The sequence below is a fragment of the Protopterus annectens genome, chromosome 17.part0, assembly GCF_019279795.1.
Source record: "Protopterus annectens isolate FY-2018-M chromosome 17.part0, PAN1.0, whole genome shotgun sequence".
NCBI lineage: Eukaryota > Metazoa > Chordata > Ceratodontiformes > Protopteridae > Protopterus > Protopterus annectens.
In genome coordinates this window covers 275,798,954-275,871,042 of record NC_056751.1, presented here as the reverse complement: position 1 = coordinate 275,871,042, position 72,089 = coordinate 275,798,954, and positions in this window count along the sequence as shown.

The following is a 72,089-nucleotide window of genomic DNA, read 5'->3' as shown; positions in this document are numbered from 1 at the left end:
TAGAAATACAAAACATCCATGGAGGCTCTCAAAAATAATCTACTCAAGCAACAGAGACCTCCAAAGTAGAAATGCAAGCAACCTACACCCCCCAACACAACCCAAATGACACATAGCCCGCAGACTCAGTGTGCCACTCAACCACAAGCCAATAAAGCAAAACAACGTACCCAACACACTAGTCATAGGTGACTCTACAGTCAGGCACACTGATGTCCCACTCACCAGGCTAAACAAAGAGAAGGTTACTGTCAGCTGCCTGTCAGGTGCCAGAATCCACCACATAACCCACGCACTCAGGTCACTCCACAGCAAGTAGAAATATGACTCTGTCATTGTCCATGTTGGTGTGAACGACCTGAGATGTACCTCCCTGGGCTACATGAAATGAGACATGGAAGAGCTCTCCGATCTTGTAGCCCAGGCAGGTATGACCCTAGCTCTGAGTAGCATTACAAATCACAAACCAAGACAGGATTGTTTAGATATGCTCAGAATTTGAACAGTTCTCCATTTTCCATTCATGCATTCAGGATTTTTCTGGAACCCTACTTTCAAAATAGGAGGGAACCTTTCATTTCTATTTGCCTTAATATAGCAAATAATGTCATCAAGATCTCCCTGTCCATATCCTCTTTCCATAAAAAACTGTTTAAGAACATTTAGCTCTCTAATAAAGTTATCATCCTCACTAATCAGTCTACTGAGTATATTTACTTGCCCTTTAAATACATAAATGTTCATGTATTTCGGATGATAGCTGTCAAAGTGTAAATAACTGTTAGTGAATGTTTTCTTACGAAATATATTACTACTAAATTCCTTTTTGTTAACATCCATTGTTATTTTCACATCAAGAAAATGTGATTCAGTGCCAATGTCTCCTATAGCAAACTTAAGCCAAAGAACCGTTTTGTTGAGTTCATTAAAGAACTCTTCAAATTGTTCTTTACTACCTACTCATATAAAAAACTGATCACCAGTATATCGGTTGTAAAATCTAACATGCTTGTACAGTTCAAGTTTTGTGAGAAACTGACTTTCCCACCAACGCATCACCAGATTTGCAAAAACTGGTACAACATATGCACCCATCGCAACTCCACTAATTTGTTGGTAAATACCTTCCTTAAAAATGAAAAAAATGATTCATTAATACTATTTCCGTTAACTGGCAAATTACAAACAAATATTATTTAAGGAAAGGTCTATATTTATTGAGATAAGAGTCTCATAAATTCAGTGCCTTCAGTTTGTTCTATTTAGGTGCATAATGAACATACATCAGTTGTACATAACATAGTCTCATCTCCTTGGAAGTCATACTGTTTCAGTTCATTTAAAAACATTCAAGAACCATTTACTACTTTGTACTATAGGGTTAAGTATTTCATCAAAATGCATTGAAATTCTAGAAATTTTACGATAAGGGACAGAACTATAGGCCTAAATGGCAGATGTTTATCATCTTCGTGAACTTTGGGAATTCCAAATAGAGTTCCCAACTGTTGTTGTTCTACTGTAAGAAATTCAAAAAGATCTACAGTAATATATTGTTGATATAATAAATCTAATAAAATTAAGTCAACTTCTTCCTAATGAAATCCTTAGAAACTTTTTTATATTTGTCTATATCAGAGAGCATACTTTCAATAATCTTGTCATAATCCGTGACTTCCACTATAACTAAACCCTGCCCTTTGTCAGCTTTCATAAACCTAATGTTACTGTATGTCATTAATTGTCTTAAAGCTGCCATCTGAACATTTGTTAAATTCTTATTATTACCCCGTTTAATATGACTACCATTACTGTGTATATTATATAATTCATTTTCACACACTGTATAAAAAGTATTCAATGCCTTAACTAACAGTGGATTAAAAGACTACTATTCTTTTTAAAAGCACTTGTACTCAAATTAGGAATATCATGATAGATATATTTTAAATTCAGTTTCCTGACAAATAACTTAAAATCCAAAACTGTATCTGTGATCCAAGCTTTACTTGCTGGCAAAAATGTTTTATTAGTCAAATTAAAGATTTTTTGCTTATGAGCTAACATCCCTTGTTCTTGCCTTTCTTCTTGCCCACTACAGTGAATGCCTTCTGATTGGGAGGTGGACTGCTGGTTCCACTTATCTGTGATGTAAAAGGGGAACTCTCTTCACTGTTAATGCTGGAGATGCTAGACACAACTTCTAAACTTCTCTTCCATTGTTATTATGATTGTCATTACTAACTGAAGCTACATTCATTTCAGAAAATGAATCAAGCCTGTTTAAAGAATTATTTTTAATAAAACAAATTTTTTTCTGTTATTTTTTTTTATTTAATACATATGCTTTTTTCTGTTGATAAGCATTGATGTCCTGAATTAATTTCTTCTTTTTCTTAAAAATCAAACTTTCAACATGTTTGTTGATTTTGCCTTCTAATTTGTCAAGCAGATAGTGATGTGTATGTATCAAAGGATGCTCTCTAATTAAGAAATCCAATTTCTTAATATCATTTTTCAAAACATTCATTTGTTCGACATTTCAATGAATGAGAAGTTTTAAAACTTCCTGACCTGTGTTGTTATATAGGTCTCTTGATTTACTAAACAATCCACCATCAAATCTTGACCCATTAGGAAATGCATAAACCCTTAAACCTAATGGAACTATTCCCAATTCACAACATTTATTTAAATACTATACAAAAATTTGTAGTAGAGAAGGATAACAAAAATAGGTTTGTTGGAACATTTAATAACTACTTAGAAAAAATAGAACTGAAATGGTAGACTTTCCTGAGGGTGGATGTAGCACCAGGAATTAATGATACAATTTCTATTAAGAGTCACCTGATATATGTTATTAACTAATTATTCACAAGTATTTTGGTTAAAATATTTTTTATATATGTTGGCAGTTGTATTAATAATTCTTGTATATTAATATTGCTGTTTTTACATATACAATTTGTGCTTTAACTGAGGAAATGATGTCATGATGACTGGTAGTATAAAAGGAAATTGAAGTGTTTGTTTGAATGTTCTGAAGAAGTTCTGTAATAAACAGGACAAAAGTGCCAAATGTTACTCTGGCTCCTGTGTCATTTTATTTAAGAAGAAATGGCAACGGGGTTCAGAAAAGAGGTCTTGAACCTTCTAAAACCCAGGAGTGTCCACCAACTCTAAATGACTATTCATGAGACTTTGTGACCCTCCCTCCCACCCTAGCCCCTCTTTTATTCCAGAAAGTGTGAATCATCATTTTTCTCTTAGGCAAAAGATTGTTTCAGACAAAGTTCTGAAAATGATTCATCAAGGTTACAGATGGCAGCAGGAGGAAATTCTTCCTTTCCAGAAGGACATTCCTCATCCTCCATATCAGGCTCTCTTTTGTTTCCACCTGTTGTGTATCATATACTGTCCCAAGGAGTGTTAGAATCAGTTCCTCCTTCTCAGGTGAGGGCAAGGGTTTTTATTCAAGGATGTTCTTATTGCCAAAGAGAGAAAGAAAATGCTTGCAGAACAGTTCTGGATATATTTTTCCTAAACCTGTGTATGATAATTTCTAAATTCAAAATGATGTTACCTCACAACTTTTTATCTCTTCTTCCTCTTTCAAGTTTCCTGGTAAGACTAGTCTTAAAAGATGCTTAAAATCACATCCCTATTCATCCAAACTTCAGGCATCTCTTATGGTTTTATGTATCTGCATTACATAATCAGTTCCCTGCCTTGTCCTTTGGGCTATCCACTTTACCAAGAGCATCCATAAAGTGTCTTGCTCCAGTAATAGCTCTTTGCAGGGTACAGGGTATCCATATTTTTCTATATTTATATGACTTCTGTAAACTTTTTAATCTTTGTTTGGTCTTGAAGGTACAAATGACTGAAATTGTAAACTTCTGTAAACTTTTTAATCTTTGTTTGGTCTTGAAGGTACAAATGACTGAAAATGTAAACTTTAGCCACAATTGTTCTGTAGTTTAGTCTTTAACCTACAGATGATTGAAATTGTAAACTGTAATCTTTGTTTTGGAGCTTTTCTCCCCAGGACTCCATTGAAAACAGGTTCTTCTTGGCCCAATGGACTATCCTGGTAAACCAACTGCAAATAAATAAAATAAATAAATTGTCTTTAAACAATCTTTTTCAAAGTGTCATGAATAGAGATTTTATCACATTGATCACTGTTGCAGTAGCCTTAGATATATGGGGTCATATTCTGTGTGAGAGATCTGTTACATAAGTTGGGATTTCAAGAAATCATTCAGAAGTCTTTCTTAACTCCTTCACACAGGATTGTTCTTTGGATGTCAACTAGTCACCTCTGTTCAAAGAGGTTTTCTTGACAGGAAAAAAGTAAATCTTTATTTAGATCTATTTCTAAGGTTTTCCACTTAGACTTAGGTCACTGCTAGGGACTACCTCAGTATTTTGGGTCTCACGGTATCTATGCTAATCATAATATCCCTGGCATGACTGCACATTAAAAGGAAAGGTTGATATCTGAAATCTATTTGGTCCCAGCATCAACACTCTTTATCTATTACAATTCCAGTGCTGAGCTTATCAAAAGACAAAGCTTTTGGTGGAGACAACAGGTCTCCCCTTTTCCCTCCTTGTGCAATGCAATCAGTCACTACAGATGTTTAGGACTTTGCTTGGGGAGCAGTTTTAGGAAGGATAAAAGTACAGGTGGTGTGGGATACAAATGACTGATGAAACACATACATATCAAGGAGATGCTTGCAATGATCAAGGCACTCAACTCTTTGAACCATCGTTGGTCAGAGGGAAATCTACAACTGGTTGCACCAATACCACATTCATGTAGCACATCAGCAAGCAAGGGGAAACCAGGTCATACCCCCTTTGCACAATAGCCATGTTAGCTTGGGATATACTTTCACAACAAAGTCTCACTTTACAGATATCCTTCATTCTGTCAGACCAAAACTGTGTGGCAGACAAGCTGAGCAGAAGCAAGGCAGAGCCTCATGAATGGAGAGTAGATCAGGGGATTTTCAAGATTTGATCCATCTGTTGGAAGTTCCTCAATTTAACCACTTTACCTCCTTTTTGTAGAATCAGATGTCAACATAATTATTTATTTATTTTATTATTTATTTGCATTTGTTTATCGGGTGGTCTGCTGGGCCAGGGTGAGCCCATTTTCAGTAGAACCCCAGGGAGAAAAGCTCCAAAAACAAAAAACATGATAAAGCTACAGAATCGAAATACAGAAATCAAGCAGCGATGGTACAGAACACTACATTACAGAATAGGTGATACAATAAAATAGAAAACACTAGTTATACAGATGTTGGATTTTTCAGTATGCAAGCCAAAAAAGAATACAGTTGATGACATGGGTAATAGCGCATGTTCAAATCAAAGCACTTTCATCTCTCTACATAAAACAATACTTCATCAGAAATTAAAAAAAAGAGCAAAGTGACATCACTTCCTATAAATCTTCCACCTAATGGGTCATACCACTGCTTAAGGATATACTCACAGACAAACTATTTCAAACATACAGTAATGGAATACAATCAAACAATGCTTATCAACCATGTGCATAAATACACCAAAATAAGAAACATATAAAAATACAATATACAAAAAATACTATATATTACTATGTGTGAAGCATAAGTTTATAGCTAAATATTTGAGCTTTAAAATAGGCATGATTATAATCATATCATTTAGTCCAAAGGGCCCGGCTGCATTTAATTTGATCTGCCAAGAAAGTTCTCTGACCTTACCTCACAACTGTACAGATTTATGTAGAATGTCCATAATTTTTTGCCTCATAGCTTTTGCCTGTTCCTCATAAAATATGTGATTTTTGATTTCTGTGGCAAATTAGTGTGGATTGATTTCATTAAATAATGGCAAGCATTTCATGTTCAGACTTCATATCTTTCAGAAAATATATAACAATGCAAACCTTTTATTCTAGCAACTTTTTTAAGTTTATAACAGCAATATTTAAAATCAGTGCCTATTTTTGATGCTTTTGCCCCGCATTATTTTTGTCTTTGTCAGATTTTTTATGCTAAGAGATTGAAAACTATGTCCCTGACTTCCAACCAGACTTTCCATGGTATAAACACTTCAAGTCCAAAAAAATGAAAATGATGACCCTCACACATGTGGATATGTTTCCACAAAGCATTAGTCTGAAGCTTCTTTTTAATTGCATAAAGATGTTCATAATTGCAATATTTGTAGGCCCTTTCAGTTTTCCTTACATAAAACATGAAGCATTTTTGGTAGATGGCTACATAAACTAGGCCCTTTGTTTGACAATTGATATGGTGCCTGACACTCACTGTCCTTGATCCTTTGATTTTCACCTCAATGCCTTCCAAAACATAATGGCAATAGAGACACCTCCCACATTTATTTGTACCCATTTCTATGTCTAAAATTGACGTCAGCAGCTCCCCATAATCTTTGCATATAATTCTTAATACACCAGTCTTTCTTAAAAATAATAAGAGAGCCAATTCCTAACACCTCCTGATTAACCAATCCCTTTTCAAAAACTTTACAATTATTTTTAATAATCTATAGTTACTATATAGTGGAGAAACATTGGGAAATTAATATCATTAAAACTCGCCCAAAGTTTTTGTCCAACTAGTGCTCCAGTATAAACACAAAATTAACTCTCCACAGCAGGTCATACACAAAATGTGGGATTTTGTTGAGTGTGCAGATAAAACCATTGCATCTTTAAAGTTCACATAGTCTTCAGATCTCGTAGATTTAGATGTTTCACTGAGTTAGAAATGTAAAGGGTTTTCATCAAATGTCTATTTAAAACCTACTTTCTGATACATCTGTGTGCATTTTTACAGTGGTCATCATTTTACACTGAAGAAAAGTCTGATAAAAGGACAGTTTGATAGATTAGCAGGATGATATTAAGTGATGAGGATTATGTGGAAGAAAGTAAAAAGCTTTGCAGCAGTGCTTCTTGGAAGAGATAACCTTCATTAGTGTGTGCATAAATTAAGGGGCGAGATTTCCTCAGGCAGGGACACTAAATTTCTACCTTTATTAGGTAAAGGCACTAGTTCAGCACATTGCTGTGAGCTACCTTAGAGGTTTCAGAAATAGCTGTAGAAGGCCTTGTGTTTGTCTTTTGCCTATGAGACTATCTTGACCCAGTAATTGGCCTTGTTGGAATTAATTAGTTCTCTATGTTTCCTGTTTAATTTAGTTAGTGAATTGTTTTCATTATGGGAGTTACCATTTGTCAATGAAGTCCCAGTTTGATCTTAGTAACACTCAACAATCTGGTGGTAGCACTAACAAGAATGCACTCTTCGGTAGTTTTGTCAGATGGTACTGCAAGGAAAGGCAGTTTGTTATATAGCACATTAGCAAATGCAGAAGTTTTTAGTCTGATTGCATTGTGCAGATAGTTTAATTCATTCATGCAGTCAAGTACCCACACTTCAGTTATTAGTAATGTAATGAGGTAAAAGTTTCAGCTGAGATTTTAAACAAGATGCCAAACACAAATGTGCAGTATAGTGCGGGAAAGCTACATGTCTTCCACTTAGCTCAATGCATTCCTTTTGAATGTGATATACAGGCTGTGCAAGGACAGTGTTAGGAGTCTACAGCCCAATCAAATAGCAGTTTGGGGGTCCCAGACCAAGCTATTCCAACATCACAGTAATACACATTTAGACATTAGTTTTTCATGTTACATCCATGTCCTTTTATCTATATGTGACAGACTGTATTTTAGATGCAATGTTGTCACATTGTAACAAAAGCTCTGTATCATATAAAAATAGTCAGCATCACAGAAAGCCATTTAGACCATAGGATATGCAGTCAGACACATACACAATTTGCAGTATTGCTAAGTATACCAGTGCAGACCCAAATGCATAAAGAGAGCACTCAGAAACCCAATGTATTATGAACTCATTAGTAGCCTAGACATTTGAAATTTGTTTGGTCATAGAATTTAATGTGGCTACATACCCAGTGATATTGCATTTGCTCTTCCTCAACTCATCCTTACTTCCATTTGGATTTCCTTCAAACCTACTGCCTAGCCTCCATCCAGTTATATTAATTGGTGTTGCATCACTAATCAGAGTTAGCACAAAATTAAAAACATACCCTGTAGCTATCTGCAAGGATTGTACATATTCCTCAACAACTTTACTGAAAAAGTGAGCATACAGTGTAGATCAGGTATAAGAGTATCGATTGTGACATGTCAGTAACTACAGTTCTTTTATTTTGTAAATAACACCCAAGACTTTCCTGCTCTTCAGCTCTCACCAAAGGACAGGCATGCTAGGATCATAGTCCATCCATCTTCTGTGCAACACAAACTATAAATGCCTATGTTCCTGTCCTAAATAATTCAGCCAAAGACTGTGCATATTGTGGGTTGTATACTTCATTAGTATGTGCCAGAATACTCTATGATTCAAGAAAATGATCAACAAGGAAAAGGCAATTAAGAAAAAGAGACCCAAACTTATCAGAAGATGCGCATTATGCAGAGCAAGAGAACATGTTGGTATGTACGTAGCTGTTAACGGGGAAAGAGGGAAATGGGATTAGAGCCAGCCATTTTCTGATGAACACAAATCAAGAAAGAATCGACAGAAATCTGTTTAAGTGATTGAAAGAAACAAAGCAAATCGCTTACAAACAATTATGGATTTAATGCTTAAACAGTCCAACATATGGCAAAAAATATGTTTGTGAATACAGTCATACCTCTCAACCTCTTAGAGCAAGAAATCCGGACAAATCCATAAATAAAAATGGGACAAAGGCCCAAAAATAGGGACATTTTTTAAATATTGCTCTTACAAACTAAGTTAATAGAATAATAAGTTTTGCAACAGCATGAATTTTCTGAGGGGTATGATGTCTGAAACTCAAATGTCTATCATTATTTTTTAACTTCATTCTTTGATGATTTCTTACTAATTTGCCAGAAAACCACAATTTTATGAAAAAGGACCAAAAATATGATACAAAAATCTGGGCATTCTGTGAAAATCTGTACTGTTGATATGTATGAATACACATCATCTATGCATTGATAACCTGCACAATTTCTTCTGTGAGCTCTGTAATTCAATTGTTGTGCCAATTAAAAAGTCACTGGACTAAAAAGATGGGCATAAATGGTATGTCTGAGATATTGGATCCCGGAAACTACCGTCCCATCAGTCTAACAAGCCTTATATGCAAGGCCATGGAGTGTATTATCACGGAACTTATAAACAAAGACATTGGCAACCTTCAAACACTGGACCCCACCCAGTTTGGGTTTGTGAAGGGCTGATCTTGTCTCCTGAACCTGATTGACTTCTTTGAATCAGTCTCCAGAGCCATGGACAAGGGTAAGGTGGTCCACACAGCCTATCTAGACCTTGCCAAGGCCTTTGACACCATCCCCCACTCTGGAATCATAGATAAACTTACTAAGTTGGGTATTAATCCCTACGTCACCCAATGGGTTTCTAACTGGCTTACTGATAGAACCCACACTGTAAAAGTAGCCAACTCCAAATCCAGCTCCAGACAAGTGACAAGTGGAGTACCTCAGGGTTCAGTCCTGGGGCCGTTCTTGTTTGGCATCTATTTCTCTGAAATACAGGTCAACACTAAGGGACTCTGGCTAACAAAGTTTGCAGATGACTGCAAACTGGGAGCCATTATTGAATCCCCAAATTATGTGGATACTCTACAAAAGGGCCTTACAGAAACAGATGCTTGGTGCCAGAGCCATGGGCTCAAGCTCAATGCCAAGAAATGTATTGTTATCCCCTTTGGGAAAAAACATGCATCCATGAATTACCATATAGGTGGCAGTACACTAAACACAGAAAGTGTGATAAGAGACTTAGGGACACAGGTGGACAGTGGTCTCACCTTCGATAACCACATTGCCACAACAGTCAGGAAATCCTTCTATGTGGCACACCTCATCACGAAGGGCTTTTCATCCAGGAAAAAGGAGGTCATTGTCCCACTGTACTCATCCCTCATTAGACCCATTATAGAATACAACGCCCCATTTGGTATGTACCTCTCAAGACATCTGCAACAACTGGAAAGGCCTCAGAAATACCTCACTAAAAGAATCACAGGCCTAAAGCAGATGCCCTACGCTGACCGCCTTAAAAAACTCCAGCTATACTCTGTCGCATATCGTCTACTCAGAGGTGATCTCTGCTTAACTTACAAGGCCATGTCAAACCCAGAGCTGTTGGACATGCTACACTTAAAGAAATCCCAATCCCTCAGAGCTACACGCTCCAGGGATCTAAACCTTGTCATCACAATAAACAAAACATGCTGGAGGGATAGGTTCCTGACCCAGAGACTCCCCAGACTCTGGAATAGATTGCCCATACATGTCAAGCAGAGTGCCTCTTTGGACCTCTTCAAGAGGAACCTTGACGATTGGATGGGAGAAAGGAAATTCACCCCAGGGATCACGTCAGTCGCCCTGCTAGACAGGGGTCCAGGAAAGTAAATAATGTGGGAAGAAATAGCCAGGGAATTGTTATGGCTAGGCTTGTATAGGCCCTAGGGCTGATAGCCTAGTACCAACCTATGAACCTATGAACCTATTTATGTTGGACACTGAAGCTCATTGTAACATGCTTATGGAAAGTTATTTTCAGACAACTGGGATTGGAAATTTCCTGCATGAGTCTAATACATCTTTAATGACTATTCTCAGGCATACATTGAAAACAATTTATGAGATTAAGCTGTGTGTAGACCCGCTGATGGTGCTGCGGTAGCGTTGTCACCTCACAGTAAGACGCTGTCCTGTTCGATTCTCAGCTAGAGCGTCTTCTGCATGGAGACATGCATGAATGGGCGTACCTTTGTTGAAGGTTGTGTGTCAGGTGTGGCAAGCCGGTACATAAAAATCAACTGCCAATCATTAGCGGACCGGAGTTCCGCTGTGGGGACCCCTAACCGGGAACAGCCGAAAGACTCAACCAAGCTGTATTGTGTGTATGAAAACAAGGAACACGGCTTACTGTTTTCAGTTTGTATCACTCTAGCATCCTACCATGTTACAAATCTCTGAATATGAATTAATGGACATGAGGCTGTAAATGTATAATGTGCAGATGCAGAAGTTCTGCACTACATGATGTAGTGCTGTCAGAAACTAGGATTTCCACAGTCAAGAAACAACAGTTTTCACAACTGTGCACTCAAGTGATTTGTATATTTGTACCAGCAGTAATTTATACATTCATACAGTACAGACTGCAAAGCCTCAGCAGGAGAATGCGATTTGTAAGGATGTTGGCTTGTAAAGCACTGTCATACATTTATCAGTGGACTTTGGAGAGCACAACGATGATTCAGTTACATCTTCAGATGAGTTATCAGAATCACTTTAAAATAATGAAAATTACTTGGAGCTAGTATTGTTTAAAAAATATGATGCAGGATGACAAAATTGCAAGAAAAGAGTTTCCCTGCCAATTCAAGTTTGCTATACCTGTTGCAATAAAATGTTTGAATCAGAGAATGACGTTCAATCGAAATGAGGGATTATACCATACCAGCAGCATAATTACATGTGTGAGAGAATGTATGATGCATACTGGGAAATTAAGTGTAAGGAAAGGCCATGTCATATGATTTGGCTAGGAATGTTAGAGGAAAGACTCATTTCAAGGGCATTCAGCATCTCATAAATGTTGGTTACTATCCTAAATACCTTGAGATCATTATGATAAAATATAATTCTTCATTAACTGTTATAACACTTTTGAAGTGATTCTTCTTCAACATTGTATTCCTGAAATATTCATTGCAGATAGTAATCCACAGTTTGTAAGTCAAGATTTTCAACGTATCATATCTTCAGTAAGTTTCCTTAATCAATTGGTTGATAATTGATAGTGTTATTCAAATAATGAAGAGCATTATTGAATAAAATATGTCACCATCTCAAATTGGGAGTATTATATTCCATTTCTCAAATCCAAAAACAGACCATTGTAATGACTTTGCTGGGGCATAGAACAATGACAAAGAAGCCAGCATATTCTATTTTATTTCATTCAGAAGTAACAGATGTTGAACGTGTATAAGAAACTGATTATTCATTTATATATTTATTTATTTATGTTTTTTTTTTATTTATTTGACATTTGTTTACTGGAAAGTCCAACTGGGCAGGAAATCCATTTTCAGCTGAGGCCTGGGGAGAAAAGTTCCAAAAATATAGATAAGAACAAGATAATATTTAACATGAGGAGAAGGATGCAAAATAAACATCTAATCTGTGCACATATAGTTCAGTTTTTGCATACTTTTACAATAATTCCTGAGATTTATAGGTTTATATAGTAATATAGTTTTCATTGATGTAAACAGACACTGATTTGCATTAGTGAAATAAAGTTTGCTGGAGATAGACTTCTGTGTAATAATTGGGGTACGTAGAATTCCTGAAGTACACAAATTATTCCCATTTAAACAGAGATAAGAAAGGTGCCAAGATTTATAAAGTACATAGAATATTCTCATTTTCAATAGTGAAGTGGAGAGAGGATACGTGGTTTATAATTGAAAGGAGCGCATTGGATCCATTTTGTACAGACTTTTTCATGACTGCTTGAGATGTATGCATTCAGTTTTTGGGTATGTAAACAGACGTGTTTTGTATAATAGAAACAAAGCTTGAAAAGAGTTTTCTTTTATTTTTTTTCTTTATTTTTTTTTTTTAGTAAGAAATGTGCCAAGGATCATTTAGGCTTCGTATGGTGGAAGCTTTAGTGCGAAAAGATACAGTGAAAAGTGATAGTTTTAGTAGTTAAATTGTAGAGGCTATTAGTAGGGCGAGAAAGAAAGAGTATAGGAGTAAAGTTAGAAAATTACAGAGTTAAGTATGTAATATAAGGGTACAGGCTTGGTAAGAGTGGTATTAGATAGATCCTACTGAGTGAAGAGACAAAGGTATTAATGGGGAAGAGAAGAGGTATGGGGAGGGGTAGAAAGAGAAAGAAGGATAGGGCTAGGGATAGGGATAGGGATAGTGCTCTGGTAGAGTGGGTACAGAGTGAGAGGAAGGTTAGCTAGGACATCACCTATATCCTTTTTATTGCGGAAGTAGACATATTAGAGCTGTAGCTATAGCTCTGTCTAGGGGGTCCAGGAAATTAAATAATGTGGGAAGAAATAGCCTGGGAATTGTTATGGCTAGGCTTGTATAGGCCCTAGGGCTGATAGCCTAGTACCAACCTATGAATCTATTTAATCTGTGTATGTATAAAAGGGTTATGTCTTTGCAGTGATGAATTAGTGCATATATGTTCCTGACAATAATTTCACTTATATATGTTCCTGACAATAATTTCACTTTTAAAATAAAAACAAGTCCTATAACATTACATAGAACCAGGTTTAATGAAGAATTTCAGATTGTACCATCAATATATTTATCTCTCTGTGTATGAATGTACCTGTTTAAGAAATATGGATATGCATATTTGTTGTGAAATTAATCTTCGGACATTTGCAGTAATGATGTTATGATTTTATAATAAAGTAACATAATACATGGGCTATGTCTTCCTCATGCTCATAAAAATCTTAGAATTACTTTTAATCATTTGTACCAAGGACTGCCACTGTCAAATATGCCTATTCTGATAGGGTGCACCTACTTTGACTGTGAAGATTCCTCAAACAAGTTTCATGATGATAGCTTATTTACACATTTCAAAAACCCTCATAAACAGTCACTCTCAACTACACTGCCCCAGCCAGTTCAGACTGATAACTATTTAACTGTGATCAAATGTCCATCACTTTAAATTACGGACTGCTTCCATGACCACCAATTATAGCCACTTTATTGACTGTGTATACCTTACATGTCCAATTATGATCATGTCAAAATAAGGGGTATAGAAATGTATTTCAAATTGTTTCATTTAAACACACACAAGTCCTGCCACTCCAGATAGATGAATGTTTAAGTTCTGATCAAGTGACAACAGGGTCTCAGTTCTTTCCATCCACATATTGTTTTATACACAGTAATTATGGTCATTTTATTAGGCTGTCTACACCTCAGATAAAGACCAAATAAAAAGTAGCTACAATACTGGATTTTAACTGTTTTACCACAAACACGCCACTAGCCTGGGCAATCCAAGTAAGTGAGTGATTAACTGTCATGAGGTTATAGACTTTTATCCACAGACTTCTTCAGTATCTATTTATTATCTTTACTTTATTGACCATGTGCCTCATATGTCTGATTGTGAGTCTGTTAAAAACTCAGAGATGTGTGAGATGCAATCTTTTCATCAAAAGGGAAGAAAAAAAGCTTTTATTTAAATTCTGATTAAATATTTAAGTTGTACGTATAGTGACCTATGTGGAGGTACTTCTCTGATTTTGTCCATTTTTCTGTTTGCATTTTTAGTTTGTTCTGTGACCTTAGTCTTGTAGCTTTCATTTGTAGTTGCATAAAGATTGTGTATTACAGCAAGATTTTAGCATTGTTTATACATTATGCTGCACTTTTATTTCCATAGGTCACATTACATGTAAAAGGTAGCTTTTTTTGTATTTTGAAATCAGTCAAGACTGTTTTGCAGCTTCTTTCACAGTTGTGGCAAGACTATGATCTGCTACCACATTTGAACCTCATTTAGTCATTTATTACAATGTTACTGGTAAATTTCTGCATGGTCTGCTGCCTTGGTCTATAGTAGGTTTGTGGTAGCAGCAGTATTGTAAATTCTGCTCCAGGGTTTGTGCTTCAGAAGTTTTTATAGCTGTATATATCAGCTTAAAGCTGTATTCCACTAATCTGGTGCCTTAATCTTTGGTGGGTTTTTAGGAGTGTCAGTATTGTAAATTCTGCTCTAGGATGTATGCACCAGTACTTTTTATAGTTTTATATACCTGATAAAAGTTGCATTATACTGCATTTCTATTTACCTTGCTATTGTTTTTCCTGATCTTTGAGTCTGCCCCACCCCCAATGAGGCATTACAATAAACATTTCTGAAATTATAACCACAGGACTTGAGCTACTATTTGAATTGTTTCCCCAACCCACCACCCTTTTCCTATTGTGGTTTTAAAAGGCTATCCCTCTGGCTTCCACCACTTATAGTAATCTGACATCCAAAGTCCCTCACCTCTTTCATTGCTATTGCCTGTTGTATAACCTGTATAAGTACTTTGCCCCATTGTTTTCCATATATCCATAATACTAAGTGCCCACCAGCAAACATGTATTATACTTGAGTAAACCTTTCTTACTACAAATTGTCTATTGCTCACCCTCTCAGAGCTCCCATTTGTTAGGTACTCTAGTCACACTCTGACAGGCTTCTGAGTTAAGCCTGCTCCATCCTTAGAAGATGAGAGATTCATTTTATTGTTTTGCACTTCTGTTAACTGTTTAGAGCGCTACTGTTTAATTTTTTTATATTTGTTGGAATTGTCTTTAAATCATTCTAAAGGTCACTGATACTTGAAAGTGCCCTGTCAAGGTAGATATAAGGTTTATTGCAGCATTGTACTCATAAGAAATCTTTCTTGATGGTATTATATCAAGACGTTAGCAGTGCCTTGTGCAGACGCATATGCCCAGAAAGTAAATGTTATCCATAAAACTACAATTATAACTGAATCCTGTAACTAATGTGGATACAACAAAGCCATAGTGCAGAGACCTGCTTAGAGCAGTGTGTTTGCACATTAATTAGCACTATTATCATCTCTTTGTACAGTCTAACCTGTGTTAGCCTCCTCAATGTAGTGCCAAACCCCACAGACAACCCGAGGAGACCTGTATAACTCAGTCCATGACCTGCAATAGCCCATTGAAATACAAATCCAGGCAACAGTAGGGTGGGACAAAAGGGGCAACTTCCCTCCAGTGCAAAGTGCTGGGGCACAACAAGCTGAACCCAATATTTTGTTAATGCAATGCTGACTTTTAAAAGTTGGTATTGCATTTGCAGTCCAACCTGAGCACTGTAGCTCTCTGTGTGTGACCTAAACTGTAGCAACTGTTTTCTACATTGTAGCAAGCAGTTTCCTGCACTTTAAATGTAAAATAAATTGTTTAACTAAAACCTGAGTGCTGTAATAGTCCATGCAAGCAAAGTATAAAATGTAACAACTGTTTGCTACAGTTTAAAATTATATTTTTTCTCTTTTAACTAAAAGGAGTGCTGTAGTACTCCATGCAGGCAGGGTACAAATTATAGTAACTGTTAGCTAAATTTGTTGCAAACAGTTTGCTACAGTTTAAAACAAAATTAGTTGAGTTTAGATTTGGGATAGGGCGGGTGGCCACAGTGGTGCAGCGGTTAGCATTGTCACCTCACAGCAAGAGGTTCTCCGGTTCGATCCTTGGCTGGGGTGCCTTCTGTGTGGAATCTGCATGTCCTCCCTGTGGTCGCGTGGGTTTCCTCCATGTGCTTCAGTTTTCTCCCACATCCCAAAGACATGCTGTAGGTGGATTGGACACTGTAAATTGGCCCTAGGTGTGAGTGCGTGTGCCTTCTGTGGAAGGTTGGGCGCTGGGCTGGCAACTCGACACCGTAAAACTCCACTGCCAATCATGAGTGGACAGGTGATCCGCTGGGGTGACCCCTAACTGGGAAAAGCCAAAAGAAGAAGAAGATGATTTGGGACAGGGCATAAAAAATGAGACCTGAAAAGATGGGGCAGGCAGGAGTGAGGTGTGTCATGCATCCACCCATTTGGTTGGTGTGTCAGTAGAAGGAACATCATTTTTTTTTTGCTCTTTAATGGAAGAGCTTGCTTGGGGGGGGGCTAGGTCTAATCAAATGCAATCATTTACAACGCATGTATTGGCTTATTACAATGAAATTCAGTACCAGTCCTGGCATTGATTGACCCACCTACACTTCTGTCAGATAACATGCAATTTCCAAATGTCTCCATAGCCAGCTTGGCAGATATGGGTATAGGCATCCTCAGATAATGCAACTGTCTCATATTCACAGACAACCATTTAATCCTTAAAAATAAACACAGTATATGAGAGATGCACATAGACATATACAATTACACTCAGAGAAAAATCTTGCATACAAGGTTGTCAAGAACATACCACACACACACACAAACACTACATCTACCACTCATAGTGCCCACCACACATGCAGACCAGCCTATGCTAAAAAACGCAAAAACAATCTTCCCAAACTTCAAGGACCACTTAAGCCTTCTTCTTTTAGCTTCTCCTGGTTAGGGGTCACCACAGCAGAACTCCAGTCCGATAATGAGTGGCAGTAGATTTTTATGGTGCCGAGGTGCCAGCTCAACACCCAACCTTCAACAAAGGCATGCCCAATCATGCATGTCTTTCGAATGGCACTCGACTGTGGGGAGGACATGCAGACTCCACACAGAAGGTGCTCCAGCTGAGAATCGAACAAGAGAACCAGTTACTGTGAGGCAACAATGTTACCACTGCACCACCGCGGCTCTATGAAAACATAATGCCTATGCTCACCAACCTGTGAAGCACTCACCAAAAGCAACACTGAACACCACACACATTCCTACACCCAGTGGATCCCAAAGAGCAAAGCCCATAAAGCCAGCCAACACATTACTCAGGACTCTTGTTGTAGGGTTAGTTGAAATTCTGCAGCCGGGATCCACCAAGTTACACATGCACTCAAATCACTAAACTACAGGTACCAGTATGATTCTATCATTGTCAGTGTGGGAGCTAATGGTTTGAGACATTCTTTCCTGGACTACATCAACAGAGACTTTGTTGAACTTTCTGACTATGTGGCTCAGTCAGGTATGTGCCTTGCATTGAGAAGCATTCTACCTTTACCAGGATGATGCCACAGTATGCATAAAAATGATTGACTTAAATAATTGGCTTTGTTTCTGGTGCATTTCCAGGGGGATTCACTATTTGTCAGCATAGAAGGACATGGTTAACAGTCCATATTGCTTTGCAAAAGATGGTCAGCATCTGTCTTCCCTAGGATATGAATATTGGATACAACTTTTTATCCACTCCTTACAGCCTTTTTTAGGCAATGACAAATTGGCAAACCTGCTACATAGCAAATAAAACTGAAAGAAACCTAAAGGTGTTACTGTTCAATGCTAGGAGCTTAATTTAAAAAATCTATACCCTACAAGCTCTCCTCACTCTGGAGATTACAGATATCTGTGCCATTACTGAGACATGGTTTAAATCTGCAGCAAATACTCCGTCATTGCAATACTTCGATGCCTTCCACACATTTACACCATCAGCTACACATACAGGGACAAACGGTGGGGAAGTCTCAATCTGTATTAGCAAAAAACATAACTCTGCATTTGCTAACAGGATGAAGCCCTGGAATTTATCTATGTGCAAACCAGACAAAGTCCCATACCATACCATACCCTAGCAAGCTGTAGCTCACCCTGTATGCCCCTAGAATCCCATAGCTCATACCTAGACCTCTTCAAAACAAAACCAAGTACCCTACTCATGGGAGACTTTAACTATCCTTCTATAAAATGGGAAACATGCACTGCCCCATACTCGCAGGTGCAATGATTCCTGGACTTTATTATCACAAATACCATTGACCAGATAGTGTGTATGCCCAACAAAGGTTCAAACATACTGGAGCTGGTACTCACCAATATGCCATGTCCTCACTGGTGGGGTCAGTCAACAAAATTTTCTCCCTTGAAATAAAAATCAACTCAGAATTTCCAGCAAACCCTGTAACAAACTATTCCAAACCAAAACTGCATCCTATTACATGATAGTTTATCAAACCCAATGCCCCTTTCAGCCTTGAATTCAAAACAACCTATGAAAATGACTGTATAGAAGGTGATGTACCTACCTGAAGTAAGCCCAAAACAAACTCTAAAAACTAACAACATTGGTAGGATCCTCACCTTAATAGGGTGTATAACAAAAGCAAAAAAGTAATGGCAAAAATCAGGAAGAACAACTCCCATAATTATAGGAGCTCTCTTATTAAACTAAACACTATACTAAGAGGACTAATTAAGTCCAAGAAGGCCAGTTATGAGGTCAAGATAGCCTCACAAGCTAAAGACAACCACACAACTTTCTACAGCTATGTACAAAAGCTAAAAGGCAGCACAAAGCAAAGAACAGAACTGGAGATCAATGATGCAACCTTCACTGAGTAGAGTGACATAGCAAATTTGTCGGCTGACAAATTCTCATCAAACGTCATCCTCCTACTCTCCCCCCTGCCTCCCTCCATGAAATACCTACAAGCATATGCCCCAACTATTAATAGGGAACAGATCCTGGCAACATTTGCTAAGGCCCAAAACACAGCCTAAATGGGCCCCAACAATATCCCAGGATGTGTCTTAGATAGCTGGAAACATGACCCCTCAGGACCACTTGATTCTCTTTTCAACTATACCTTCAAAATAGGCTTTCTACCATAAGAATGGAGGCCTGCAATTGTTATCTCACTTCAAATGGTGAACCATCTGCCAACCCCAGAAATTAAAGATCAGTTGTTCTAATATGCAAAGCCATGGAATGGCATATTATGGAAATGATCAAGAACGATCAAGAAAGACCTAGGCAACCTTCATTCACTGGACCTAATCCAGTTTGGCTTTGTCAAGAGAATAATATGCCTACCAAAACTGGTGGACTTCTCTGAGAAGTTCACCAAGGCAATGGCTGAGGAGAAAATGGTGCATACCACCTATCTGGACCTGGCTAAGATATTCAAAGAAATAGCTCACTCAGGTATTGACAAACTCCAGAACTGTGCATATATCCCTCTATAACTCACTGTATTTCCTGCTGGCTAACAGGACCCAGGTAGTCAGGATTGGTGATACCACCTCCACTAACAGACTCTTTACCAATGGGATACCTCAAGGTTCAGTGCTGGATTGACACCTATTTGGCATCTACTTCCCTGAGGTAAAGGCTAATGTCAAGGGCCTTTGGCTGGCCATGTTCCCAAATGACTGCAAAATGGGAGCTATCATAGATTGCCTCAATGGCACAAACATTTTACAAGAGGGTCTAGTAAAGACAAATGGCTGGTGTCAAAGTCACAGACTAAAACTCAATTCCAAGAAATGCATTATAGTGCCTTTTTGGAAAACTTTCACTAAGGTTAATTGATAAGATACTACTAAGAGATGACCCAGTCGTCAGAGATCTGGGAACTAGATAGTAATCTAACCTTTTATCAACATGTGGGCACGGTAGTAAGAAAATGATTCTATGTCACCCAAACTATTAGTAAAGGCATGGCATCCAGGTTAGAGGAAGTGATACTGCCACTTTATTTGGCCCTTCTCAAACCTATCATTTAGTATAACCCCCCTTTCAGCATGTGCCTTACTAGACATATACAATAGATGGAATGTCCACAAAGGTTCCTTACCAGGAAAAATCAGGGTATAAACATAGTGTCCTATATGGATCACTTTAAAGCCCTATCTCTACACTGTGTCTCCAACAGGTTACTCTGAGGCAATCTATACTTAGCATACAAGGCATCCTCAAATCTATCTCTGATGGTCCTTTTGCACATCCAAGAAATGAACAGCATTAGAACCACTGGATCCAAAACACGGTGAGACAGATATTTGTCTCAAATGATACACATGCCCTGGAACAGGATCCCCATCCATGTGAAGCAGAGTCCATCCTTAACACTATTTAAGCCTATCTTTGAGCAATGGATGGAAAATCTGAAATTCTCCACTGGTCTGGTCCCTGTGAGTTTGATAAGTAGAGGCAGATAGTAATGTCTAAACTAACATAACTCCACACAATCTCTATAAACGTCTTAACATTCCACCTCCTAGTAAATGCCCACATTTGGGTTGGACTGCATGGCTAGGCTGATAAAGGCCCTGGGGGTTGTTAGCCTAGTTTATAACTATGAACATATCAGGTTAAAAGAATGAAAATAATGGCAGCAGTAATATATTTCAACTTGTTTTACAGCTCGGTATACTAAAATTAATATGATAAGATTAGTATTTATCAATAATCAAATGACAATCGGGGTCAATAACTTTTATCCTCATAATATCTCTATGCCTACCCAGTAGTTCCTTTATTTGTGGTATACCCCACAGATATGTGATTGTGATTAAATACATTACTCTAGCCATTTTAAAGTTTTTCACTCAAACAAATCATAGCCCTTCCAGGCCAGATCAGTGGTTGTTTAACAGTGATCTAATGATGGCCAGGTTTAGTCAATTCCATCCACTGCCTACCACCATACACACAAATTACAATGATTTTATCTACTGTATACAACTCATATGACTGGCTGTGAGCAAATGAAAACAGTATATAAATATAATGTCTGCAATAATATTTCAGATGTATACTGTCATAAACATGTAATATATCCCCATACACATGCTTATTGGACCACCACATGCTTACACATACACACATGTACACACAATGTGCCCCAGTGAAATCAACCTGATGATAAGTTACTGTCACACACAGCCCACCTGACTCAAAAAAGCTCTGTTCTAACAGCATTTCTGTTATCTGATTGTGAAAAAGGGAAATATGTAATGACCACTGTAATGTAGTTCATGTTGTTTATGACTGACATGCACAACTGTCCCTCTAAAAATGTAACCACCCTCTGTGTACCACAGATGCTATAGCTTTAATAAAAAAATGAAAAAAATGCCTATAGTAATGTGTTTCATATTGTAGCTCTTATGAGGAAACCAACTTCAAAAAGCCACAACAGGTCATGTCATTGATCATTTCAATGTCATTTTGCTTTCACATATGGTTTGCTCCCCTACAGGATCTTCTTTGATATGAAATAAAAGAATGAGAGAAACAATGGCCACAGTAATGCAATTCATCTTGCTACTGTCTGGCACATCCATTACAATCCTACCCATATATCTGATCACTGTAATACATAAAACAATAAACAATAAAAACAACTGTTACCCGTACCCACAGATATACTGGTATTCTGCCATCACTTAATAAAATACCTGTGAGAGTGATAGTGTCTCCTAAAGACAGAGACCATCTGTTCCTGATAATATCTCAAGTATGCTTGTCTGTTAATGCAGCAGTTCATAGATTGGATAACAATGTCTTATTTCTATACAGAAAGGAGTGATCTAATCATTCATTCAGTCATTCCTTGATTAGCAGGTTTAACATAATTATGACTACTGTATACACTGAGAACTTTATTAAGATAAAGCTGGAAGTCAGAGAATGAATGAATAAGTAGTTTCCTTTTTTTTGTTTATTTTCAAGCAACTTTTATGTGGCTCACACAATAATACACATACTTAGGGGTAAACTGCAGTCATATTTTTGTGAGTATTTAATAAACAATCATGGTGTTATGTTTCCTATTATCTTCTCCAGATATTAAAAATTCCTAATTGCCCTTTGAGTTATGTCCATGGATTTGTGACATTTTCTTGGAAATGTCTAGAATTAATAATCAGAGCTGTATACCTCGCTGTAGGCAGTTTAAAAGATGTTCAAGTTGAAGTTCTTTACTTATTGGTGATGACTTTTATACTAAAGATTTTCCTGATGTGTCCTGTCTGGCTGGTAATTTTTCATCACATTTTTGCTTCTTTCACTACTTCTACTTGCTTAAGGATACCATGGACATCATAACCATTTAAATTATATGCTCTATATAATTTCTTCAGTGATATATGCAGTGTTTTAAAGTTAAGGGTGTCTTGGATATAATCTAATCTGTACATAGTCTGGTACTATCATGTTGTATACAAAGGAGTGTAACATTTGCTGGATGCTACTATCAGAATGGTAAGCAGTAGGCCCTATATAGTCTAAAGAATATTAAAAGCATTTCACAGAAGTCATACTTCAAAGTAGACCCCATTATTTATAGTATGAACCTATTTATATCATGTCTAGTTCTGTGTTAGCTACTAGGCTGCTGTTTTCTTTGGTTCTTATTAAAATAAAGGAAGTATTATTATGGCTTAATATTGCGATATATCAGGCAAAGTCTTGTGCAAATGTTTTAGTGTTATGCATTTTCATGAATAAAGAGAATCTGTGGCTCATCATTGTAGAAGGAAGGGTGCATAAGTACTTCAGTGTCTTGGATGAATTGGAACAGACTATCAATGTCAGCTCTTTTTCAGGAGAAAGACATTTTTCTTTTTTTTTTTTGGAGTAGTTAATCCCAAATCCAGGGGTGGCCCATAGGTATGCACTATTAAGTATAAGGAGTTACTCTGGCAAATTTGTCATAGGGCCAGTAACCAGCTCAGTTTGAATTATACAGTAGCAATACCCAGTGCCTTAAAATTAAATTATAGATTTAGCTATGCATTCATCTCAAGAGGTTTTACATCAGGTACATTGTTATTGCAGTTTCTTTTTCATAATATACCTGTGTTTATATCCTGTCAAGGTGGAGGTTATATTGGAGTTTTAGTGATGTACCGGGGCACTTACAGTTAATGTGAAGACATTATGGTTTTAAAAATATTTTATTTGCCCCGCACATAAATTTGTCAATTTAATTTAATACACATCTAAAATATGTTTTTTTAATTAATTATATAATATTCAAAAATCTTATACAATTTATACCTGAAATAACTAGTGACACCCACTATTTAGGTCACGCGAATGATTTTTCAGTCATTGTAAAGTTAGCAGTGAGCTATATCATAGTTGGTTACTGCCTAGCTGGGTCAAAGCATGTGGTATGAGCTATGTAGTTCAAGAACTCAAATGAGTGGTATAACTCTCCAGTAGAGGATATCCTTGGAACAAGCTGCAGTTATTATACACTGGCCGTTTTTTTTTTTTTAACATTAATGTTTATTTTTCCTTGTGGCTGATGATATAATGATGCTGTTGTAAAATGCTGTCATGATTGTCACTCATTAACAAAACTTGATTTCTGCAATGATAACACTTCTGTTTCCTAGTTGGTTTTAAAATATGCAGTGCATTTTAAAATATACAAACTTGTATTATAATCATATAGTGCAAATACCCCAGGCAATGTCTGCGCTGAAAAATTGCTAAACACCATTTCTGTTTCCCACACAGTTTGACAGTCAAATATGTCTTCTAAACAAAACTGGATCTTCAGAAAATGACTTATTTAGATTGCTTTCCAGGCAGAACTATTATTAGTCACATTAATGCTTTTATTACTAGTCTAAACTATAAGAACTTTAAATGGAACTTCACTGTATCAAATGCATGTTTGAAAAGTACACATAATACTGAATACCATTTTACTCCTGGAGTCCAATTACAGCAACTTGACAGAGTTTTTTTTTAAGAAATGCAATATACAAACAGGCATACATATATTTCTATAAATATCTTAGGCAATGTGCACTTGTAAGTTAATTAGAACATAATTTATGGTATCAAATGAAAGTATACCTTGTGGTGGAAATCTTACTGATACCAGGTATCTTCCTGCATCTTTTGGCAGATATTTATACTTGTTTAAAAATGACAATATAAATATGTATAAATATTATGTATGTATTGTTATCTCAATCACTTCCTATTCAGAAGTGGTGAAACACAGTTTCACAGGCCCTGTCACCAAGCAGGTTAGCTACAGCTGTTGATCCAAAGGAGGTTGTCACAAACTGAGAAAACGGGATTTATGGGTATAAGCCTTATGTTCGTGCATCTGTGAATAATCCAAACCAAAATGATTTTATGTGTACTCCATCCACCAAATGAAATCACGCACAAACCTGGAAACACCTTGGACTGATACTTTATGTCTACTTAGCAGTTCTCTGGAGTTAATTAGGTTTATTTTTCAGTTATATAGGAAAATATGCATACATATATTTTCATGGCTCAAAAATTGAGTAGCAGCAATAAAAAATATCATGTAGTAAAATAGAGACATGTCTGCATAATGAAAAACAAAATATCCTACTGATACCTGTGGTGTAGTGGATCTACTATTGTCAGACTGAGATTGAGTTGATGCTATAACTATAATAGCAACTATTCATGAGTGCATACAATTTATTGCTGACTGAAAAATAACCTTTATTTCTGGCTGTCAAATTAAAATAATCATTGTAAAGAGGAGTATGTACTGAACATGTTTTATAGTTATACTTTATTTTTGGAATTTATCATTCAGAATATATGGGATATTTCTTTAAAGACAGATTTCAAAAATGAATTTTCAGTAAATTAGCTCAGGTGAGAGTTAGCCAGCCAGAAACTCTACAAGTGTCAGGAGGTAAAATTCCAGTGCTTTTTTGTATGAATAAGTAACATCTTTGTGCAAAGCAGCCTCTTGTATCATGTTATACGATGTTATTGCACAGTGGGTTATATCCATGCCAAGGTTTCACAAGAGCAGCTACATGGCTTCATCATTTCATGAAAAAGAAACTCCATAGGGTCTATATTACATGATCAAAACCTTAGGTTATCGAACACCTAAAGGTCGATCACGAAATATCGAACCCTTAATATTGAAAACGTCTGTTTCCACACAGGGAAACAATGCCATTTGCCAAATAAAAAAAAAGTTACACCCCAGTGTGGGGGCTGTGCTCCCCCAACTAAATATACCAACACTGAGATCAATCTACAGCAGAGAAAGAACAAAATCCATGCAACGGCCAAATGACTGGTTTCCCTGTGTGGAAACAGCCGTTTGCAGTTTTCAGACTTCGACATTTTGTGATCGACCTTTAGGTGTTCGATAACCTAAGGTTTTGATCATGTAATAGGGAACCACCTCCATAGACTAGAGATCTGAATGGTCACTACATTTCATCCTTGATCCCATCTGAGCTCTGAAGGACTCTAATGACCCCATTCTACAGGGTATACTGGCAAGGGAGTTCAGAAATAGGTACAAATACCTAAATGAAGAACATAGGAAATACAACTGGTTAATAATTTATAATAATAAGCAAGTGGAAAAGATCCTTGAAGCAGGTCTGACAGTTGTGCTCAGGAAGACAAAAAGCATTAAGGACTGGATTGAGGGAAAAGGCATAACAACTGACCCTACAAAGAGACATTTAAATAGCAGAGCTTAAGTGGGATTGACCACTTTACCTGCCTGAATACCAACAAAACTTACTGGAGAAAATGTTAAGTGTGACTGAAACATTGAATATGGTCTACTGGGCTCAGTGTAATTCCTGCAATTTTTTTTATATTGGAAAGACCAATAACAAACTCAAATAAAAAATACCTGCTATTTATCGGACATAAAACTAAATGTTGTAAAGAGCTCACTGTAAAAACACAAACCGGGCCATCCTAGCTACAGCAGATTCGCCTTACATATTTTGAGCAAACTAGAATTGGGACCTATCAGTGGAAGCAGGAAAGTAATCTTATAAAAGATGAAACTCCATTGTCAAATCAAGTTGAATACTACAAATCTCCTGGCTTAATCTTTAAGTGCTTCATTAAAAGCATTATGGCACTGAAGAAACTGAATCATAAATTATTTTATTAATCAAAGGGACCTTTAGTGGATACAACAAATGGCTTTAAGACTTTCCAAATGTTTCCTCACCATTGTATGTGAAAAATGAAGTTTGGAGCATTTCACTCTTAATGGGGGTGACATTTTTAGTGCTTTGCAGCTGTCCAACTATTTTTGACAATAGAATCATATTCTAATGCACTTATTTCACTTAATAATGCTTGCATTTGACTCTGAGATCTGCCCCTTTCTGTTTACTGTTGTCTTATGAATAAGTTAATAGGTTCTGACCCACAGATCAAGTGTTTCCCTAAGACATGCACATTGAACACCAGTTATATAAGCTGTAGTATCTATCAAACAATGTCATACTACAACACAGAATGCTATATAAAAAGATGTCACTGTCTATTAACATGCATGTGCTATGACATGCCCTAACCCATCAAAATACTCAGAATGGTGGCTGTCTTTGTAAATATGGATCATGTTCATAGATAAGGTTGTAGAAAACAAAAAAGTAGCAACTTACATACAGCAATGTTTAGCTACAACTATATTGATAAACTCTACATGATCCTGTGTCCTGGTTTTCCAGATGGCATGCAGGACAGTTATCAAGTGCATAGCAATCTCACCAAATTTTGCTTGATTAGGTGCCATGCAAACAACTGTCACTGAGTACAATGCACATGTTCACATGATGGTCTGCACATCACAGTGCAGCTGCATTATATTGCACACCTTTAGCTAATAGTGGAACTTGGATAAAAATATTATATATAAAGATAAATGCATAAAGATTTGGTAATTACTCTATCTACATACAAAGTGCTCCTCCCCATTTCAGTACAGATTCTTTCTTTATGTAGCAATGGGTTGATTCTGTAATGCATTAACGCATCATTGAATTATCATCTCAGGTCTGTCAGTTTATGGTAACACTGCTACCCTGAGTGGATTGGGGAATCCAAGAGACTTTTGTCAACTTTCTTTCCATATTTAACCTTGTGTCTTCCCCTCTTGCAGGGAAATCAGTTAAAGTATCATTTGAAAATAGTTTAAAACATGATTTACTAAAAACAAGACCTCCCTCACCCCTCAAAAAGGTGCTTGGTGGAATCTGAACTTCAAACTCCAGGGTGTAGACCTTATACAGAGAACCTGATTGTGACATTCTCTATATATTCTAAGTGGTTGTGTGCTGATCTCACATGATATCACACAGCAAACCTGCAGCATGAGAACACATGTGCCAGTTACATGACAAGGGTGTGTTGTGACCTTCATGCAGTAAATCCTTGAATTGGTGTGTTTTCATTCAGAAACTGTCCAGTAACAGGTATCTTAGTTGTCCATTCCTCTCGCTGAACTGCAGAGCAGTGCAGTCATCCCAGTTATCTAGGTAACTGTAGTATAATAGTTCAACAGTTCAATTCCTCTCCTTTATTATTTTGTCTTCATCACAGTTTTATAAAGTTTAATTATGAATAATGGTCTTATTGATGATGTCCATTTTTTAAGTCCTCTGTGTGACTTATTGTCTTTTCAAAGTTGTATTTCATGGTCTGTGGCTAAACTTAGTCCTTCTGAATCCATGCACTACCCGATTTAACAAACATAAAACAAACAGGTGGCAACTCTGTCACATATGACAACACCTTCACCACATGCATGGATGGCAATACCAAATTACGCCATACCATCTGCCTTGATATTTATGGTTTATTGCTGTGCATACTCCTGGGTCAGCAAGTAGGAATGAGAATAGGTGCAACTGTGTCATCATTACAGTCAGTAATCATGAAGGAACATTCATCCATGAGGAGACACAGATGTTTGTGGACAGCTTAATCACAGTTACAGGCTAGTTAGTACCTTTGCTGAATGCTGGAGCAGACTTTGGAGTGCTGGATGGGACTTTGGTAGGAGGTAGGGTCCTGACTTATGTCTAGCTGTAGTGCAGATACCTGGGCTATGTAATTTTAGCTTGCAACATTACAGTGTTGCACGTTTCCATTTCTGTAATAGTACTACAGTTTCTCAGGACAATAGCTTTATAACAATTTAGATGCATTACCTAACTTTTATTGGTCGACCTGGATGGTGATGGCATCCTGCATCCATTGGAACTGTAGGTGCTATGCCAACAGACCACCTTAACAAGAGGTATTGTGGTGGTAGTTCTTCATCTGCTTCATCATCATTCCCATACTCTCCATTAGCTGCCATATCCCTGTGTGTCCTATTGTGAAGAACATAGCATGCTGTAAGAATGTGGCAGTCCTTTACTGGTGCATTCTGCAATGTATCACCAGTTATCCAGACAATGGAAATGCATATTTCCGGTTGATGAAGATGCAGTTAATGATGCTCCATTCATAATGATGGGTATAGCTCAATCATACCTCTCAACAGTAGAGATTTTCACAGAATGTCCAAATTTTTGCTTCATATTTTTGGTCTGTTCCTCATAAATTTGGTGTTTTTATGGCAAATCATTGAAGACTGACGTCACTAAATAATATTAAATAATGACAGATATTTCAATTTCAGACTTTATATCCTTCAGAAAATACATAATAATACAACATCTGTTATTCTAGCAATTTTCTAAGCTTATAGAACTATTTAAATTCTGTCCCTATTTTACAGCCTTTGTCCCCACATTTTTTCTGGCTTTGTCCAGATTTCTTCCACTGACAGGTTGAGAGGTATGAGCTCAGTGCTTCCTGTACAAATGTCTGTGGGTACCCTTTGGATGTTATCAGCCATGACTTGAGCAGCTGTATCAAGCATAATCTAACAGGTGTCCATAAATGATGCATAAAAACAAAAATTGTGGTATAAGTCTGCTATGGATTATTCTAATCTCTCTGTATTTCTGTTTTTTCAACTAGTCATACATTTGGAACCCAAAATATTAGCACAGAATATTTTTGTACTTTCTAAAATAGCTTCAAACATTCACATCTAACTGCCAAAACTTGAATGGAAATTCCTGTGTAAACCACATCTGCATAATGTACTATTGCCATCTAATACAACAGCATCAAACATACTATCAAAATTGACCAGTCAGTGAAATGGATGAAAAGGCTTGGATATGAAGATTTTTCTGCTTAACTAACAATTAATTCTTGAAAACAATCTTACACCACATTGATAAATCCTTAACAAGGAAAGGAAATCTTCCATCATATTCTTCTTTCCAAATGATGACACTAAAAAAATACTTCAAAGCTTTTGAAATATACAACAAACAATCAAACTAATTTCAGGGTACTTCATATTGCAGTCCATTTCTTTTTTTTTTCAGATGATAATCTAGTTGAGGACTGTGATTGAGTCTTTGATCATAACCCACACCTTAGGCAGTGCATGGCATAGAAGGATAAAACCTTGAATATGACCAAGGCAAACTTTGTTTGATTAGAGATGGATGCCTACTTGAGCTTGTGTGGAGAGGTTGGGTATGCCTCAGTTGGCTGGCCACAAGATGACTGTGCCAGGGATTGTTGTTGCATATTGATGGGGTATAAATGAGCAGTGGCAGCAACTTTACGGCCAGCAGGCAATGAAGTAAAAAAAAAAAACGACTTTGAGAGTGAATCCAGTGTGAAACTTGAAAAGAATCTTGACTACCTTTTTGAGAGCACATAGCTATCACGTTATGACTGAAGAAACTTGAGTGTGAAGCTTAGCTGCATTAATGTACTATGAATTAAATAAAAAATTAAAGGTATAGGATCAAAAAGGGTTTTACACATTTAAACCTATAAGTTACTTAATGCTACTATAAAGACAATGGACAGAAATGCAGTGTACAGTAGAGCATTGATTAACTGAACATCGATTATCAGAACACAGCCTTCCAAAGTTTTTTGGTAGGAAATATCATAAAGTCTGAATATATAAACATGATATGTATTCACTTCTATGTGTTTTTTGAGCTTGTAGACTGCTTGCATGTGAAAAATATTGTTTATTATCCACTGTAATTGCTGAATGGTTGAAGTTTATTCCCTGTGTGCAGAAATAACAAGATTTTAGAAGTTTTTTATCCGGTTCAATTATATATTTGATTATCTGAACAACCCTAGGTCCCAATTAGTTCAGATAATCAACTAAATACTGTATTTCAAATCCAGCAATACTTTAAAAGCAGTTAGATACATCACTCTGACACACACTTGTTTTTCTATCACTTTTTTCCCCATGTGTGGAAGTGTATCACAGCTTTTCAAGCTATTAAAATATTTAATACTTTTCCATGGTAGCTTATGTCTGTGCTGTAGGAAATGACTGAAGCAAACTAGCTTCATGTGGTGCAAAACAAATATATTTTCATTTGTTAGCTATCTTTTTGCCAGTTTTAGAGAGTAATCCATGTGTTCTGTGTACTATAATGAAATTTATGATGATCCGTCTGAATAATGTTTACCATAACTGTAGATAATGACACAGTGGTACAGCGGTAGTATTGTCATCTCCCAGCAAGAGGTTCTCTGCTTCGATTTTTGGCTGGAATGCCATCTGTGCAGACTCTGCATGTCCTCACTGCATTTGTGTGGGTTTCCTACGGGTGCTCTGGTTTCCTCCCATGTTATAAAGACATGTCTGGAGCATTTCTCCCCAGGTCTCCCCTGAAAGTTGGCCTTGTTCCAAGTTGGACTTGCCCAGTAAACAAATGTTAAATAAATAAATAAAACTGTATAATATGTGAGACTGCATTATGCTGCTGAGGATTTTGGGAGTCAAGGTGTGTGTGTGTGCATGTGTGTGTGTGTGTGTGTGTGTGTGTGTGTGTGTGTGTGTGTGTGTGTGTGCGGGTGATAGGACTACAATAAAGGAAAGGTAAACATTTGTCAGGGAGAATTAGGTAGTCAAAGCATGGCATGAAAGTATTTAGGACAAGAAGGCTTGCAATAGAGGGTGAGGAAGTGATCTGCAGATAAATTATTTCAGAAAAAGTGAGTGTATGGTGTCTGGAGAGTATTAGTCTGACTACAAATTTTAACTATATTGACTAAGTACCTATCAGAGGGATTACAGAATACAGCCAGTAATAGACATAAGTAAATTGTTTGTTGACCCTACTTATACAAGCAATGCAAACTAGATACGTATTTCCAAACGAAAAACAAACTACTAAAAACAAAAAAGAAACCAAAAATCAGCTGTACACAAAAAATAACTCCGAAAAACAACTCCAAAGGTAGTTTAATAATGTAAGCGCTTTCGTACAAAAACAGTGTCAGTACTTCTTCAGACATAATGTAAAACTAACACATCTTGTCCTTAAATACAATCTGAATTAGTCACATGATTGTTAATTGGCAAAAATCAATTAATGAAGGGGTAAAAAAGTAAAAACCTTCCCGCACATAACAGAAATGTCACTGTCCAATAAATACACAAACACCCACAGACGTTTGACGACCTTTATTGTGATCCAATTGCTTAATAACATAACTTTATTGAAACATAAAAGACATAAGGGCAGCATTCCCGCTTACCCCATGAATACAATTAGTTAATGAAACAGCAACAAGACTGTATCAAACATCAATTAAATCAACATACAGGCAGCGTCCCCGCTCACCCATATATACAATAACTAAAGACAAAGGCAGCGTACCCACTCACCTTGGATAAACCACAAAGGCAGCGTCCCCACTCACCTTAATTCCTCACAACTACCAATTTTCCATCCACCATCCTGTAGAGCGGGAACAGAAGAGGGTCAGGTCTGACCCTCTTCTCCACCCAACAAACCTCAAACCAAAATTAAATGGGTTGGGCAGGGAGGGCAACAAGACCACACCAAAATGTGCTTACTCACTCTGGATTTCCTTTCAAAAACCCCTCCAAGCCACAGCCCCTCACACTACCTCACTTCCCTTCAATCCCAACTCACTTAAGCCTTTCCTAACCCTTTTCAGCCACCTAAATAACCTAGCACAGCTTCCACCCAACACCCACCCATCCGACATTAACAATCCCGTGACAAATTCGTCTGTGCCAAACTTCACTTGTCATGGTCCAGTAAATACATAAACACCCACAGACGTTTGACGACCTTTATTGTGATAAAATTTCTTAATAACATAACTTTATTGAAACATAAAAGACATAAGGGCAGCGTTCCCGCTCACCCCATGAATACAATTAGCTAATGAAACAGCAACAAAAGTGTATTAAACATCAATTAAATCAACAAACAGGCAGTGTCCCCACTCACCCATATATACAATAACTAAAGACAAATGCAGCGTACTCTCACCTTGGATAAACAACAAAGACTGTGTCCCCGCTCACCTTAATTCGTCACAACTACCAATTTTCCGTCCACCATCCTGTAGACAGGGAAAAGAAGAGGATCAGGCCTGACCCTCTTCTCCACCCACAAGCCCTAAAGGGCTGTTCCCCCTAAGACAAAACTTTTCTTCACAAAATCCTCCACCATCAAACCCAAATTAAGATTACATAAATCCAGACCAAAATCGTTGAGGTGAACTCCATCCAGTCTATACCACACTGGATCCTTACTATCAAACTCTACATACCGAACCGTATGAACCCCAATTTCCCCCAAATATTTTGTCAACTTAAAACTGACATATCTGCAAGCCTTCTCTATAGTGGTAAAATTATGTGCCGTTTTCCATACCAACCGAGGAATAATCTCAGACCAGATAATAGCCATCCCTGGATACATCCTCCGTAATGCTAAAATGTCCTCATGAATTTGACAAACTGTCTCTTTGGTACCCTGCCTAAGTCATTTCCACCTAAATGAACAACTAACACCTGAGGCAACCCCCACTGAACCTGCAACCCATTAAATTCCTGCAACATTTGATTCCACCTTAGCCCCCTAACACCATGCCAAATGATTTTTAAACCAAAATTATCCAAACCCAGATTCATGCCATTGGGTCTAACCTCCACATGCCTAGCAGCCCAGAATATGAATGGATGGCCTAAAATGATGATCCGCCCCCGATCTAAGAGAAGAGAGAAAATATTTTTTTTTAAAAAAACAACGCTTCTACAAACTACTTAATATAATTCAAAAAGGCATTGGATGTCCACTGACCCATCCATTTGATTATTTCCACTGACCTACCTTCCTTAGCCAAATCAGATGCCCTACTCATCCGAAAGGAATGTGAAGAAAACTGATCCCCTTGCAAACCCACACTCCAAAGTCCCCTTCTCATAACCACATTCAACTGATTGCCTGTCAATGCTTTAGCACTTACTGCTGAAAAAACTAACCCTTGAATTCTACCTTTCCGAGCCCCACACAACTTTCTTCCCCAAACTACGGGACATCTCCAAGCCACCCCCATCTCCTCCAAAACAATGGGTGGCTGAAGCCCCTCCAGATCTGTCTTTGAGGAACACAATCTAATATGCACCGCCCTGGGTAATATCAGAACATACAACGAACCCAATAACTCCAATACACGAAATGCCTCACAATGCATCCAAACACTATCTGTACACCACAACACGTACTCATCCAAACAACCACACACTTTACCCAAACCCTTTAACAACATCCTTAAAATACCCTTCATAACTGGCCATCTCCTATTCATGCTATTCCTTTCAACTCTAGCCCACCCTTTTATGACTCTACTCACCACCCATGACCTAGTGAAATCCTCTACTCCAACCAACTGAGTATACGCAGCAATGGCTGCTAAAACCACCCTCACCATTCGCACTGCCCTTCCCTGCCTCTTCAACATGGCTAGATACCATAACAATAAATTCTCAGATCACGCACAGTCCTCATCAGATACTTGCCACAAATATTTGTCAAAATTAAGCAATGCCCTACCATAGGCTCATCTCGGGGATGCTGCCCATGATTGTTGCACCAACCTACCAATCACCATTGCTTAATCTGCCAAATGCTGGGTGGGACCACTGATAGATGCAAAGCCGCTTCCAGAGCCACTTGACGGAACCTGCAGAACTGAAAATGAGATAAACTATCAGCTATCTCATTTGAAACCCCTGGTACATGAAACCCTGTAAAAGAAAAGTTAATCAACAAGCTATGCAACACCAATTTCTAAGAAGAAATAACAAGCAAGGTGCTTTAGCCATTTTTATCTGTAGCACTCTCACCACCACAGAATTATCTGAATGAAATACCACCCTCCTCCCCTTCAAACGATCCTGCCATACTACCAAAGCCGCCCAGATTGGCATCAACTCTAAAAAGGCAACATCCCATTTCTAGTCCTCTAACCAATGCTCCGGCACTGGAACAGCAAACGTTTGACCCGCAAAGTAAGCACCCATTCCTGACCTCCAGCTGCATCAGTAAACAACTACAGTTCTCCTTGTGTCCAACTGCCAAAATGAAATCCCGTTAAACTGTTGTAAAAATTCCATCCACAAATCTAAATCTCGTGCCAGTTTACTGACCCGTACTCTGTGGTACTTACTTTTACATCCTTTCAACAAAAATGCCACAGACCGGCAAAACGTCCACCCAGGATGCACTGCCATGCACGTGAAGTTCAACAAACCCAATAATTCCTTAACATCCTTCACCTGATCCTTAGGCCTAGACTTCACCCAAATAATCTTTTCCTGCAGCTTAATCATCTTTTCCTGAGGCAAACAAAACAAACCCTGTTCTGCATCAACAGTCAGCCCCAAAAATTCCAAGGGCTTCTCCGGACCTTCCAACTTATGCTTAGCCAAAGGTACCTTCAAGGCCTCACACGTCCCCACAAACTCTTGCATAGCTACCTGCATCCCCTGTTTACCTTCCCTACCAATAAAAAGTCACCTAAATAGTGTACAGCTTGCTGATCCTCCACCCTTTGCTGCCATATCCAGTGCAATGCTGAGCTAAACTTCTCGAAAGTAGTACATGCCACCGCACATCCCATAGGCATGGCAGTGTCAAAATAAAAGTTGTCCCCTACCACCATGCCTAATAACAGCCAATCCTCCTCCCTCACAGGTAGCAACCGAAAAGCTTACTCAGTATCTACTTTAACTAACCAAGGGTCCTTGAAACTCCTAATAACCTGAACTGCATCATCCAAAGATGAATACGTTACTCTAGCCTCTCCACTGGGAATGAAATCATTCACTGACTCACCCACATGGTACGATAAATGGTGAATTAAGTGAAATTCACCCTGCTTTTTCTTTGGAACCAAACCTGACACCTTAAAGTTAGGAAAAGGAGAGTAAGAAAAAGGATCTAACACCCTCCCAGCCTGGCACTCTTTTTCAATCAACTCTTGCAAAATCACCTCCCTCCCCTTGACAGACCTCAAATTTCTCTCCACCCTCCCGCCACCCACCAATGCAGACTTAATTGAAAACCCCTTGGAAAAACCTTCTATTAACTCCCCCACTACCAGTGGCAGCGGATAATGCATCAATAAGTCCTTCAATACAGTCACCTTAATAGGTGAATGGTTCTCCAAAATGCCCTCTACCTCCCCGAAAAGTCCCCCCTTTGGCCCCGAATATTAGCCCGACCACACCTGCCTAGCAATGCTGAACAGGCACTATTCCAACCTCTCATACCCCCAAAGTGCGGCACCTGACCCCCAACCTGATCCCCACCTCCCACACTGTGTAAATGCATGCACCCCCATACACTTCAAGCAAATATGAGCAAATCTACAACCCTCCCCAGAACACCTGCTGGCATTAAAAGCCCAACATATCCTTGTACCTTCCTCAGATAGCTGAGATAATCTGCCACCCCCTCCAGTGGTATCCATCATGTTGGACAGCCAAATGTCCAGATGTCTGACCTCCCAATGCATACCATAACCTTGCATAACCAGGCTTCAACCTCTGTGCTTCGCTATAGTCAAAAAATAAGCCAAAAAAGGAAGAGCCAGTAATGTGTCCCTTTCCAAACACACCGCCATATAATAAATGAAACCTAGAACCCAATTATTCCATGTCTTAGCCCGAAACCTCCCTACCCTTTTGCGACCTATTGCAGCCAATGCAGCCAATAGGTCCTTCCCATTAGCTGTCTCTGCTTTCGTCAACCATTGAACCCCGTCTGCATCAATCAACTCAAAAATGTCGACAAACTCCCCTTTCCAAATCTTCTCCTTCACTAACAGAGATATGTGCGAGGTCAATAAAATGGGAGCCCCTTCCTGTCACAGGACTTTTGATGCCAACGATTCCCCCAGCCGTAAACCAAAGTCAGACCCCACCTCCTGGACATCTGGCTCTAATTCCTGATCTAACAATGACAGGGTATCGTCAAAAATCCCTCCATACTCAGCTAAGGCTTCCAAACCGCTACCCAGTAGCTCCTTTTGTCACCTTCATTGCCCCTTACCACACCTACTCCAAGCTCCTCATTCCCCCCCAAGCATGATGAATTGTTACCTGCAGCTGGTAAAGGGGGCATCATCACCTCCATAGCCTTCTCTGCCGATGCTGTCTGCTTGGCTTTCTTCACCCTGAATGCCCAGGTTGAAGCCATCTGTCGCTTCTTACGAATGGTCACACCCTGCATGCTAGTTGATGGTACCTCAGCGGGAATGTCCTTGAATAAATCCTCAGCCTGTACTACAATACTGGCCCATCTCTGTCTCAAAGCTGCTGCCATAATCACCTGGTAAGAAAACACAAAAGTTAATAACGTATAATAAACTTAGCACAATAAATTGCTCTCAAGAACTGGGCCTGACAAGGCACCGGTATCACAATCCAACTATATGCTGTGTGAAAAGAAACCACCGCCTAATGCATCATAAAGCAAGTATGCTACCTATACTGCCACAAACCCATTTAAACTTCAGTCATTCACCCTGCAGTCAACCATCACACTAGGTCCCTCAAAGTACCTTACAGGAAGAAAAAAAAAAATTCAAGACTCCATTCCATAGCTTTGATTCATCAGCTATAAAATACAAACTTCCATCAAACCCAATACAAACTGCATATTGGAATTTACAGCCCTTGCAGGTCCTGAACCCAGGACCCTGTACACTATAGTGACAGTAGTTAACCACTAAGCCATCTACAAACACACGCAGGCACATCAAGACTGAACTACATGACTCAGTGTATAACTAAATGCAATACTAAGGCTAATAGTAAATAAACGTAAACCACATTAAAAGTACTTAGCTATGACCCAAGCAGCAGTCAGGGGAAAGAAACACACTATGCAGCATTCTCAACCACTCAGGGGCTGGCACACTTGAAATATCCTAAAGGACCTAAACGCTGCTTAGTTATCAACCAAGCAGCAGCCAGCGTTTTTTTTTTTTTTTTTTATAATTAATTATTAGCTAATGCCGAATATGATCTCATGGGGCAGGCTTGTGCGTTTTTCATAGTAGACTGCATTTGAAGGAAAGAACATACCTGAGCAACAACTAATGGCCCCAAAAGCCCACAAAACACCACAGACCACCAGTGAACCTTGGTCAGTGTGCTAACCCCTTTAAAAAATGAACGAGCAACAACTAACAACCCCAAAAGCCCGTGAAACACCACAGACCACCAGGGATGCAAGTTAACCCCTAAAACGCATGCATGAGCAACACTAATGGTCCCAAAGGCCCACGAAGCACCACAGACAACCAGAGAACTTTGGACAATGCGCTAAACCTTTTAAAAAACAAATGAGCAACAACTAACAGCCCCAAAAGCCCGCAAAATACCACAGACCACCAGTGAACCTCGGACAATGCATTAACCCCTTTACAAAATGAACGAGTAAAAACACCACAGACCACCAGGGATGCAAGTTAACCCCTAAAATGTATGCAAGAACAACACTAATGGCCCCAAAAGCCTGAAATACCCCTAAGACCACCAGGGAAATGTATGGAACGACAGCAACTATGGTTCAGGGCTACAAACCTGATGAACCTAAATATCATCTTGATCTCCTTCTAACCTACATTACAAACTTACTTGATCGAGGTAGCCAGAAAAATACCACAAATGAAAGCATCATAATTTCCAACATGTATATGATATAAACTATATTCTTTTTATGATTACAAAGTAACAAGGTAATCATCTAAAAGGCAATCAAAGAGAGGGGCAGTTTAACTGTATGAAAACACTTCTGTACTTCTCATAAAAAACAGTGCAAACTACTAGCCGAACAGCATTCTAGCATTAGGTATCCCAGCAAGACAGCAGCAAGACAGCAGTTTACTACATTCTAAAGTATGTCCATTGCCAAAAAAAAAAAAAAAAAAAAAAAAAATTAACACCTCCCTGATACCATTGTATATACCCACATCTTAAGAGTACTGCTTACCTTCTGATGTATGCCATCACCCAAGGCTTACCTTACCACAAGGTCGTCTAGGACGTGATCCTGCGGCAACAACAAGACCACACCAAAATGTGCTTACTCACTCTGGATTTCCTTTCAAAAACCCTTCATGCCACACCCCTCACAAACTCACTCAACCCTTTCCTAACCCTTCTCAGCCACCCAAAATAACCTAGCACAGCTTTCACCCAACCCACATTAACAGCCCCATGACAAATTTGTCTGTGCCAAACTTCACTTCCCTTGATATAAAATAATAAACATACTTAAATACAATCCTACAAATCATTTAGAACACACAAAAAGTGAATAATAATAAAAAACGTTATATCTATACATTAAATATTAACATATTTTTAACCCAAAATAATCTCATTAAGCTACTTAATTTCAAAATATAAGATATGGAGCAAATGTCATTAATGCCTGGATGCCTAAAGGCATCTACCTTAAGTTGCCATAATAATTCATAACTTTCTAACCTTAAAGAAGTAGGACCTCCCCTAGTCGTAACACCTATCTGGTTTATAACCCGGAATGTAAAACTATGGTCAGGATTGGTGGCCACATGTTTTGCTAGTGCATTTTCAACCTTCTTGTTTTTAACTGCATATTAGTGCTTGTACACCTGGTCTCTCAACCTTCTATCAGTTTTTCCTATATAAAAAACTGGGCACTGCTTTCACTTAGCCAAGTAAATGATACTCTTGAAATTACAAGTATACCTTTCATTACATGAAAATATTACATTATTAATCCAGAAAAATAAGCCCGTATCAATAAATCTACAATAAGGGCAAGACTCATATTTGTACATGCCTCTAATCCTAGTACTGTTAGTTTCCATGTGTTCAAAATAAGACTTTAAATTACGTCCTCTATGGAAAATAATTGTTGGTTTACTTGGTAACTTACACCTGATATTCTCATCTAATGTAATTAAATTCCAATTCTTACTTAAAATTCTTCTCAACAAGAAAGCATCATTGGTAAAGGGAGTAATAAAAGTTAAAGAGAAATCTGTTGAAGGGCTATTATAAGTAGGACTCAGATCAAAACTAGGTTCACCAAAAATCAGGGCCGCACTTTGAGAATCACTCAAAATAGCTTTAAAATGACTTATAGACTTCTTTGTTGTAACTTCTTCGACAAGATTATCAACCAAAACTGATGAGTATCCTCGCTTCAAGAAAAGTTCTTTAAGGAAATTACATTCGTCTATAAAGTCTGAAAAATTAGAAACTATCCTAGTGGCCCTGATCAATTGTTCTTTTACAACAGGTTTTTTTCTGGCAGGCTGGGTGGGAGCTAGAATAATGAAGAAAAGAGTTTGAGTAACTCTCTTTCCTAAAAATGGTGGCCACATATTGCTGTTTAGCTCTGTCTTACTTCAGACAGATATCCAAATAGGAGATACTGTCTGTCTGGAAGTTACTTGTGAAGTCCAGAAATTCAGTAGTGTTATTCATGTAAGTGACCAGATTGTGTAAAACATCCATTTCCCCTTTAAATATCATAAAAATATCATCCAAATAACGCACATAATAAATATATTTGGAAAATGGGTTATTATTCAAAATATATTCACTTTCCCAATAACACATGACAAGGTTAGCAAAGCTAGCCCCACATGGGGACCCCATGGCCACCCCTTTCGATTGCGCATAAATATTGTCTCTGAACAAAAAATAATTGTTACTTAGAATAAGGTCCAAGAATTCTTGAAATAAATATAATTCTTCAGCACCAATACCCTTTCATAATAAAACCTGGCTAATCCAGTCGATTCCAAGATCATTTGGAATCACTTTATATAAGTCACTGACATCAATCGTAGCAAAGTTGTAATTATCCCTATAATCTAGCCCAGTAATGGTATCCAAAAGGGACCATGAGTCCTTACAGATCTGAGTTTTCCCAATTAAATATCGCTTAAGTATGTGATCTACATGCTTAGACATGGGATACGTGATCGAATTGCATCCATTAACTATTGGACGAAGTGGAGGGGAGTTACATAAATCGTTATGTATCTTCGGTATGCCGAAGATGACCAGGATTTGTGGTGCTGGAACAAAAGGTAATTAAATATATCCAGGGTAATAAGAGCTTCAGTAAATGGGTAATTCAAAAAGATCTAACTTTCTTATAAGCCAAAGTAAGTTAATTCACTGATGCAATAGTATAATTGTCAGTACCTAACATTTGTTCCATTCTAGCTATATAATAGTTATTATTCATTAAAATAATACCACCACCTTCATCAGGCTTAGAAATCCTAAGACCACTGTTAATCAGAGAATTCAACAGTTTCCATTCATTATTATTTAAATTACTACCACTAGAACAATTAGATCTATGTTTAAATAAATATAAACTTCTAAAATCACATTCACAAAGATGCTCGAATGTAGTTAAAGTATGGTGTACAATTGGATTAAATGTGCTGTTGATCTTAAAAACTTGTTGGTTAGTCAAAGCAACTGTGTCACCACATAAAACTTTTAAATTCAACTTTCTTATAAATAATTTAAGCTCAACTAACGTTCCTGCAATATCATAATTCTTAGAAGGAACAAAAGGTAATCCATTAGCCATATCAGCTAACTCAACAGTCACAGGAAACAAAGAATAATTGAAAACTTTAAAGTCTTTCTCAGTGTTAAAAACAATGCAAAATCTATTATCTCCTCCATTATCTGGTGTTCCTACATAATGAAACTCACCAGAAGTGGAGGGGAGTTATCAATCATCTCCTGGTACGGCGATAATTCGAGCGGTTGTTCTTCTTGTTTCCCCCTTCTGTTGGTGTTCTGTTGGCCTCAGGCTGGAGCCTCTTGAAAATTTGAAGCATCATTGAACCATTGATTATTAGGCCCACTCCTATTTTAGAGTCTGTTACTGCAACGAGGGCCATCCATATTAGATTCTGCCTCCGTTTCATTTGTGGGTGGAATAGAGTAATTCTCATTACTAGCATTCAATGCAATTGCATCATCAGAAATGTTCATTTCAGGGCCAGCCCTATAATGGTTCACTTCACCCCCTTGTTGGGAAAGGGGGGATGGGTATGTAATACCCTTACTATAATCAAGTTCATCCCCTCTGAGTTTTCTAATTTTATTAGATCTGATTTTGTTAATCTGTATCTCAGTACTAGAAAAAATGCGTTCATAATCATAGTTATAACTCATGAAATCATTGTCTGTTTTAATGGAACTGCCCAAGACTTCGATTTCATTTTGCAATTCACTGATTTGTATGGAATATTGTTCTATGAAACAATTCAATAATTCAATCCCTTATCTATTGAACAAATTGATCAAAGTTTTATGAAAAGGGGAATCTGGGATAAGGCCAGTGGGGTAATGCCAGCTCCTCAATCCCTTGGGGATGATGTTACATTTGACACATTCATGGAAGTAAATCACTTCCAATTGCAGCTTTTTAATCTTAAAAGATTTAACACTGAGCAATTTAAGCCTTGCAGAGATGTTGCTATTATTCTGTACACTCTCTGATGTTAAATGGTTGGCAATTGTTCTTAAATCAAGTCCCTGTAATGGTTGCAGCCAATTCTGGATGCTATGGTCACTAGCTAAAGCGTCCCTATAAGACAGGTGCACTGGATTATTCAGTGAATTAAGTGTTCTGTCATCATAAGGACTACCACTTAAAGGTCTTGTACTAGTAGCAATTGATGTAGGATTCACGTTGGAATTCTCCACTCAGTGAAGTTGAGCACCCCTGGTGAGAGCTGCTGTAGATGAGGATAAAGGATGTTGATCATTAGAAGTCCCCAAAATCCTAGAAGTGGAAGGCGGATTATGTATAACTGATGCTACCAAATCATCCACTTTTTTATTTAATGCCTAGATCAAGCAAGTAAGCTTTCAGATATCTTGATTAGATTCCACAGTTGAAGTATCATCTGCAAAGAGAAAGGGTGTACCAAAGCCAATATCGGTTGCAATGAAACCACAAACTGGAGAAATGTTTCCAAACGAAAAACAAACTACTAAAAACAAAAAAAGGAACCAAAAATCAGCGGTACATAAAAAATAACTCTGAAGGTAATTCAATAATGTAAGCACTTTCATATAATAACAGTGTCAGTACTTCTTCAGACATAATGTAAAAGTAACGTATCTTGTCCTTAAATACAATCTGAATTAGTCACATGATTGTTAATTGGCAAAAATCAATTAATGAAAGGGTAAAAAAGTAAAAACCTTCCCACAAATAACACACAATTCCCTTGATATAAAATAATAGGAAAAACTGACAGAAGGTTGAGAAACCGGGTGTACGAGCACCAATACGCAGTTAAAAGCAAGAAGGTTGAAAATGCACTAGCAGAACATGTGGCCACCAATCCTGACCATAGTTTTACATTCCAGGTTATTGACCAGATAGGTGTTACGACTGGGGGGGGGGGGTGTCCCTACTTCTTTAAGGTTAGAAAGATGTGAATTATTATGGCAACTTAAGGTAGATGCCTTTAGGTACCCAGGCATTAATGACATTTGCTCCATATCTTGTATTTTGAAATTAAGGAGCTTAATGAGATTATTTTGGTTTAAAAATATGTTAATATTTAATGTATAGGTATAAAGTTTTTTATTATTATTCACATTTTTTGTGTGTTCTAAATGATTTGTAGGATTGTATTTAAGTATGTTTATTGTTTTATATCAAGTGAATTATTTGTTATGTGTGGGAAGGTTTTTACTTTTTTACCCTTTCATTAATAGATTTTTGCCAATTAACAATCATGTGACTAATTCAGATTGTATTTAAGGATAAGATGTGTTACTTTTACATTACATCTGAAGAAGTACTGACACTGTTTTTGTATGAAGGTGCTTACATTATTAAATTACCTTTGGAGTCATTTTTTGTGTACCGCTGATTTTTGGTTACTTTTTTTGCCAACTAGATATGTCCTAGTATGATGTTAGTGGGTTGCTGTACTGAGAGTAGGGAACTCAGTGCTGCTTGGTGCACTAAAATGACCTTTAGCTAAGGTAGGTGGTGAATGTTATACTTAGCCCATTAGCAGCACTGAGGCAGTGCTTGATCTACTGTGCAGAACCAAGTCTGAACGACTCATACTGTGTGTGTGTGTGTGTGTGTTTGTGTGTGTGTGTGTGTATGTGTGTGTGTGTGTGTGTGTGTGTGTGTGTGTGTGTGTGTGTGTGTGTGTGTGTGTGTCTGTCTGTCTAGGGGGTGATACAGTAAGGACACTATGCCACTAGTCAAGGTTTAGTTCCAAGGACTTCCAACTATGAACTGCAGTCTGTCCAGTCACTGTGTAATGTGCAGCAATGTAAACCCAGAAAAATGGAGCTGAGAGAGACACAGATCCCAGCAATTTAATACAAAGAAAGAAAGAAAGCGGAATAACCATTCAGTATCAGCCTTGTAATTGGGATTTTGCCCAGGGCACAGCTTAGCATCATTCTATCATAAAGCATTTATCGAATGCAGCCAGTTCGGTAGTTTTAAATTAAATTAAATACATTCATGCTGGGTAAAGCAGTAAATAAAATAAACAACTCACTTCTCCATTAGTTGAAGGTTTAGCAGTTTAGTCAAATAGTATGTAAACACAGCAGGAGCTGTACTATGCGGTTCTATAAACCACAGCCAAACGGAGCTGTGAGGTGTACAGGTACAGCAATTTACCCCCAACAAACAAAGAAAGCAGAATAGTCTACACATTTCAGGCTTGAGATTTTGTCCAGGATACAGAGATGTTTCTTTCTATCACAAAGCAACTCAGACGATCAGTCCACCATCTTACAGTTGAATACATCTCTAAATGTGTCCTGGCTTAAATAAACAACTCAGCTAAGTTTCCTTCTCTTAGAAAGTAACTCGGTAGCCAGTAGTTTTAACACTTTAACATAACTTATCCAAAGCAAGCAGTTCAGTATCTTAAGTTAAATAAATTAAAAATGCTGATGAGTAAAGCAGTTTAGTGAAATCTGACTGTAGACAGACATGGCAGGAGATAGTTGTGGGGCTCTAGAAAACCCAGTGAAGTGGAGAACAGTAAAATTCCTCAAATTAGGATTACAGCAGATATGGTTTTATTTTTCTGTTTTGCATATATCTAGATGATTTTATCAATACTCCATGAAATTGTAATGGCTTCTAAACTTAAGTATTGCTTTGTAATGTTTTTACTTTTGGTAGTTTCCATAATCATACATTCAAAGTAACAATGAGATTACGATCTTTCAAAATCATAGGTTAGTACTAAACTAACTGTCCTTGTGAGCTATTTTAAGCCTAGCCAATTATCTCTTGTGAGACTCAAACTCTGCACCTTGTGTTTGTAAGGCCAACACCTTAACCATTAGGCCACCCTCCCATCACTTTTTGTTGCTATATTCCTTGTTATCTCTGACTCTTGGATCATTTCTTTTTCTTCCCTTCAGTAAGACAAGCTTTAGGAAATACCACATATTTCTAGTTTGTTATGAAAACTATACTCATCTAGGCTATGCCCTTTCTGTTCAATTCATAGCATTTTACAAAAACCCAAAGTAGTCTGACACAACAATGCATCAGTTTACATAAACCAGGTTAAAGCTTTTTTTATGTATTTTATGCTTGTAAGGCATATTTCTGCTACTTCTGGTTACATGTCAGAAATAAATGAAAGACACTGGAACAGTTAGCAAGCTGTGCAACACAGATCTGAAGGGTACCAATACCTGCTGCAAAGATAGATACTGCAATTGACTGTGTCAGAGTAATGAATGGGAAGATTTAATACAACCTCCGCTTCACTTAAAATAAGTATGATAAAATCTGACCCGTTTTAAGCACTGAAAAGACAGATATTGTCGCTGATTATTTCAAATCATACATTCTATGTTTTACCCTGTTAAATGCTACAGTAAAGAAATGAAAAGATTGCAGAGACCGAGCAATAAATAACTTTTCCCACAGCAAAAGTTAATTGAATACAGATATAGTGTTTCTTCATTAGCTACTAAGACAGCGAGAAACAGACACACTTTGAAACTGACCAAATGCAGTAGTCAAGCATCACATTTGACTGCTGTTTCAAACATAAATGTATTCCAGGCTACAAGGTTTCTTATAAAGATATTTAAGAAATAAACAGACGTCAGTAGTAGATGGCAATGCATGATGCAGGAAACATAAAATTATAGTATTTACGTCACCTGGGGAACTTAATACATCTGTGTTGTCTAAGTAAATATCCTCAGGAAATGAGTTCCGTTGTGTTTATTTGCCTCTCAAGATATATAGGTGTTATTTGCTTCTTAATCTGAATTAATCAGAAAAAAGGATCAGTGGGGACTTATATTTTCTTTCTCATGCACAGAGCTCTGATTCCTTGGTTATTATACTTGATATACATGTTATGTTTTGAGTGTTCACATTTGTTTTAGCATTCTTACTGTACAATTTTGTAGATGTAACTAGACAGTACAGGCTTGTTCTGCCTGAAAGCTTTCTCGTGAGGCAAGCTCTGCAGAATGCCATGAGCAGTGCACTTTGTTCTAGATGTACAATGAATATGTTGGGTTAATAGGTCTTAAGGGCTTGTTTAAGAAATACAAAAAGTATAAACACAACTGCCATTGATCTAGGAGAAGGGGATACTGTGTCAGTGGTATCTCAGAAGGGAATGATGCACTATCAGCTCCTTGTCATATGCTTGCCTACATCATATTAGGCAAGCTGTTTCTGCCATTGCCTATATTATTCTACTGAGCCATTATATGTCATTATCATCCACACTTAAGGTACAAACTCATATACATTGTGCCTGATCACACACTGCAAGATGTTGCTTCTGGATAAAATGCTGAACTTTTACTGCAGTTTTACTAAAATGGATAAGTTCATTCAGAGCTTTTCCTTCTGTTACAAGCCACAGCAGTTTTTTTTTCACACTATTCAGCAGTTTTCTGCATTTATTCACTAAATGGGTATTATACTCTATTGTAACTCATAACTAAGGATTCCCACTACCACTTTGCCTCCATTTCCACCAATATAACTGGTACACAGCATGCCCATCAAAAAGCTGTGCCCAAATTTAAAAAAAATTTAGTTTCTTTGGGAGGGTAGTTGCTAATGCTACAGCCTGACACAGCTGCAAAGCATCCTTATCATATCTCCTACTTATATTTCTGGTATTAGCCCTCACTGGGTATCAGACTTAATATGAATGGAAGGGGTAGTGAGTTTAATTACCATGGGAGGTGGAGAAAATAATATATACTACTTATCCTAAGTCTTTTCTCTTTAGGCCTTATCTCCTGTGAAGTGCTGGGCTCACAATATAATTAGACTGTCTGTACAGTGACTCATTACAAATATCTCTGCCTCACAGTCCCAGGGTTTAGTCCTCAATTTTGTACAGTTTCTGTGTGAGTTTTCTCCACTACTCCTGTTTCCTCTTACCTTCAAAAAATCATGCTTGCTGATTGGTTACACTAAATTGTTCATGTAGTATTTGCCTTTCCTAACAGCCTAAGTCTGGACTGAAAAGTTGCTCCAGACCATACTATTAACCTGATTAGCATATAATAAGAATTCAAATAAATAAATATATAAATATCATTGTAATAGGAAAGTTTTTTTTATGCACCGTAAGTTTACTTGCTTGCAATAATTTTTAGTCCCCTTTACTTTTTTAACCTGGGGTTGTTTGATTTGGAGATCGGTGGATTGGGCCTCAGCAGTCCATTTTTAGGATTTATTCCAATTAATTACACTCTGCTTAGTTTAGATTCAAATAATGGTAAGCAAAACATTTGTCACATATACTTCATCACATACCCCACCATCAGAGAAAAAAGTTGTCCTATTTTACTCACAATCTTTTGCAGGAGGCAAGCTCTCTATATCCTCTGATGTGGGGACTTCCACATCTGATATCTTCACACACCAACAATGAAATACAGAAACATTGTGCGTGAGTATGAAGTTTAGTTTTTCCATTATTTGAGATTCCTACAACCAAAAACTAAAGCCTGACATCTGCTATACCCCTGTCTTTGTGTAGTCATAACACTCAAACAACAATAACAAAAACTTAATAATTTTCCAGCCATATTATCTTGCAGCATGATAACAAGTCATATAATAAAAAACAGTAATCCTTTTTTTTTCTTTATTATAATAGTAAAATGCCATTACACATAACAGCAAAATTAAAATTGTGAGTTTTAGGTTCTTACCGCAGGTTAATAAAATAAAAACGTAACACTTTATCTGATTTCTTTTCCTTATGCACATAATGTGTGTAACTTTAATGTTTCTCTGTGCTCGGTATAAAACTATATATTCCATGCTACTTGTTGATCATTACATCTGACAATGAATTAACATGTATCTGTGTATTTCTTGCTTGTGTTTTAAGGTGTTTCTCTGTGAACTAGGTGACTAGTTCATGTCCTTCTCTCACCATAACTAAGTCCAACATGATGCATCTATGACAATGTGAAGTTTAATTTTAATTGTCCATTCTAGTTTTCAGTTTATAGACAAATTTTGCTGCTGCTTTGTCCTTTTAACTTGTTCAGTCATTTTGCCCGTTTTATTACTCCCACCTTATCTTAACTACTGGAATGCAGGAATTTACAATTTGCATACCGTAACCATAACTAAAGATCAGTTTGCACTAACCTCCCACCATTTTCTTTTGGTGCTTAGTGTAGGCATACTTGATAAGTTACTTCCTGCCTATAAAAAATATGTATACTCATCTCTGGATTTTCTCAGTCTGTCTTGAGTACATCTTGTTCACTTCAAACCATGCAATTGATGGTTTAACATAGATGGCAGAGGCAACATCTGGGTGTAAAGGAAATGCCCTAGCTGCTCTGGTGGAAAAATCAGACATGATTATTGCTATGGTATTATAGGTTCATAGGTGTGTACTAGGTTAATGGCCCTGGAGCCTTTACAAGCCTAGCCCATAGAAGTGCTCTGGCATTGTGCCACCTGACATTAGTTCACAGTGCCTCTATCAAGTAGAGCCACTGCAGTGATCCCCGGTGTTACCTTTCTATTTCCCATCCACTCATCAAGATTTCTCTTGAAGAAGGCCAGTGAGGTGCTCTGTTTGACATGTATGAGAAGGCTATTCCATAGCATGGGCAGTCTCTGGGTTATGAACCTGTCCCTCCAGCATGTTCTGTTGATTGTGGTAATGAAGTTGAGGTCTCTGGAGCATGTGGTGTGGAGGGATTTGGATTTCTTTAGATGTAGCATTTCTAACAGATCTGGGTCAGACATGGCTTTGTAAGTCCAGCAGAGATCGCTTCTTATTAGATGATATGAGACAGAGAATAGCTGGAGTTTTTTGAGTCTGTCTGTGTAGCACATGTGTTTAAGGCCTAGGATCCTCTTCATGAGGTACTTTTGTGGCCTTTCCAGCTGTTGCATGTGTCTAGTGAGGTACAGGCCAAATGCAGCATTACACTCGATGACTGGCCTAATGAGGGAAGAGTAGAGAGAGAGATGATGACCTCTTTCTTCCTGGATGCAAAACCCTTGGTAATGAAATGTGCCACATAGAAGGACTTTCTGACCACAGTTGCAATGTGGTGGTCAAAGGAGAGGTTGCTGTTAACCTGTGTCCCCAGATATATTATAATGCCTTCAGTGTTCAGTGGGCTCCCATTAATGTGGTAATTATTGGGAACTGAGTTTTTCCCAAAGGGGATGATGACATATTTTTTGACATTAAGCTTAAGGCCATGGTTTCAACACCAGTCATTGGTCTCAGTGAGTCCTTTCTGTAGGATGTCCACATCACTTGGGGAGTTAATAATGGCTCCCAGGTTGCAGTCGTCTGTGAACTTGGTCAGCCAGAGTCCCTCTGTGTTAGCCTGGACTTCTGAGAAGTAGATGCCAAACAGGAGAAGACCCAGGACTGATCCCTGTGGGACTCCACTCGTGACTGCTCAGTAGTCTGACTTGGAGTCCACTACTTTCACACTGTGGGTTCTGTGAGCCAATTTGCAACCCATATAGTGATATAAGAGTTGATGCCTTGTTTGGTGAGTTTATCAATAATTCCTGAGTGAGTAATGGTATCAAAAGCCTTGGCCAGATCGAGGTAGGCTGTATGAACTGCCTTGCCCTTATCCACAGCTCTGGTGACTGACTCAAAGAGGTCAACCAGGTTGAGCAGGCATGCTCTACCTTTCACAAAACCAAATTCCGTGGGATCTAGAGTTTGGACATCCCCTATATCCTTGTTAATTAGGTCCATGATGATGCACTCCATAGCCTTACATATCAAACTCATTGGGCTAATGGGGCAATAATTCCCAGGGTCTGCGGTCACTCCCCCTTTATGGAGAGGGATGACTGTCATAGTGCGCCATTTGGTAGGGAGAAAGCGTGAGGTGAGGCTGTGATTGAACAAGGCACATAGATGTGGTGCCAGTTGATATTGTAGTTCATGTAGAGCACATCCAGGGATATTGTCATGTCCCATGGAAGCTGTATTCTTGGCCTTGGACAATGCAGCTTTAACCTGTGCTGCAGTAATGCTGGGTGCCTGGCATTCCTCTAAAATTGTGATTGGTCCTTTTGGGGGGGAGAGAGAGGGTAAAGCTGGCACTGAATCTGTTGGCCAGTATGTTGGCAATATCTGTTGGCTCAGTATGGGAGATACCATTGTGCAGTAATTCAGAGCAAACCTGGGTATTACTGTGGAGATACTTGATATAACCATAGAAGGCTTTGTGGTTGCTTTTAGTGTCTGCTGCAATTCTGCCTTCATAGCTGGCTTTAGAGGTTTTGATGAGGGATTTCAACTTTTTGTTGAGGCTGATAAGGGAGTTTTTCCAGTCTTTGGACCTCACCTTTTTCTGCAACAGTTTCTTCCTTCTGTTGTAGAGTTTATTAATGGCAGGTGACCACCAGATTGGCTTCCTTTTTTTGGAGGAGAGCATCTTTGTTCTGTTGGGTATGGCTAGTTCAATGCATTTATGTACATGTTCATACAGTGCATTGGTGTATGATCCGGCAGTCATGCAGCTATTTTCCATTGACATGGATGCCGTGAAGTTAGCCACATCTGTTTTTAGGAGCCCAAAGTCAGCTTTAGAGAAGTTTTTCATGGTGGTTAACTTTGTAGGGGGGTGGGTGAGATGTGGATTTCCATGGTAATTAGTTTGTGGTCAGATCTAACCATGGAAGAATTGACTATTGGTCTAGAGCAACAGTTGCCAATGTTAGTAATAACCAGGTCAAGGATGTTGCTTCTTCTAGTGGGGGTAAGAATGAGATGGTCCAGGGCATTGGGATTGATGAATTCCAGGAAGCGTTGGGCCAGTGTATTGGTGCATGAATATTTTTCCCAGTTGATGGAGGGGTAGTTGAAGTCACCTAGTATGAGAGTGTTGGGTTGGACCCTAAGAGTTTCCAGGGTGCTTAGGAACATGAAGTGAGAGTCTTGTGACATGGTTGTGGACCCACCTGAATCAACATCTTACCCAGTGTTAGTTGTACCTGAAGTATCTCAGATGCATTATGCTGAGCTACTAGTCTGAAGGTGTGCATATTCTTTATGAATATGGAGACACCACCACCTTTATGAAACAGTGATGTCTTGCAAAAATATAGCATTTCTCCCTTCAGGGAAGTCTACTGCACCATATCAGCTGACTTTGTGTTTGATATGCTGAGCAACCTGTCCTGTCTTTTCATCTGTAAAGTGCTTTCTCCTGAAGAATGCGAGTTAGTCACTCATCTGCCTTGCGTAACACGCCCAAATAGGTACTTGTGTGGAGTCGAGTAGGATTCAACTGATTGGCTATCCTGCAAGTTTTTATTCATTTATAATTTCAGATATATGTTCTTTAACTTGAACCCTGGATCCAAGGCCAGTTGGATGGGCTATTGCCCGTTTTTATGTGCTTAGACCACTTATTTACCAAATAGTCTTTGCATGTTTTACTAGCACCAGGTTTCTAACTATTTTAAAAGAGTCATTGGTTTCCCTAATTTTGAAGTGACATAATTTAGACCCAGAGGATTTTGAGAATTACTGTAACATCTCTGACATTCTACTTATAAAATAAATTACTACAAAAGTTTTCTTGTTTGTATCCTGGCTCTTTCTGTGCACAATAATCATCTTCTTGCATGGAAGTGGAAAACATACAGCAACTGTGGATATCCTATGTTGCAATGGAAACAGTACAATGCTGAAATTTGAAATGTAGAATAAAAATGCGCAAAGAACTCATAAGATGAAAAAGAGAGCGGCAGACTTCACAGAACATCCTGAAATGACTCTTTTGCAGTCCTAGATAACTGTTGCTATCTAAGACTCAAAAAAGATGACACAAGGGATATTGACAATGACATCATGCTAGAAAAAAGTGTATGATGATGATGGACACCATGTTTAAGGTGACTCCCACCAAGCAGTTCCAAACTTCCCAAAAAGTAGGGACATGTGACTTAGCAAACTGAACAGCCCAGTAAACCTGAAACCCAGATGACCAACTTAGAGAACAGGCTACAATCAGACCACACTTTTTTGAGAGAGGAAATTATATTTTAAGACAGTGCTCAAAGGGACTCTTGACAACTTCAGTCTGAAAGTAATTGTGCAGAAAATCAATTGAAACGTAGAAGAACCATATTCAAGAATATGTCGATCAAGAATTAATGCATGAAAACCTCACAAGGATCCTGAATGAAAATTAACTTAAACTATCTTTTGAGAGAAGCCCAATACAAGGGAATTAGCTATGAGAAAGACAGAAATTTGAGACTTCTACAAGAGGACTTAACTGACTTGAAGGCATTCTCAATGTCTGAAGCTTTAATGGAAATAACTATGAGAAATAACAGAAAAGTAGAAACACAAAGGAATGAAGTGCAATGGACCAAACTGCTACAGCAAAGGAATTGCGAGTTAGAAACAAATGTTGAAAACAGTGAAGTATCATAGTGTGGAAATTAATGCTCTACAGCAGGAGAAGGAAGCTTTTAAGGAAGAGGAATGAGAAGGGAAGCAGACCTCTATGTGCAAAGGCCACACAGGGGAATGGTGCTGATGTAAAACACTTTGAGGAGTTAAAGGTCCCACAAACATGTACACAAAAGAAGGAAATCAAGTGACAAACACCCTACAAATACATAAGAAGTAAAACTTGATATTCAATAAGATGGTGTGAAAATCGAGTGGACCACACTGACATTCCCTCCCTGTTTGTTCTTTTTGCTAGAAACTGTTCCAGATGGAGCTGTTTGACATGAAACAATGCTAGATTGGAAGGACATGCCTATGTTACTGAAACCTTGAGCCTGTTGTTAGAATTCTTAATACCCCAATATGACATTGTGACAGTTTGTCAGGGAATGATTTCGCTGCTTATTCTGTGATGGCTTATTGAAGGCAAATGTAGCTGATGCGAAATATAAAGGTTTTTCTGAGTCAAGTGGAAAAACCATGGTATCCAATTGAGAAAAGCCATATTCAGATATTACAGTGAGCTCTGAGGATGAGACAAACTGAATACTAGTCTCAGGGTCATGAGATTTGGGAAATGACATCTTTAAAGTTGCTGTACACAAGAGAAAATGACAAAGTATTCTCCTCCATATGGATCAAATATTCTCTGTATGTAGAAAGGCACCTCTCATTTTTTCATGTAATACTTCTAGGCAACAAATTGAAATGTATGTTGTTCACTGGTCTATTTGTTATGTTTGTATAATGCACTAGTTGCAATCAGTCTCCTGATCAAATAGATCAGTGATGGCGAACCTTTTTGGTTTGGCGTGTCAAAAGCTCCTGGCTCTAAATAATTCAGTATACTTCCCATGACCAAAAATGCAAAAAGCAATGTCTTTGGTAACTAAGGTGTTGGCAATCACTGGCATGTCACCCAAAACATAGTGGTCCCCAATGGACATTTTTGGCATGTTGCAAAATATATTACATATATCACAGGCTGCATATGTTTTATATTCGCATACATTCTTCATTATTGCATGTTCAAAACATTTTTCTTTATTAATAAACTCGCAAAAGATGTACATGACGCAATAGTATATGCATTTCCTATCATGTCCTTTATCATTAAAAATTTAGGTTCTTTATAACATAGCTTTTGTTTAACATTTGTGCTTTTCTATATGCAAATTCTGGCACTTCTTGTATATTACTTGTAGCTGCTTCCAATTTTTCCAGACTATGCTAATGTTAATTCATTAAATCCAGCATTATATCCATATGCTTATTGTATATCAGTGGAAAGTAAATTTTCTGTTCAGTCTTAACATTTTTATGGCCGTTCTCTACTGCTGAAAATGTAGGGGCATGTTTAACATATCTATCAGCCATAACTATTCTTTTAATTTCTAGCATGTCTCTGTCTATCATCTATCAGCAAAATACTTAAGTAATTTATCCATTTGCTTATTCAGTATTCCAGCATTAGTATTAAGTCTAGATATACTTAAAATCTGCCCCTTACTGTGTTCTTAAACATAAAGGGTGAGTGCATACTTCTGTGGGAATAAGTACTTTTTTCACCTCCTTCTCATATACTGTAGTATTTAACTCATTCAAAGCTGTCTTACTAAAAAAATATCTAAGAATGGAGGCATTAAAGATAACAGTTAACTCAACAAGTCAATTGAGTCATCTAATGTTAAATAACTTATAAAGCATGTTTATATATTTAGACTGTTTTACAAAAAAAAAAAAAAAACTTGAAACAGTGTTTATACAAAAGCTGCTAAAAGAGTGTTTTGTGGAATAAAGTTTGTGTTTTTATAAAGCAGGAATTCATTTTTCCATAGTATATGAAAATAGTTTTGTTGCAATATACCCAAAGTGTCCTCAGTCTGTCTCTGTAAGGTCCATGTGGCAAGTGTATTGAGGGCAATATATACCTTAGTAAGGCCATGCATCTTAACTAACAAAGTTATAATGGGGTATTTTTTGACTGTCTCTTCACCTTCTTGGCCAGCAAGTGCAGCTAGGTAGAAATGATTTTGGCTTGGCCAAGACACAAAGAAACTGCTCACCTGACAGCAACAGCAAGCATCTTCACCAAATACAAAGTAAATAAAAAAATATATCTTATATATACACAGCACAGGAATGATTCACAGGCAGGAAGAGAACTAATTATCATAAGAAGTTCTACAGCATGTCACATTTCATTCTCATTATTCCTTCATTTGCATATATTCATCAAAGGCTAGTGCCACTGGCCTAATGAATCGCTCTGACATTGTACTAAGGTGTGAACAGCGCAGATTGCCATTGTGCCTAAGTGCTATGACTATGAATACCACCTACAGTCTCTACGAACATATCGATATTTGGAAATTGGATATATTCCTTATGAAGGTTATTCTGTAGCATCTAAATGAGTTTAATGAACCTGTTTTCCTTAAGATGAATTTAGAAGAATGCATTTCTAAGCATCTTTTGACTTTGGTCTCCACTTCCCTTCCATCACCATAGTCCTTCATAGTGCAGGTAAATGTCATGTGTTATTACATTTGTATTTATTTTAAGATTGTGTAGAACAATGAAAAGACCTTGGTAGTATGTTGTATTTTTATTAATTTAATTCAAATTGGTTATATTTTATGTATGTTGAGTCTATGCCCTTTCACAAGTATGTATGTAATTTTAGTTGCTGGTGTTTTGGTATATATAACACTCTTTTGATGTACTGGTTAATCCAAGGAATGATTAATAAATCATTATATTCTACTTAACAGTGTAGTGCTATGCTCTGATAATTTGTTATATACAGCTCTACACACTGTATTACTGTGATTATCTATCAGTAGATCGCCTGCTAAACCTATTTTGGCCTTCCATTCACAAACATTTTTACCATCTGTCTGCTTTTACAATACCCCAAATTGTTTTGCTGTGACTCACCATGGTCCTTCCATCTTGAGGAATAATAACTAACTTTATTACTTTTCTACTCTTACAATACTCCATATTCTATTGTTCTGAATCACAATGGTCATTCCTCCATCTTTATGAATGAGTATTAAGTTTACTGCCGCCATACAATATTACAGTTTAATAGAGGCTTTCCTTCAGAGCCTGTGGTCGTTATATCCATCTCTGACCCCAATACTGCAGGAGTTCTACCACAAGGCCCAACTCTGCATTTTCAATGAGAATATCATTGTGCAATGGAAGCAAATTTAATATGAAGAGCAATGCTGTGCATTAACTTTAACTAGTCAAGTGCATGTCTGTCCTGGACTGAAAAGTAGCTGTGATATTCCCCCCAAAAGAGTAGTTCTTTTACTCCAAGGACCACTTACTAAGTTGGCCATTATCCTTTCTCATGACCAACAGATTATACTGTATCTGCTAGTTAATTAATCTCACTAGTGTCTTTTTTTTTTACATTCAGTAAAGAAGAAGAGTTTCCTTGATAATTGTTTTATATCAGCTGTGAACTCTTTGCTCTCTATAATTGGCCTGAGGGTGGGAAATCCACATCCCTAACACCAGTTCCCACCCACCCTATATTACTCTCTTTCCACATACACATTTCACCTGTGACATACATTCCCTAATCCTCCCCAAACAACTTTATAAATATTATACAAGCACTTCTGTTTCTATGTTTTTCTGTTTACCCACTTCCATCTAACCACTAGCATAATTTACAATGACCTTTCTCCCTCAAATACTGGTATGCACTATATTCTTTCATACTCATTTTCCCCTGATAGTACCTATCTGTTATTCTACATTTCAAAATCTACTATCTCCAAATAAACACCCACTGCTTCCTACTTATCTTAACTACATTTTCATACTCTATCCTTTTAACCCCCTCTATTTCTTATATTTCAGAAACATAAGCAAAAATACCAGGAGAAACCTAACTCTTTTCTTTCATAGAAAATACTTCTTCATATTTTTCACCAGCTTTCAGACTCCACCACCAGTAAATATCCCACAGGTCTGCAACTTCTTGGTTCCTTCTTGGTTCTTACTTCCCCACTACCTGCCATCAATAAAATACAAATCCTTTTACTTAATCATGCTATTCTAACTTTATCTTCTATTCTTGTACTCCTACTGACCCTTCTCTCATCTTCCTATGACTTAATAGCTCTCAGAATCTCTCCAGATCTGTCCTAATCACCTATCCACACCTCCACCCTAAACTCTCCACACATCGCAGCAAACCTATTTAATCAAGCCCCTTACCTTAACCCCAAATAAAGACTGATTAACTCCATTTCAACTCAAATTAAAATGACATTAAGTTGAAAAACTACTCACCCAAAAAAAAAAAAAAAAAAAAAAAAGCAAAATCGCTAATATCCCAATATACTAAAATCTTTCTAGGAGGTTACATTTACCCTAATACTGGCCCCCAAAACCACAGCTAACATCTAGACAATTCCCTTCCATACACTATTATATCTCAACAATGGTTAAGCATTCCCCCACCCACCTCCCATAATCTGCCTTTTGCTACCATAAATTTTGGAAGCATAAGCAATAAAACTACTGAACTACATGCCTGGGTTACCCAAGATCAACCTGATATTCTCACTGTAACTGAAACTTGTCTTAAACACAACATAAATGACTTTGAAATTACACCTCCCAGCAGTACTATCATCATTAATGACTGCATAAAGAAGAAAGGTGGTGATATTGCTTTAATATTTCCAAAATCTGTCAGATTCCCCCCTACAATAAACAAAAACCAAGATTCAGTTCAGCAGAGCTTCTTATTACTTTCCTGGAAATAAAGAAATGTAAACAAATATATTAATGTCCTTTACATCACTCCTGGTGATAATACAGCTATATTGGAAGATATCCTATATTAGATATCCATAATAATTCCACAAGAAAAAATACTACTAGGTCTAGCATGAACTTATATGGTTTCACACAACTAATTAATGGCCCCACAAATTTTAGCAAAACATCAAATTCCTTATCAGACTAGATCTTAGTATCAGACCCTAGCAAATTTACCACCACAGGTACAATGTCAGACTCTTTCAGTTTCCATCTTCCCGTCTCACTCATCCACTTCAACAGCATGTTTATAAAACAGCATATGGCCACCCATCCAAGTTTAACCAAAAAATATTAATTACTACCTTATCTATTAACTGGAACATTGTAAAAATCCTCAGAACTGTACTACTGATTTATTTTAAATGTATGTATGTGTGGTCTCTGAACTCTTTGACTAGCACTGTGTAGTAGAAAGTATTGTCTTGTGGTTTTAATTATTTATTATTAAATATTTTAAAACCTTTTCACTGTGGCTGATTTGTGTAGAGATAATTTAAGCTCTAGAGTACATTGCATATTTATAGAGTTTACTGTCCAAGTCACTCCAAATAAGCCTTGACTGATTAGTCACACTTACCCATTGGATAATAATATTGCACAGTAATAATTGGACACCCTTTTAAGGGCCTTTGAGTAGCTGATAATAATTCTGAATTCTCCAGGCATCCTAAAAGAAATTAATGAAGACAAAAACTCGACTATAACAATATTTAGAACAATAGCAAACAAATTTCTAAAAAAATATTTTCAGCAATTAAAGAAATCTTATATCCAGTCTAAAAATTAAACCCTAGGCCCTCTACCAGAAACTGACCACTCAAAGCTGCAATAGAATTCAAGTCTTATTTCATAGAAAGTATAGTGTCCCTAATCGAGGGTTCTCCAACATCTAATCCCAACCCTTACCAACATCTACATATCACCACATCCACTTTCACCTTCAAACCTGTGCCCACATCTTATATAAAACTACTCTTAAATAAACTCAAATTATTCTCTACTTCTACTGATGACATTCCAAGTGAGTACCTTAAAATACCAGCCAGTAGCTTTAGCTATCTCAATCCTTATAAATAGGTCAGTCCAAGAATCCCATGTCCCCTCTCTATAGAAAACGAATCAACCATTATCCTTCTAAACAAAAAGCAATCTTATCCCCCGTTTATAAAATATGTGAAAAATGTATTCAGAAACAATTGGTTAGCTATCTCCTGCAGGGAGGAGAATTGCTCCCCATACAACACAGCTTCCATCCATCACATACTACTAACACCCCACTTCTAACCTTTATAGATATTTCCAATAAATCTAGAGATAATGGCAAACTAGTTTTCTCCTTATTTCTAGACTTCTCTAAAACTTTCAGAACAGTTTGTCACAGGAAACTTCTACTTTAAGTGTCCTCACTAGGTTTGTCTCAGCCACCCTTCTATGGTTTAAAAGCTACTTGTGTAATAGGAATCGGTCAGTAAAATGGCACCACACACTCTCTCCATACCTCCCAGTCACTACAAAAGTATGACAAGGCTCTGTCATTGGTTCCCTCCTCTATGATATCCTCACAAACACCTTCCATACATCCACACTACAGGCCTCCCTAATTCTATATGGAGCTTACTCCACACCAATGTGCATATCAAGCAACCTGGCACATCTCCAAAAGTTACTCAGGAAGCTTTAACATCCAATGAAACATGGTGTTTTATCTCACAACACATGCTCAACCTATAAACAATAAACTACCAATTTTCCTCCAAATCCCTCCCTCAAAAAAATTAAATCCTCTCTCCTTTCTCTTGCAACCATTATACAAACATTGAAGTCAATTCTTCTAGCAAATTATTAGGGATGATAGTGGGTGATGATCTTAAATTCATTCTGCCTATACAAAACTGTATAAAAAATCACAAAACAATTGGGATGATTTATACAACCAAAAAACATTCTCACCAACACAACTAAAACTATACTTGCCCATACTTACCTCCTTCCCTCACTACTTTATAGTGCTCCCATCCTTACTAACCTCCAGGCATTAGAAAAAGCAAAACTTGAAGAATATTATAATAAAGTGGCTACATTTGCAACAAATACTGCTATAGAGTGACAGATTCTGGAAGGGGTAAAATGTTTAAATTGGTTAGAACTACCTCATCAACTAATATATACCCAGCTTCTTACCGCTTAAAAATCTATCATCCATCTGCTTGTACAGCACAAAATATTGTACTCAACTATGTTCCCACTCAGTCATTATGATCCAGTGACCAAAAACTCCACTCTGTCCAAAAATCTGTCAAATCTGCTGAGCATGGTCTGTACTCATACCATGTTACTAAGTTTGAAACTCCTTACCTGTGTCCATCTGGTCAATACTCGCCCTCCAATCCTTTAAAACCATTCTGAAAGACTTCCTAGCCAAAATCTGCCCCTGTTCTTGCTCAAGCCTAGGATAAACTATATGCATAAGTATGAACAAAACATTCTCCCCTTTCTGCACTCACTTTTTTACTTCAGCAAATTTCTCTAAACTGACTGTCTAATTATGTCATAACTGTATTTCTTCTCTCACTACATATTCCATTTCCTAGGTGTATTATACTAACTCACCTTTAATTTCTTTAAACTGGCTAAAATATTGCTAAATGCTTGCACATTTAAAAATAGTCCCTATTTGCAAACTAGGTGCCATAATAGAATTGTCAAATGATGTGGACATTCTACAAAGGGGCCTCACAGAGACTGATGCTTGGTGTCAAAGTCATGGCCTCAAGCTCAATGCCAAGAAGTGCATGGTTATCCCCTTTGGGAAAAATACTGTACCCATGAACTACCATGTAGGCAGTAGCCTACTAAACAGGGAAAGTGTGATAAGAGACCTTGGAACACAGGTGGGCAGTAGTCTCTCCTGCGATAATCACATCGCCACAGTAGTCAGGAAATCCTTCTACATGGCACACCTCATCACAAAGGGGTTCGCCTCCATTAAAAGAGGTAATTGTTCCTCTCTACTTATCCCTCATCAGACGCATTAATAGAGTACAACCCCCCCTGTTTGGCATGTACCTTGCAAGACATCTACAACAACTAGAAAGGCCACAGAAATACCTCACCAAGAGGATTACTGGCCTCAAACAGATGCCATACTCAGACCATCTCAAATAATTCCAGCTGTACTATGTCACTTATCACCTACTCAGAGGCGCAACCTCTGCCTAACATACAAAGTCATGTCAAACCCAGATCTGTTGGACATGCTACACTTAAACCCCAATTCCCCCGAGCCACACGCTCCAGGGACCTAAACCTTGCAACCACAATAAATAGAACGTGCTGTAGGGATAGATTCTTTTCCCAGAGACTTCCCCATGCTCTGGAACAGACTACCCATTCATGTCAAGCAAAGCTATTTATTAAGCCCTCTCTAAAAAAAATCTTGACAATTGGATGGGAAATAGGAAATTCACCCCGGGAATCACTTCTGTGGCTCTGCTAGACAGGGGCGCAGGAAAATAACTTTCTTTGGTGGGTCGAAAGCCAGGGAACTTTTTTGGCTAGGCTTATATAGGCCCCAGGGCTGATAGCCTAGTACCTACCTATGAACCTATGAAATATCAATCATTCTTTATTTATTTTATTTATTTATTTGCAGTTGGTTTACCAGGATAGCCCATTGGGCCATTTGAATCCATTTTCAATGGAGTCCTGGGGAGAAAAGCTCTAATAGCACTCTAGGTTACAATAGTTTAAAGATTATATTTATACAAAGGTTGCAGTTTTGAACAAGACCTTTACAATTAATACAGCAAACATTGCAAGTAATACACACTAGTGATGAGGTTGGAGTTAAAACTGACTGGCAATGGAACATTGCATTGTACAGCTGAGAGGCATTTCTTCTTAGGAACATACAGTTCATAGTTACAGTCTGATTCATTGTTTACAAATCGCATATAAGTAGTAACAGTCTGATGCAATATTTACAACTAACATATAAGTACTGGAATAAAAGTATATGGAGAGATGAATAGAAGGAGAAAGTTTTAGATGAGAATAAGATCGAGAGAAAAGAAAGAAAGAAGGAATCTAAGGCATTGAATGAGGTGAAAAAGGGGTTTGTTTTCCATAGAATGAATGGAACAGGAGTTTGATATCATTTGTTATGTGGGGAGAGAGCAGGAGCATTCCCATTGGGATATTAGGTGTGAGTGAAGAGATTTTTTAAAAGAGTAATGGTTAGAAGTATTACGAATGGAAGGTGGTAGGGAGTTCCAGAGATGTGCTAAACCATAAGATAGAAGACTTTTGCCTGGTGGACGGGATGGTTTGTGCACTTCTATTAGATTTTGATTATTGGACCTTAGTACTCGATCAGGAAGGTACATCTTAAAGGTAGAAGAGAGTGAAGGACAGGAGGTGGGGTTAAAAATGAGCTTATGTGCAAGAGTTAGTTGTGTATAGATGAGTTGATTTGGTAGTTCTAGCCATTTTAGTTTTTGGAGAGAAGGACAGTGATGGGAGGACGACTTTTGGCTGGTAGCAAATTTGGCAATTTTGTTGTAGCAGGAGGAAAGTTGAGATTTAAGAGAGGATTGTAGGTTAGTGAGAAGAGGAGTTTCGTAGAGAAGGGAAGGGATAAGAAAGGAAGTAGAGAGAGATACTTTAGTGGCAGGGGTAAGGTAGTTATTTTGTCGGTAGAGCATGCCTAGTTTTTGATGGGTCTTTTTGATGTTTAGTTGAAAGTGGGAATGGAATTTAAGCTGGTTGTCAATTTGGACCCCAAGTAATTTGGTCTCTGATACCAGTTCCAGAGGTATATTGTTTTGGCTAGTGATAGTGAAGGAGTTAAAGTTGAATGAGGTAGTTTTAGAGGGAGTAAATGCCATTAGTTTGGTTTTAGAGGCATTTACTACAAGGTGGTTTCTTTTCATCCATTGCTCAGTGGTTGCAAAAGCTTCTTGAGTAAGTTTTAAGAGTACAGGGGTAGATGTGGCAGAGCAGATTATAGTTGAATCATCTGCATATTGGATGATATTTGAGAAAGGAATAGAGTTCTGGAAATCATTTATAAATATATTAAAAAGAAGGGGACCTAATATGGATCTTAACCAATGTTCTCACATTATGCCTAATTTGATACAAGAATTTAAACTGTAGATGTTTTTGTATTATTTTGAAGTTTGTAATATTATCATTCTTAAAATGTTTTTGTAATACTTTGGATCTTTTCTCCCTGGGCCTCCAATGAAAATGGATCTCCACCCAGTCAGACTTTCTCAGTAATCCAATGTCATAGGATCATAAGCGATTACTACACTATCGACCCAGAGGTCATTTTATGCCTAGCTGTTTCAACCAAATGTAATACCACAGAACTGCTAGTCACTACCCAAGACTGCATTTAGTAATGACTGCCCATGTCCAGGAGAGTTGTTGGTGCTAATTCTAGTAAGAATTTATGGTGCTGCGTCCACTCATCCAGGTTCCTCTTGAACAATGTCATAGAGGTACTTTGTTTCACATGAATTGGTAGCCTGTTCCAAAGATGTGTCAGTCACTGGGAGATAAATTTGTCCCTCCAGCATGTCCTGTTTAAGTCATAGGCTATATTTAAGTCCTTGGAATGGGTTGCCCTAGACCCATTTGATTTATAGATATGCAGTAAGTTCATTAGGTTTGAGTCTTGGGTTGTTGTGTAGGTCATGCATAAGTCTTCCCTAAGAAGTCTATTCGATATGGAGTATAGTGACAAGGATTTTAGTCAGTCCATGTAAGGCATATGCTGGAGGCTCTTCATCTTTTTTGTTAGATACCTCTGAGGTCTCTCCAATTGCTTCAGGTGCTTCCTAAAGTACATGCCGAATGGGGCATTATACTCAATTATGGGCTAGAAATGTGCCAAGTATAGGGGGTTATAAACTGCTTTACTCTTGAGTTGATACATTAACTAATCAAATGTGCTATGTGGAAAGCTGACTGTGGTAGACATGTGGTGGTCGAAGTTAATTTCACAGTCAACCTGTGATCCGAAGACCTATACCACTTCATGGGTACTTAGGGTATTGCTGTTGCTTTGATAGTGTGAAGGGACGTTGTTTGTGTTGAAGGGAATGATGATGCATTTCTTTGCATTCAGTTTTAGACCATGACTAGTACACCAGTCACTGGTCTGCATGAGACCCTCCTGGAGTATACAGACATCATTTGGAGATTCAGAGATTGCACCTAGTTTGCAGTCATTTGCAAAGTTGGTCAACTACAACCCCTTAGTTTTTACCTGAACCTCTGAGAAGTATATACCAAACAGTATGGGGCCCAGCGCTGATCCCTGTGGCACCCTGCTGGTAAAAGGTCTGCTGGTTGATGTGGAGTCACCCACCTTTATAGTGTGTGTCCAGTTTTTGAGCCAGTTTCCAACTCATCTTACAACGGAGGAGTTTACATTCAGCTTGCTAAGTTTATCAATAATTCCTGAATGTGGGATCGTGTCAAAAGCCTTTGTCAAGTCGAGGTATGCTGTGTGTACAGATTTGCCCTCATTAGTGGCCTCGGTCACACTTTAAATCTACCAGATTTAACAGGCAGGCTCTGCCCTTCATGAATCTAAATTGGGTGGGATCAAGGGTTTGGAGGTCACCTATGTCTTTATTTATGAGGTACGTAATGATATGTTCCATGGCTTAAAGATGAGACTGCTCAGGCTTATGGGTCTATAATTCCCTGAGTTTGTTGCTAGGCCACTTTTGTGGAGGGGAATAACTGTATCTGTTCTCTATTCCACAGGAACAAAGTCTTTGGTTATGCTATGATTGAAAAAGGTACTTAGTGGTGATGCTAGCTCTTGTTTTAGCCTGTTTAGAAGACAGCCTAACATATAATCTGGTGCCATAGAGGCTGTGTTTTTTACATTGGACAGGGCATTGAGGACCTGCTCTTCAGATAGGTGGTGGGGAAGTTTAGGGGAGGGCTTGCTGTAAGTTAGGAGGGGATAAGGGAGTGAAATTTTCTCTAAACCTATCCACTAAAAGGTTTGCTATCTCTGTGGGTTCAGTGTGTGTGAAACCATTGGCCACTAGTTCTGCAAATGCTTGGATCCTAACCTTTAGGTTATGTACGTAGCTGTAAAAGGCCTTATGGCTATCCTTGGCAGTACTTGCTAGGTTTCTCTCAAAGGAGCTCTCGGAGGATTTGACAAGTTGTCTTATTTGCCTGTTGAGCTTGAGGAGGGTGTTTTTCCATTGTTGGGGCTTTGGCTTTGTTTTCTTAGAAAGCAACTTTTTGTGTTTATTGTAGAGTTTGTTGATGCTGGAGGTCCACCTTGGCAGCTTGTTTTTGCTTGGGGCTCTGGCTTTGATTCTTTCTGGTGCAGCCACGTTTATACACCTATACAAGGGATTGTACAGGGCTTTAGTGTAAGCTTAGCCATAATTACCACTTTCAGCTTGAGGTGGGCCTTGGAATGCATTTATACCTTCACTTAGGAGGGTATAGTTTACTTTGGTGAAGTTTTTTAGTCAGATTTCACCACTTATGAGTTCTGGTGTTAGTGTCATTTTGAAGGTGATTGATTTGTGGTCAGTTTTAACTAATGACAAGGTACAGGGTTTGATTCTCACATGGGGTAATTGGCTAGTCTTAAAATGGCCCAAAAGGGCAGTTAGCCTATTACTAATCTATGAACCTATGAGGGTCCAACAATTGCAGCAGTGCACCTGTTTGACATGTTGGTGAGGACCAGATCTAGAATGTTTTTTTCCTCTTGTTGGGGTATGGACAATTTGTTCCAGGGGATTTGAATTCACAAAGTCAAGGAATTTTTATGCTAGCAAGTTTGGGCTAGAATAGGTTTCCCAGTTGATGGTGGGATAATTGAAATCCCACATAACCGGTGTGTTTGGAAAATTGGGATTGTCTTCAGTTTGGTTAAGTAGGCTTCATGGGTGTCGTGACCCATGGAGGGGGATATATAGGACTTGAATGGGGGTCTTACCTGCTGTAACTTGGACCTGGAATAACTCCATGGAGTTGTCCAGTCTAACTAGACGGGAGGTGAATTTATCTCTAATATAGATTGAAACACTGCCTCCTTTGGTTTTCACACATTCATTTGTCTAAAGTTATGAAAGGCATTGTAGCCTTGCAGGGCTGAGATACTCTCTGAGGCCTTAAACCAGGTTTCTGTGATTGCACAGACATCTACATATTCTAGTGATAAAAGTACTTCCAGAGAATGCAGTTTTTGGTTTAAGCTCCTAGCATTTAGCAGCATGACCCTTATTTTGTTCGGATTGGTTAATTTCACATTGGTAATGTTGTTTTTGAGACTTGCCTAAAAAAGGCACTATGGGGGAGACATGACCCTTTGCCAGCAGCCAAAAGCCTAGGGGTGCCAGGTGCAAGCCATCTTTGGAAAAACAGTGAGGTTTGTAGACCATGGCTTCCCAGGCAGACAGGAACTGGATCCCCTTTGAATGACCCCAAAAACTAAGCCAATTATTGAAATCAATCATTTTTTTTTGTTTATTCTGTTGCATCATTCTAGGTGAGGGTAGTATGATCCTCAAGGCTAGGGACATACCTGTCTGGGACACATACTCAGAGAGCTCGACCATGCCTCTCACTATATATATATATATAGTCCAGTAAGGTATGTCTCAGGTCATTCACACCAACATGAACTATGACAGAGTCATAATGGTACTTGTTGCTGAGAGATATGAGTGCATGCATGATTCGATGAATTCTGGCACTGGACAGGCAGCTGACTGTGACTTTCCTTCTCCAACCTGGTGAGTGGAACATCAGTGTGTCTCACTATTGATTCTCCAATGACAAGAGAATTTGTTTTTTTTTTTCAGTGTTGCACCTTATGGGCTTGGTGGATGAGACATTGGTGTTGCTATGTGTCATGGGTGCTGTGCAGACTGTGATAGATGTAGCAATCTTGTGTTTTGGAGGCCTCTGGTGTTTTGGTAAGTTTTTCAAGAGAACCTCCTCAGATGTGGATTTGCGTGTTTGATGCATGCTGTGTGGGTGAGTTGACAACCTTCTCTGTGTTACTGTTTTGAGAGAGCGAGAGCATGGATTCTAGATTCTTGGTGTAAATAGAACGCTCCCACTCTGTACTAGATTGTGTTATTAGTAAATGGTTGTCTAGGTACATGAGGCAATTGCTGCACTGCCTCAAGAGACCCAAGTGAACAAAGTTGGCGGAAGAAACATACTGCTAGATTGAAGACTGTTATCACCAGAGGTGGCTTTTCATAAATGATCACAGAGGTGCTCAGTGAATGGATATTTTTTCTGGGTTTTAAGGGAAATATTTTTGAATTTAGCTGTCCAGCTTTGATGCACAATTGAGTGGTACTGCGTGGTGCTGCATGATTCGCAAACAAGGAGAAACCTGCACAAATGCAGGGCCTAAATACCAGAAGCTAAAACTTGAAAAAAAAAAACTGTAACAAGTTTCAAAAGGACCAATGGGGGTGGTTATTCCAAGCCCTAGACTGGCCTCCCTTCGTCATCAGGCCCCAAACAGCACAATTTTCTGACAAAGGTGCAGATAGGTCCCTTCCAGTCCAAGAGCCTGGATAACATACTCAGAACAAACAAACCACTACAAACAGTTCCAGGAGAAGCAGGCCTATATCTGGACTATGCTGCAGCTACTAGCTACCCTAGTTTCAGTGTGAAACACCAGGGATAGTTTAAAACAGCAAAAGAATACAGAGAAACAATGGATAAATGTTTAAAAAAGCAGATCATCAGCCAGGAGGCTCTAAAGAATGATTTAAACAGTTAACAGATCAGTTAATTAAATACTGCTTGGTGGAAAAACCAGAGCAGGCAGGGCAGATAGCTTTAAAACAGCAAAAAATACCAGTAAATACTTAAACAGTGAAAGCAACAATAAAGCTTTCTAAACAGTGAAAAAAAAATACAATTTCATTTTACAGTCACAGAGTAGCAGCCAATTGCAGTGCAACAGTGTAGTTTAATAGGGTCTATATCATATGAGCGAATTGCACAAATTGCGAACGCTCATAATGTCGAACATACCGGACCTTAGACTTCCTATTGTGGGTGGCTGCACCCTCCACTAAATATAAATTCCAAATCCGAGATCGCACTACAGTGAGGAAAGGGCAAATATCCCATTCTTCACTGTACCGCAATCTCGGAAAAAGCACTTTGAGGTCTGGTACATTCGATATTCTGAGCATTCGCAATTTGTGCGATTCGCTCATATGATATTGACCCATTTAATACACAGTAAATAAATATAGTATAAAAGTAGGTGACAGGCAATAAAAAGTGCAGTAAATAGTATAAATAAGCAAAAAAAAAAAAAAAACAGGCAACTTATATCAATAAATATATAAAATAAAATAAGTAATTTGTTGTCAAGGGACACTGTGCCCATGTTATTAATAACCAAACATCCAAGTAGTAAAGCATATCCCACATTCCTTTCCTGATTTTTTATTGCATTAAAACTTCTCACATAATTTATTGCCTTGTCAAAGTAATGAGTGAGCACTTGTTTACTTTAAGGCAAGGACTTTAAGAATAGCATTAAGTAAAATAAAATGATTATATTCTTTTGATCTTTGGATTTCCCTCATGTGACTTGCTCACAAGTGTTTGGTCATCTTACCATGGCGTTTGGTATGTTTTTTTTCTCTTTAAACTTCCTGTACTTATTATCTGTCATTTGGTAACATTTAGCTTAACATATAGGTCTTACTGACATGCTCTACATTTAACTGTGACTTGATTCGATTAGTCTTTACGGTTTAATTACATTACTTAGATGGAAATATTTAATTATATAGCATGCTAGGCGCTTGTCTGTTTCAAGTTTGTCTGTATTGCTTGTTGTACATTGAATAAAAGGAACAATTTATTTTAAAATATATGAAGACACATATGAAGAACATAAAAATGTTAATAGAACTGGCAGGAAAAAGGTTCGTATGACACAGAAGAAAGTGAGAACATTGCTGAACAGCTTGCATGGACAATTTGTACTTTTAATGATGTTTTGGAAATTCCATTTAGTGTGAGAGAAGTGCTAAACAAATTGTCTTCAGATATGCGTGATCAAAACTGCGACTCATTTTAATGAGTTTATTTTATAATAGGATTTATATTCATTTTGTAGATTAATTATATGTGAAATGAGATGCAACTATTTCACATAAACATTTAAAAGCCACTTGAAATGTGTGCATATATATGCAATTGAGTATATATAGGACTACACCTAAATATAATTAAAAAGTTGTTTTATATAGTAATAGTAGCAATGTCTATACATACATATATTCATCTAGTTTTCACACATATGAGGTTTTGCAGCTCTTTGAAATGTGAAAGCAAGTGAAAAAGGAAGAATGTCAGAAAGTATTGATTGTGAGCATGAGAATGTTATTGGTTTTGTCAAGTATAAAGTGAAGTTATATAAATCTGTATAGTCCTGTCTCATTTATTAGACTTATAATCATTATTAATATAAAACAAATTATGTGATTCTAGAATTCTCTAATAATTGAATTAAATGTTCCATGTAGATTAATAAAATTTACTGAAATAATTATTATAGTAAATAAGTAAAACATTTTAGTTGCAATTAACTTTGATTACGTGTAAAATAAAAACAAAACAGTTGTTAATTGCGTTATTTTCAGTAACAAAAGAGTAAAAATGAGAAAATTCAAAATAGCTTATACACTGAAAAAGGTGAATTTCAATGAGAATTAGGTATAATAGTTAAACTCTCTCGACTAGGCATCAATCCAAATGTTACCAGATGGGTAGCAAACTGGCTCACTGATAGGATCAACCGAGTCAAAATAGGGGAAGCCCACCTCATGATGTCGACCCGTAACACGCAATGTACCCCAGGGATCGGTCTAGGGGCCTCTGCTGTTTGGGATATACTTCTCAGAGATACAGGCCAAATCTAGTGGGCTATGGCTGACCAGGTTTGCAGATGACTGCAAGCTGGGTGTTGTCATTAATTCCCCTAGTGATGTAGACATCCTCCAAGAGGGTCTCACCCAAACAAAGGACTGGTGCCAGAAACATGGCCTTAAACTGAATGCCAAAAAATGCATCATCATCCTTTTTGGGGAGAATGACATCCCCACAAATTATCACATTGCTAACAAGGCACTAAGCATGCAATGAGTCGTGAGGGACTTGGGAACCCAGGCTGATAGCAAACTGACTTTTGACGACCATATTGCCTCCATTGTACAGAAAGCTTTTTACATGGCCCACCTCATTAGTAAGGGTATCTCATCCAGGGACAAGGAGGTCATAACATCCCTGTATTTTTCCCTTATAAGACTGATTATTGAATACAATGCCCCTTTTGGCATGTACCTCACAAAGCACATGCAGCAGTTGGAGAGACTACAGAGATTCCTCACCCAGAGAATCCAGGGCCTCAAACATCTACCCTACACAGATAGAATAAAAGTCCTGTCCCTATACTCAGTCTCATATAGACTCCTCAGAGGTGACCTTTGTCTAGCATACAAAACAATTTCAGACCCCGCCCTGATGGGAATGCTGCATATCTGCAAGTCATGCTCCACTCGATTTACCCACATGCGCAACCTCAACCTGATTTGTGACATCAGTAGTACTTGTTGGCGGGACATATTTGTGTCCCAGAGACTCCCCCTTTTTGGGAATAGACTCCCGCTCCACGTAAAGCAGAGTACCTCATTAACCATTTTTAAGCGCAACCTGGATAACTGGACAGGGAACAGAAAATACACCCCTGGGATTTCACCTATGTCCCTGCTGGTCAGTGGCATAGGGTGCTGACTTGTTGGAACATGGGCTAAATTCTTGGCTAGGCTTGTAAGGGCCTCAGGCCAATAGCATAGTAACTTCATATGATCCTATGAGTGGATAAAAATCCATACAAAGAAAAAAAAAAACAAAAAAAGTAATGTAGAGAGTGAAACTGGGCAGGTAGTCTGAATTTACTTGTAATGTAGGAATGGTCAAATAAAAAGACTTATAATAGTAACAGTTTGATAAATACAAAAATAATTTATTGATAATAATTCTTGTATAGGTAATCACATTATTATAATGACTCCTACTCTAAAGAGCAGGAATGTATTTTATTTCAGTTACTCTTAAAAGTCGCCCAGTGATTTATAGCAATTAACTACTATTTTATTCAATTTTACTTTACTTTTGATTTTTACATTTTGCTGCTGTTTTAAATGTTTTCCAGCTAGTTTGGGTCAAATGTTAGCTTTCTAAGTGCCAGTGGAAGTTCGGTGGCAGGGAATAAATTGCTACTGCATTCTGGAAATTTACATCACTGGCTGAAGTCCTAGCTATGTTTCTTTTAGTGCTTTCAGTTTCTCAGCTTGGATAAACAGTGCTGAGTGTTGCTCTATTTAGTGCCATGCAGTCCTGTACTAGATAGATGTAGGCTGTTCCACTTTTCTACAAACAAAAACAACCCTAGTCATTCTCATACTCCATAAGATAGTGAAGCTGTATTCCCACACTGTCTTCTAAACTGGACTCATGCCCAGCACTATCCTAAGATAAGTAGCAACTGTCTTTATTCATCTTATCAGTATTATTTTAGCCACTGGAACTGTTTAGAATCAATTTTATGCTCTGAGTGCATACAGTAGCTTTTACAACTTTGAACTTGTTTGGTAGTCAACTGAAAATCCATTGGACACTACAGGAGTTCACATTAGGTTTGTGTAATTTTTCAGTAATGCCACTACTGGGGACAGTGTCAAAAGCATTGGCCAGGTTAAGATAAACAGCTTGAATAAAGAGACAGCTGTTCACAGCCTCTGTAACCTTTTCAAACAGAGTGACTGTATTTCAGAGCCAGAATTTGCCCTTCACAAAACCTAACAGATTGGGCTATATACATCACTTAAGTTGTCAATATCTGTATGTGACTTATATTATGATACTTTCCATGGCTGTGCATGTAAGGCAGGTGGGACTGAAGTTATATAATTACTGGGGTCTGTAGAGGGGCCACTGCTGTGTCACAGTGAATATTTTCTAGGTATCAAGGATGATCAGGTAAATTAGTGGAGAGGGTTTTATGGTAGGAAATAGAAAGTTGTTATAATGGATGACATTAGTCTTTCAGAAGCAAACTGGTAAATTCCTGCATCTAAATCACGGACAGAGAATCAGAGAGAGGCAGTACTAGATTGAGACAGTTTGCTTATTTAATGTAGAAAGGTAAAAGGAGGGGAACAATACTGGACACTACTGAGGGTGAGGAAGCTGAGAACTAAATATAAAAACATCCCCTCACCAAAGTAACTGCATAATAGATTATGCACATTCTGCAGATGAAAAGTGTATC